Here is a 72,089-nt window from a genome sequence, read left to right as displayed (position 1 = left end):
GCAAACATTGCACTCATGGAGGGACTAGAGCTATCTGCTCGCTCATCCCGATCTCTGATCAAAGCATTTTGGCTACATTGTTCCCAATTCGTGGTGGATGGATCCACCCAAGGGAACATACTCGCTGCACTACCAGTGAGTGCATCCCCATGCTGTTGGCATATTTGCCTCAAAACCTCAAAGGCCACAACTTGGACAGCCTCCCAAGGAGTCTTCCCTTCCGATTCTGCCTTCCACTCTTGCCAGAAGGGCGATTGTGTGCAGGCTAGTATAGTGAGCCGCACCTCGTACCATGGTTGTCCTTCTAAGTACTCTTCAATCCAATGATAAAGGGGCGGTTCATGGTACCCTGCAAAGTGCAGAACTCTCCACAAGAGGGTAGGTGCTCCGAAAACCATCAGGAAATTCTCACATCCAACTGGTGCTGCCATTTGTACCATCAATATGTACACTTGGTGAGACAAGGTCATAATGGATAAGAGTTACATAACCGAGTAAGAAATTTATAAGGGGAGGAACAATGTAATTATGTGAATGATAATTATCATGATGCATGCTCGTTCCGTATGTCCTCACAAACATAAGAAAAATTTGTTTCTAACGGTAGACACGGTGGCATACATACGTTCTCTCATATATAGCGTAACTAGTCGAGCTACACGTTTCGTTGTTAGTGTACCTGCATAAAAATTTCATTTCGGCCCAAACCCATAATGAAATATGTAGAATGTAAATTTAAATACTTCCATATATGTATACCCATACATATACTTCTGTATCAAGCTACCCGATAACAATTTAAACCCACAATTAAATACGCACCACGTACACATGCAAGCATGCATACATAGCCGTACCAAAGCTAACTCTCCCCGACCGCATGCTCACATCTTGCGGTCATACCATTCATCATCTTACCTTGGCATAGTGGCATTTGATCCATACATTACCATTCAAGTGAATGGCATCCATACAATAGCACGCCGTATGGACGACGAAGTAAAAACCCCCATGTTAGTACTTAAATAGCCACCTAATAGTCCTTAATTTGGGCATAAGGAAAGTGATCATCGGCACACTTTAGATTTCAAATACCTATTATATAGCTATCAGTTGCTAGAAAATGTTTCGGAAAACAAAAACTTTTGTTTTAAATACACATGTGACAATTAACGTTGAATCTTGCTCCGATACCAGCTGTCATAGAACCGACCAATTTATAAAAGAAAAATCTATGACTACAAATCTATACATGTATTGATCCTCAAATTTTTACCAGAGCTCACACATGTTAAGAATAACTTACCACAAAAATTTCATAATTTTTGGAGCACAGGAACTCTAGATATAAAATAAACAAGTTTGCATGCATTCAAAAACACATTTCAAATTTCCATTTAAATCTTCCAAAATTTCTACTGTAAGTGTCAAGACTATATTTTTCCTAAATACTACACTTCCTAAGGAACACTACCAAATTTATTTCACAATTTTTGAAGCTACAAAAGTGGAGATCTAAATATTACAAAACACATGAAATCTGGAATTCAAATGAACTATCCTACTCTCTTAATGCTGCTGACAGCTGGGTCCCACCTGACAGAGGACCCCACTCGTCAGTGACCCAGAAGCAGAGCAGCGGTGCTGCGTGAGGCTTGCGTGGCCAGAGCTCAATGGCGGCGAGTTCGCCGATGGTGACATCAACACGCGACGACCCTTATGACCTAACGCATCGATTGCACTACTTAGCTGGCCCTCTCGTTGGCGCTAGCGATGATGGCGGCGACCATGGCGGCTCAGAGGAGCAAGACGGTGGCGTTACACCGGAGGAGGCCACGACGGCTCAACCTAAAGCTCACATGAGCATAAATGAACTATGGTGAACCTAGCGCACAAGATTTCACGACCAGTGGTGGACAGGAATGGCATGGCCACGACGACGGGCTCGGCGGTGGGGCTCTAGCGAGCTTGTGCACGGTGCTGGAGCTTACCGAGCATAGTCAGCGGACACGGGTGGACGCGGCGAGTTGCTGGGGTGGCGGTGGAGTGCTGCGGTGGTGGAGAAGCGGCGAGGGCGAGCTAGCTCTGGAGATGGCTACGGCTGCGCTCGGTGCAGAGGCGGCTGCTGCTGCGGGCGAGGAAGGAGGCCGAGGCGAGGCGACTGGCGTGCGTGGCTAAGTGCGGGCGGTAGCTGGGAGTGAAGTAGCGCGCATCAGCCTACCTTGGCCGCGCTGGGCAGGGCGCCGATGACGTGTGGCTGGCCGCTGGCTCCATGTGGCGCGTAAGCCCTGACAGTGTCGGCCACTGAACGGCATCGTTTAGTTCGTTAGTCACCCCATGGCAAGGCCTGATAGTGGGTTTTGCAATCAAATTAACTAAGAATCCATGGCTCCGTTGTGCAAACATCCTAAACCGAATTGGTAGACGTATGTACTAGCTCCATTTGTTGTTAAAGAATCATGCTCTAATTCGCAACCAAAATCGAGTTATGTCACCCAAAAGGTCAGCTTGTCAGGCTATTCATCATCCAGAATTAGAAAAATATTATTATGTCGAAATCGTTGTTTTGCTGATTCTTGTGAGACCAATTCAAGTTGGTTAGGAGCTAAACCAGTCAATGACCCAAAAATAAAAGTTGTTCCCTATATCAAATACTACAACTTTGCTTTAGTGACCACCTCCATGCAAGGTCTCTAACACATAGTTCAAACTTGGTCAAACATGTCACATTCAATTGATGGTCTACATTCAAGCTAGGGCCTAATGACCTATTTACCCCTAACCATGAATATCAAAGTTGTTCATAATGATACTCTAAACATGTTTAGGCTAATTGCAAGGTCATACAATCATTTCATGTATTAGTCACTCATAGTGCTATCTAGTTTAACACATGCAATCTTAAGTGTTTGATCATGAAAGGTGACCCTCATGAACAATGTCCCATTTGCTAACCTAAGTGTTGCTAACATGTTTTTGTGACTCACGTCAAGCAATTACATGTTTACACTCATGATCATATGCCTATACACATGAAAACTTGAAATAACAAGCAATGTTGTCTATGTTTCAATTAAATGTTTCAAGTGTAAATGCTTATATATGAATGCTTGATGATCATGCTCATGCTATGCAAGTCAAGTTATGCAAGGCTAACACCTAGGGTGTTACTGTGATGAGCTGTCTAGGAGTAGTGCCGAGCACTACAACAAGGGTGCCGAGCACTCCAGGTGCTATGCTGAGCACTCAGGCGGAACAAGGAACTCCATCAACACTGATCGAGTTCGCCTCACCTCCAAGTGACATCACTGAGTTCATGGATGCCTTCCACGAAGGTGGGGAGGTGCGGTTCCACAAGCTAGACAACATCGTTGGTGGCATAGGGCCCTCTGGCCTGGCTGGTCGGCTGCTCAATGATCAAGAGTAGCTGCTCGTTAGCATAGAGGAACCACCCACATTTGCGCTGGCCAAGCACGATGGAAACTGGCAATGGGTGATGCAAGAGGAGATGAAGGCGATCAAGGAAAACAAGATATGGCAGCTCATCGATCCACCTCCAGGATACCGTCCGATCAGCCTAAAGTGGGTGTACAAGGTCAAGTGAGATGAGCTTGGCGCCATTGTCAAGCATAAGGCATGCATCATCGCCCAAGTTTTGTTTAGCGCGAGGGCATAGACTTCAAGGAAGCCTTTTGTGCTAGTAGCACGCATGGAGTTTGTTCTTTTGCTACTAGCCTTGGCAGTAGCAAAGGACTGGCGCGTCCATCACTTGAATGTTAAATTAGCCTTCCTCAATGGCGAGCTGGCAGAGACGGTCTTCATCAGGCAACCTCTAGGTTTTGCCGTCGAGGGAGAGGAGCACAGGGTGCTCCGACTGCGCAAGGCGCTCTATGGGCTGTGGTAGGCCCTACGAGCATGGAATGCCAAGCTTGACGCCACGCTGGGCAAGCTTGGGTTCTAGCGGTGTGCAACTGAGCACGCACTCTACACACAACGATGGGGGAAGGAGGAGCTCATCATCGGCGTGTATGTGGATGACTTGATCATCACCAGTGCATGCACGAAGGACATCAATAGCTTCAAGCACGAGATGGCGGCTCATTTTTGAATGAATGATCTCGGTGTACTCTCCTACTACCTTAGCATCGAGGTGAGATAGGGGAAGGAGGAACTCATGCTCGGTCAGAGCGCGTATGCCTCGAAGCTATTGGAGTAGAGTGGCATGGCTAAGTGCAAGCCATGCGTGACTCCGATGGAGGAGCAGCTGAAGCTGACGAAGGCTAGCACCGCCGCGAAGGTGGATGCAACACTCTACCGGAGCATCATTGGTGGTCTACGCTACCTAGTCCACATGAGGCTAGACATTTCATTCGCTGTAGGCTATGTCAGTCGCTTCATGGAGGATCCCAGAGAGGATCACTTGTTTACATAGCCACCTAGTGTTTGTTGACATTTCCGAACATCACTTCTGCTAAGTTGTCATCCCTAACTATGATGCTAGAAATGCTTGTTGGTACTACCAAGTGTCACTCTTAGAATGACACTAAGAAGTACTTAAGTATTTTATTGTGACTAGAAAGATTGCGAATATATATATGAAGAGATCTCCAAGCGCATAGATAATTTATTATTGTAGCATTTCACCCGGGAGTATTCTAGGTATCATTATTTATGTTTTTACCACAGGAAATGACGGGCACTTGTAATATATTGATAACTTATACGTATGATGGAGAAGTAAACCATAACCAAACTTCTACTCACAACAGGGGTAAGTCAAGAGATAAATATGATAAGTAATGATAAATGATCACTCAGAGTACTCTTTTCTATGTCATTAGCATTGCTAAGTAGAAATTAGAGGAATAATTCCTATGTCATTCTTAATTACAAGTCAAAGAATACATTGATTAGTGCAATTACACTTAGTAGTCATGGCTAAGATCAACTTTATATCTACACATATGGGATATTACTAAGGAAGATTAAGAACAGAGCTTGTCTTCCTTCGTAACTAGATCCTACTTGTATACCTATATTCGGGGAGTGCACTACAAAGGACTCAATGGGAGTGTCACATCCGTGATCTACCACATGACCCAAAATATAGGGTGTATCCACAGGTAAACAACGTATAAGCACCACACTTACACAATGTCGACCACTCAACCCGTGTACACCAGGGCAAGCGCTATACGAACTTATGCATGAATATGTTGATAATCCAACTATACTAAGTATATAATCAAAGTAAATGATGAACATGATAACTAGGAACATAAACAATATGAATAATAATGTCATACCAATTGTAGCAAACATATAAAAGTAATGAGAAATATAAAAGAGAGAGGGGTACAAAGATTATACCAAACCATGCTCTTGACAAGATCAGGAATCCAAGCAGAACCTACTTGCCTCCCTCTAGACCTAGCCTACCTAGCTATGTCCTAGAATATGGTGGAGCCCTCAGGATGATTAGGGTTTTTTTCTTCTCAAATGACTTCTTAGGGTTTGATGCCTTCGGGGGTGGCAGAGGCTGGTATATATAGGCCGGAGCATCAATCCTGAGCCCTTGGATCAAACCGACTTGAATAAACGGCGTAGATGCAATCTAGGAGGTGGTGGAGAACCAACATAGCAACGGGGGCTGATAGGTGGGCCCTAGGGGCTGGCCGGCCTAAAGGTGGGGCCAGCCGGCCCCACCTAGCGACGCCTCACCCTCTGCTTCGGCGTGGAGTCTTCTTGAGTCCTCGCCCCGCCCGGGTTGTTTTTGCTGTGGATAAACGCGATTAAGTCTGACATCTAGGTCCACCTTGATGGTTTTCTGAATAAACCCTGTAGAAAATGCAGATTCACCAAAACTCATAGAATTTGTTAGTTTAAACCTCTAGACCTTTGTTGGTGATCGTATTTATGCCCTTATACATGTTATATTCATGGTTTATAATGGTTGTTAACTATCATCAACTACGTGTCAGGCGGTGTCAGCTTGGACTGTCCTCCTCTGGGTGAGACCTTTTAGAGTCTTCTTAATGGTGGATGAGGTCGGCTCTAAGGGTTGACACATGGGTCTAGAAACCTGCGAGCCCCAGGAAGCAGTGGGAAGCTTTGTCTTCTTATGTCGTGCCCTAGATGTGACCCTGTCGGAGGAGCAGTTGGCAGGGATGTGCCTGGGGAGCGGTGCTGAGGAGCCCCCAAGTATCGGTAGCTCAAGACTTGTCTTCTTTTGCTCGGGCCTTGGCTGACATCGTGAGCTAGGCAGGAGCCAAGGATCAAGCTTGGTCATGCCATAGATTGTGAGCCTAAGGCTCGGGAAGCCCCTGAGCCCTAGGCGGAGGCTGTGATCGAGTCAGGCTTGATCGGATCTCTTTGCTAGAGGGTGTATGCAAGCATGTCCGATGAACATAGCCCCCGAGCCCTCGGACGATTAGAGGGTCTTCTTTGTTCAGAACCATTAGATTCAAGGCTTAACATAGCTATATGTTCGGATCCCGTCATATGGCACCGGTCGAGAGGAACAGCATAGGCTAAGGCGACAAGGGAGAGGAAGAGAGAATAGGTACATGCATCAGCGGAGAGGAAGGCCATATGTACAAGCAGTGGGCTCTAGAGCCATGCATCTGGGGGAAGAAGGCGACACTTGGAACGATGGGCCGCGCCTGGTGCCGACGAATCGAGAAAGCGCAACACAAATGCGTGGGGAGGAGGACAGAGATGCCGTGGAGGATGGCCCACATGGCGAAAAGGCAAAGCACGAGGCGAGCATGCGGAGAGGACAAATCGAGCGCAGCGTGGCGGCGCGGGCAGAGAAGTCGCTGAAAGGGAAGGTGCGAAAGCAACAGCGGTGACGAGAATGGAAGTGGCGGACAGGGCAGCGAGGTGGGGCCAACATGGATGGAGCACAGAGGAGCTAGATGGTCCTGGCGTTGCGAATGGGACAATGTAGCGATGCTGATCTACCGTATTACTATTGCTACCCTGAGCTGTTGACGCGTAGATCTAACAGGCCAAGACGCATCAAGGGGCTGTATGATTGTGCTGTCTGAGGATCTAAGGATCTATATGATGATGATTAGTATATATACATGTTTTCCCACCAGATTTAACTATTTATTATGTTTTGTGAACTATTGCATATCATATATATATATAACTTCTAAAAATACCCTGGAACCTGACCTGTCCATCTAATATGCACAAGAAGGGGAACACTATTATTCAATTTGGAGGGCATAATTATATGGCAACATATCAGGTGCAAACCAACCAACTTGTGCAAACTTGAAACTACCAATCAGGACCACTAGATGCTATTCAATGGATGGGGTGAGGGGGCTTAAGCGCAAAAAAGGCCAGTGGGTGGGGGCTTAAGCGCAAAAAAATCCCACCTCAAACCTCATCCATTGAATCAACATCTAGTGGTCCTGATTGGTAGTTTCTAAGTTTACACAGGTCTGTTGGTTTGCACCTGATACGATGCCTAATTATATTCCATATCCCTCTATTATTTCTGTCAGGTTCATAAACCCGGTGTCCCTCATGGACCGGCTTCACAACAAAGGCTCAGCCCAATAGACAACGTTGTGAGTAGGCTAAAAGGACGACAGGCTAGAAGGACGATCCAATCTCTGACCGAAAGGCCTGGCCAAGAAGGAATTGCGCCCGCTTCCAACTCTGGCCCACCTCTAAGACCAGAGCACTATCTTCGGTCTCCAGCCCGCCTCTAGACGGTCTCATCGACCAGAAGGCCTTACCAAAATGCCACTTCTGACTCCATCTACTTCTCCAACCGAGAATGCGCCAGACCCCTGCCTATGGCTCCTCTTTGACTGGCACAATCAGAGCCGACTGGGACCAACCTACCAGAGACGCCCGCTCAGTAAGGACCAGAAAATAGACAGAGAAAGTAAGACAGCACACTCAAAGTCAACCACAATACCAAGGACCATACCCTGTATACCTATAGGATAGTACCCTATGACTTCCCTGGCATGATAGAACGCAAGTAGTGTTGTAGGCGCTAACATTTTTCCTATAGTGTTGTAGGCGCCATCAACTCCCATACCAGACAAATACGGTAATGCTCCCCCCATGTGCCTTTGAGGCATCAACAGTGTTGTGGGCGCCGGCATTTACCATGCCAGGTGAACATGGTAAAACCCCCTGCATGCCTCTAGGCATCAACAATATAGCAGGTACCGAACATCTGTCATACCTGAAGAAGACAATGCAACCTCCCACATGCATATGATATTCAACAGTATTGTGGGTGCCTACCATCGTCTTGTACCCACCGGCATGGGCAGCAAGACTTAGCAGCGAACGTACTCTCTCCCTCTCACTTGTAAAGCCATCCCCTTCATCTATAAACAGGGATACGCTCTCTTCCAACATCTAAGTTCATTGAGATCGATCAGTTCACTAGTTCACAACAACAGAACCGCCAGGTTCAAACCACAAGCACACGCTTGAACACATAGCGCATAGCGGAGCTCCCATCACTCTCGACCCCTCTGACCAGAGTCCAATCGGACCTCTTGTACCCCTGCATCTTTTTCCTTCTTGTTTGTAACCCCACTGCAAATTTTGAGCACCTAGACTCAGGAATAAAGTCACCGATCGACTCAAACTGGACGTAGGGCATGTTGCCTGAACCAGTATAAACCCTATGTCATTGAGTGCTAGGCCACCTCCGATCACAACGTACGACAAAACTACAAATATTTACGTGTTGGTCACTTTCTGCACCGACAGTTGGCGCCGTCCATAGGGAAAACGTTGTACGTTCAACACTTTTTGGTCATCGGATGGCCCACTTTTCCGCCACCTTCACCATGGCAGGCTCAAAGCGATACGACTCGCTTTGGCTCACTGGAGTTTTCCACACTCCCACCTATTGGGATGTGGGTTCCACCCATCTTCGAGCCATCCCAGGCCTTCCTCTTCGGAAGCCCAGACTTCGTCGCCGACCGGCTAGGCGTACTACACCTCTATGAGGAGGCACTCGTTCTGGCGCCCGTCGGAGGGGCACCCGCCATCGTCTCTGGGATGCATGATGACTTCAACAACGAGGCATCTGCACTTCATTCCAAGCAAACTCTCTGCTCAAACCCCACTGTGAGTAATGTGCATACTATTATTTACTATCTCCCACCGATTATCCGGAGGGACCGTATTGTCTGCACCACGAACACCATACGATCGGTTCCCCTACGGCCTCACGTCCCCCACAGACACGTGCGCTCAGGGCCTCCGAAGGATGCTGGCACCATCCCCTCTCACATCCAAATTCGTGGGAATGGCGAGCTATGCTCCTACCACTTTCCACGAACTCCTAGATGACAAGGGTGAGAGCGATGACTCTAGCATCGGCGACGTGGCACCTAGCCACCATCCATCCTCGGAATGCGCTATGGTGGATGTTCTAGGACAGCTACCGGTGGTTGCGGAGTCTATGAAGACTCACACCCCTCTAGACCCGAGTGTGGGGGCCCTCACGCTCGCACAAGGGCACACCGAGGAGCTACGACAAAGGCGGTAGAACCAGCCATCGCCTGCACTGGCATGCTCGGTGCAGCACGTTGCGCCCCATGCGCATCACCCGACGAGTGACGCCTAGGGTCACACCCACCAGGTCCAACGCGACATCATGAACGAGGGGAATGACCCCCATAGTTTGCTTGAGCTAGCCAGAACATCGCCACTGTGGCAATGCTTCTGCATGGTGTTCCTGAGCCCATTGACCCCTAGGAGCGGGCAGTCTACCGGAACCTCTGGGCGCTGGTAGAAGCTGCCGCCGTTCAATAGGCGGAAAGCTCCACATCGCGACTCCGACACATGCCCACTCTACCCACTGGGGAGTGGGAATGCGCTAGATGGATCGCTCCATCCGCTCACCACTACAGCCGCTGAGCGCAACTCAAGAGGCAGTGGCTACGCCGTGGTCTGACCTGGCGCCTACTCTACACCGACCACCGGTACACGAATGGCCTGATCTGCACCAAAATGCTCATAGTGTCATCAACAACCGGCATTAGGCCTGACATGATGATGACATCCACCGCACGGCGGTAAGGGCAGGCAACACGGGTCCTGGTCGAACCATCGAGGGGAGTGCTGAAACACGCCCCAGGCGTGGTCGCCGACCAGACGACCAGAGTCCTAGCCCTGAGGGCCCAGGACCACAAGCATTTGACCAGTGTATCCAGAGAGCGCCATTCCCACAGCGCTTCCGACCGTCCGCCAACATCACCATGTACACTGGGCAGACAAACCCCGGTATTTGGCTCAAAGATTTTCGGCTCGCCTACCAAGCCGAAAGGGTGGATGATGACTATTTCATCATTCAGTAAGTATCTCCCCATCTACATGGGGGAACATGTTCGGGCGTGTCTTGAATTCCTCCCGCATGATAGCATCCGCAACTGGGTGGACCTCAAGAGGGTCTTCATCGGAAATTTCTAGGGGACATATATCCACCCTAGTAACTCCTAGGACCTCAAGAGCTGCCAGCAGGAGTCCAGCGAGTCCCTATGGGATTAGATCCGTAGGTTCTCCCAACGATGCAACTTCCTCCATGATGTCATCGACATGGACATCATCATCGCATTCCTCTCTGGGATGACCTACGAGTCCCTTATCCACAAGCTTGGCTTCTTGAAGCCTCATACCACCCATGACCTGCTCGACGTCGCGACTAACCACACCTTCGATGAGGAGGCGGTCAGAGCGGTCTTCAATGGAAGCTGGGACAAAGGCAAGGCCAAGCACATGGACCAATATGAGGGCCCCTCCATACAGAGGGGCAAGAAGAACAAAAAGGATTGGCGCCTACCGAACAACATAGCGTTGGTCGCCATGACTAATCACATGGGCAAGCAGCCCCAACAGGGACTGCCTGACCACTTCAACAAGCTCATGGACAGCTCATGCACCAACCACGCCTACCCCATCAAACACCTCTACAAGGACTGTGAGCTCCTCAAATGTTTCCTATGATAGGTCGACGGGCCGAAAGAAGGAGACGGCAAGGAGGCGGCAGCCAAGAAAGGAGGCACGGCGGGCAAGGATGGAGACGGCTTCCCCGACCCTAAGGAATGCATCATGATCTTCGGCAGATCCGACGCCATCTGGTCCAAGCGCCAGCACAAGGTGCGCTATAGGGAGGCATGCCCCTCCTTCCTCAGCTGGTCAGAATCTCTGATCACCTTCGATCAGAGGGACCATCCCTCCCACATCACGAGACCAGGATGTTACCCGCTCATCGATGACCCCATCATCTGCAAGAAGCGCCTCACCAAGGTGCTGATGGACGAAGGTAGCGGCCTCAACATCCTCTATGTCGACACCCTCGACGCCATGCGCATCCCCCGGTCAGAACTCCGCCTAGCGGGCTCTCCCTTCCACGGGGTGATCCTAGGAGCGTAGGCATATCCGATCGGGCAGATCGACCTGCCCATCACATTTGGCAACCGAGCCAACTTCTACTCGAAGGTCCTCACCTTCAAAGTGGTGGACTTTCTAGGGTGATACCACGCCATCTTGGGGCGGCCATGCTACGCTAAATTCATTGCAATCCCCAACTACACTACCTCAAGCTGAAGGTGCCGGGACTGAATAGCGTCATCACCATAAGCAGCGCCTTCTCGCACGCCTTCATGTGCGACCATGAGCATTTCGAGCTTGCCACCGTGCTGATCAACTCATCCGAGCTTCTACGGCTTGAGGAGTCATCGACCCTAGTAGTCCCAGAATGCAACAAACCAAACTCCTCGATGGCCTTCCGCCTGCTCAAGGAAACCAAGGTAGTGGGAATCGACCCCACTGGCCCAACCAAGATGGTGTGGATTGGGACCCAGCTCCCGACCAAATAGGAATGCGAGGTCGTCGACTTTCTGCACGCCAATCGTGATGTCTTTGCATGGAAGCCATCTGACATGCCGGGCAAACCACGGGACGTCGCTGAGCACGCGTTGTGGCTAATCTTGGGCTCAAAGCCCGCTAAGCAACATCTGCGCCATTTCAATGATGAGAGGCATAGGGCCATAGGTGAAGAGATCGCCAAACTCTAGGCAACTAGATTTATCAGAGAGGTATTCCACTCTGACTGGCTTGCCAATCCCATGCTTGTTAAAAAAAGACCAAGAAATGGAGAATGCGTGTTGATTATACTGGCCTCAACAAAGCATGTCCAAAGGATCACCTTCATTTCCCGCGCATAGACCAGATAGTCGACTCCACCTTAGGTTGCGAGATCCTCTCATTTCTAGATGCCTACTTGGGCTATCACCAGATCATGATGAAAGAGTCTGATCAGCCTGCAACCTTGTTCATCACCCCGTATGGTTTGTACTGCTACGTAACCATGCCTTTTGGCCTAAAGAACACTAGAGCCACCTACCAAAGGTGTCGCAGAACCGACCAATTTATAAGAGTACAAGTACAATGGTAGCCGGCAAGCGGTCGCACTGTTATACTTGAACCCATATAAACTCGGTAGTCCGTCGAGTACCACGACAGGTCTTGATAAACGATTTACAACAACCAAGATCGTACATGATTCAACATACATGTCACATATTACATAAAGTTCACAGATACATTTCCATCATCAGAGTATGAAATAAAGTTATTACAAACCAAGTTTGATAAACAAAAGCGGAAGCAAATTAAGTTTGAAAGTAGCATTTGCCAACATAGTTTCATACAGTGCCAATATATGATCACAGTCCACAAAAGCATGTAGAAGGATTAAATAAGAAGCCTGCCCAAGGCTTACTCCTCATCTACAGCGGGATAGAAGCAACTCTTGCAATAACCATGATACACAGTGCCATCTGCAACAATGGGAAATAAACCTTGAGTACAAGAAGGTACTCAGCTAGAATTACCCATCATAAACCAGAAACAAAATGACTCCAAGGATCATGCAAGGCTGTATAAGTGGATGTAGCTTGACAACATTTTGCATAAAAAGCGATTAACTCAGTTATACAATTATAATTCTGTTATCAAGTTAATTATGACTATCCATCTCTAAATTAGCAACTATCCTATGCCAAACATGTGGTATATCAATTTAAGAGCATATAATAGTAACCATAGCCGGTATTGTAATTCCATGTTCATGCGAACCATCATATTCCATAGTACAATTACTACAATGTTGGGGCTAGCTAAGTTTCTCACTATCCGGGAGAGACGGCGATTCAAATCGATTTCAACCAGCTGGGAATTTATTCCTAACATAAACCTAGGCAGACCAGATCAACGGTCACCTTAGGTCACCTTTGGTATAACTCAAGTGCACATTTCGCGGGTTTGCCCAGCGCCGCACAATCAGGGACAACCAAATGCCAGGACATTCAGGCCCAGCCTGCCCTTGGCCTCAGTCTGGCTCCCCACACATCCTTACTACCATCCAGAGTGCGCACTTTGACTGAGCGGGGCTCGGCCTGAGTTGAGCTACTCGGCTTCGCAGTCGAAATGAGTTATCCGGCCAGCTAAGTGATAGGCATGCATTCAATCTTATCAGAAGTGCCAACAACGGTACGGTCCTTAATCGGCACTGACGGAATCACATGAGTCAACCTACCATAGACTCCGCCTAGCCTTGATTTACTTTTTACCCCATGGTTCTTTTCCACGTTTGCAAATATAGCCAACCGTGCTTCGGTATCCACCTATATCTCGCAGGTGACAGGAAATCACCCAACTTCTACCGATCTAAGCATGGCTAAGCATATATTCAATTCTAGACCTATACAGGGTTAATGGTACTTTTCTGGACAAGGAATTTATATGCATCAGTGGTTCCAATCAACTCTTATAACCTAATGCATCAATCATAAGGACTTGAGTAATATTTTGTAAAATACTAGGAGACTTAGAATGCTCCGGGGCTTACCTTTCAGAAAGGAAGTGGGGCGGTGGTCAGGGCACTCTGGAAGCTCTTCTAGGGTCTGCTCCTCACCTTCGGGAGCTGTAGCTTGAGGAATCTCCTGCTGGTCCCCTTCCTCTCCTTCGTCGAATTCCAGCAACATTATCTCCTCCGTCGATCCTAGATGCATGAGTATGGCATAAGATATTGCGAATGCATATAGGTCGACAAGTACAGTATGATGATACATGATGAATGGATTCTTGCAAGCATTCTTAGCAACATGGTGTTAACGTAATAACAAGTGCATTACATTTTACTGGGTATGTGCGTATCTCTTCTTGATTATTTAATCACTACTTCAACAATGCATTTACTCTACCGCAAAATAGCAGCTACTTGTTTTACTCATAACTGAAGTTCTACTTATCCAAATGTGGTGATCTTGGACTTTCTGGAAAGCTTATAAAATTATCTACAACCTTTCTTTAATACCATCACTGTGATTCAAGAGTTATATTGGGAAAACAAATCATTCAATCAAATATCTCCAGAAAGTAAACCTTTCGGACAGCAAACTCGTAACAGCTAGAACTCAAAAACCCTAAGTCCTATGGCTGTGAAAATTTAACACAAGGTAGATTAGTAAGTTATCTACAACTTTGTTATTAACAAGTGTTACAGCAGAGACAATGATCCATATGAGATCATCCACACAATCAAAACTATACATGCAGTCTTGTATTTGAATGATAAAGCGATAATTAGTGATTTGTATACAATCAATGGCTTCTAAGCCTTACCACTGACATCAATAGTTACTATGCATCATAAGAACCATAGAAAACATTATTCTTAATCACAATCTAATCATTTAATTGCCTTTCTTAATTTAATTAAATAATTAGGGTAAATAATAAACATATACCAAAGGTCCATCATAAATTCTCAAAAATTTACAGTGGCTTACTAGTGCTACCAATCGACTACTATAAAAGTTTCATGCCATTTTAGCAAGTAAAACATCCTATGCAAAAATGACAAGGCACAAAGTCTTAAAATAGCATAAATAGAAAACCCTAGTGAAAAGTGTCAAATTTTTATCAGAGCTTATACTTGTCAAGAACAGCTCACCACATAAATTTCATAATTTTTGGAGCACAGGAACTCTAGATATAAATTAAACAAGTTTACATACATTTAAAAAGACATTTCAAGTTTCATTTTAATTCCTCCAAAAACTCTACTACAAATGCTAATATCATATTTTTCATAAATACTAAACTTCCTAAGGAACACTACAAAATTTGGTTCACAAATTTTGGATCTCTATAGCTCAACTTATAAATTTTCAAAGTTGCACACAAAAATAGGAATAAATGAACTAGCCTACTGCACTACTGTCGCTGACAGGCGGGACCTGCTGTCAGTGACCCCAGCTATCAGTGAAACAAGAACAAGGCAGCGGCGCCGCTCAACACTCGCGTGGCCAGAGTTCGCCGATGGTGAGCTCACCGACAACGGCAAGTGGACCTACACATTCTACAGAGCAAAGCGCGTCGAATGACCTAGGTGGCGGCAGTGGAGGTGGGGCGGAGCATGCTCATTGTCGGCCATGGCAGCACAGCGGCGCTGCTCAGTGGTGCGCCGGTCATCATCGGCTACGGTGAAGCTAGGAGAGGCACGCTATAGCATCACTATGACCATGTGAACCTATCTAGACGACCTAGGTGGCTTGAGGCGCTTCGACGAAGCATGGCCACAGCATGGTGGCGCAGAGGTGAGAGCACGGAGGCGCGGGTCGCCCTGTTCCGCGCCGGTGAGACCACCAATAGAGGTAACATCATAACACAAGCTAATACCCATCCTAACCAAGCTCTAACGCCAACAACCGGAAGAAAAGCGCATGCGAGCCGAGCGATGGCGAGCTTGCCGTGGAGGTGGCCATGGCGGCCAAGGTTCCGGCGAGAGGGGAAAAGGGGAATACGCCCTCACGTAAGCTCAATTGATGCTGCCAATACATTGAGGCGGTGGAGGGGGACGTGGCGCAGCTACGGGCGAGATGGAGACGATGGCTATGCTTTGGAGCGCACGCAAGGCGACAGCGGAGGTGAGGCTATGCCTGGCGGCGAGGCTGCGCTGCGTTGAATAGCAAAGGAGGAGGCAGAGAAATGAAAATGTGAGCGTGGGGATGGAGCAGCGGGTGCGGGACGCGATAAAAGGCGCTCTGGCCCCACACAGTCGCGCTGGGTAGGACGCCGGTGATGCGCAGCCTCCATTGGCTCCATGCGCCGGTCAGCACCTGAAACCGGTCGGCCATCGAAGCCGTTGATTCAGTTTGTTCAGTGCTACGATAGACCGACTAATGACGCAATTTCAAGGCAATCAAACGGAAAATCCGCAGCTCCATTGTGTAAACAACCTAATGGAAATTGCAGACCTATGTATCAGCTCCAATTTCTATTTAGAACTCATGTCCTGATTCTCAACCAAACTCGAGTTATTTCATCCCAAAGTTGAGCTTGTCAGCACTGTGGGTGAAAAGGACTTACCAAATTTCTCCAAGTGTTGAAAACAGGGAATTGATGATTCTTGTGAGCCTAATTGAAGCATGTTAGGAGCTAAACTAGTCTATGACCCAAAAATAAAAGTTGTTCCTCTTGCCAAATACTACAACTTTGCTTTAGTGACCACCTTCATGCAAAGTCTCTAGCACATAGTTCAAACTTGGTCAAACATGCTACATTCAAATGATGGTATACACTTAAACTATGGCTTAGTGACCAAATTACTGTTAACCATGAATACCAAAGTTGTTCATAATGATCTTCTAAACATGGTTAAGCTATTGGTAAGGTCACACACTCATTTCATGCATTGGTCACACATAGGCTATCTAGGTCCACATGCATAGCATCGCTTAAGTACTTGATTAGACAAAATGATCTTCATGAACATTGTTCCACTAGTCATCATAAGTGTAGCTAATATGCTTTAGTGACTCACATAAACCATTTACATGTATTCACTCATGATCATATGCATAGATACAAGGAGACATGAAATAACAAGCATGTTTCATATGTTTCAATCAAATGTTTCAATTGTAAAAGCTTAAATATGAATGCTTGATGCTCATGCCCATGCAATGCAAGTCAATTTATGCAAGGCTAACACCTAGGGTGTTACAGCCCCTCTCCCTTATAAAAATCTCATCCCGAGATTTGCAAGACCTACCATTCTTGGAAAAAGGCGGGATAAACCTCTTGTAAATAATCCTCTCGTTCCCACGTAGCATCTTGTTCACTGTGATTGTTCCACACCACCTTATAGAACTTAATGATCTTACTTCGTGTTACTCTTTCCATCTCTTCTAACACTTGGATTGGCTTTTCTTCATAGGTCAAATCTGATTGTAGCTTTATGTTGGTGGGTGCAATAGCTTCTTCCGGTACACGAAGACATTTCTTCAACTAGGAAACATGGAAGACATCAAATATTGCACTCATCTCTGGTGGAAGTTGTAACTTATAAGCAACATTTCCTTTTTGTTCCATAATCTTGTATGGTCCTACGTATCTAGGCGCAAGCTTCTTTTTCATTCCAAATCTCTTCACCCCTTTCATGGGTGATACCTTCAAGTATACATAGTCACCCACTTCAAAAGTCAGTGGTCTTCTTCTTTTATCAGCATAACTCTTTTGTCTCGATTGAGCTGCCTTTATATGCTGTTGGATAATACGCACTTGCTCTTCAGCTTCATTGACAAAGTCAATACCAAAGTATCTCCTTTCACCGAGCTTAATCCAATTCAATGGAGTTCTACATTTTCTGTCGTACAAGACTTCAAACGGAGCCATCTTGATGCTTGCTTGATAACTGTTGTTGTAGGAGAACTCAGCTAAAGGTAACCATTTCTCCCATGGACCTTTGGAAGATATAACACAAGCTCTTAGCAAATCTTCTAAGATTTGGTTCACTTGCTCTGTCTGTCCTGAAGTTTGCGGATGGTATGCCAAACTTCTAATCAATTTAGTCCCTAAGGCCTGGTGTGAGTGCTCCCAGAAACGAGCTATGAACTATGGTCCTTGGTGTAAGATTATGGTCCTGGGTACTCCATGTATTCTCACAATCTGAGAAACATACAGCCCAGCATACTTCCCCATGTGATACCTTACGTTCACAGGTATAAAATGTGCTGACTTGGTGAGACGATCTATGATGACCCATATTGAATCATGACCTTGCGCTATCATTGGAAGGCCTGTGATAAAGTCCATACTAATTTCTTCCCATTTCCAACCTAGAATAGGCAATGGCTAAAGTAATCCGGCAGATTTCATATGAACAACTTTTACTCTGCTGCAGTTGTTGCACCTGGCAACATAGGCTACGATTTCCTTCTTCATCTTAGTCCACCAAAAACGGGTTTTCAAATCTTGATACATCTTACTACTACCCAGATGGATAGACAATTTGGATGAATGAGCTTCCTCTAGAATTTGATTTCTAAGCTCACGGTCTTTCGGTACCACAAGTCGGTCCTCAAACCATAGCACACCCCCTTCGTCAAATCTGAAATGCTTAGTTTCCTGCTCTTGCATCTTTCTCTTGATGTGACTTATACCTACATCTGACTGCTGCAGCTCTATGATTTTGCTCTCAAGTGAGCAACTGATAGTGATATTGTACAGTACAACAGGATGTAACAAATTGAAGCCATCTTCCAATAATGCTTCCTTAGTGTTGCAATGAGATTTCTGACTGAGTGCATCGGCTACAACATTGGCTTTCCTAGGATGGTAATGCACTTCCAAAATGTAGTCCTAAATCAGCTCTAGCCATCTTCGCTGTCTCATGTTCAGCTCTGGTTGGGTAAAGATATACTTGAGACTTTTGTGGTCAGTATATATATGACATATATTGCCCAACAAATAATGTCTCCATATCTTTAATGCATGAACAACTACTGCAAGTTCTAAATCATGCGTGGGGTAGTTGACTTCATGTTTTCTCAACTGCCAAGAAGCATATGCAATAACTCTTCCTTCTTGCCTAAGCACATACCCCAAACCTATACCTGATGCATCACAAAATACATCAAAAGGCTTCTCAATGTTGGGTTGTGCTAAAACAGGCGTTGTAGTTAATAGAGTCCTGAGGGTGTGAAAAGTTGCTTCACATTCTGGTGTCCAATTGAACTTTTCATCTTTCTGAAATGGCCTAGTCATGGGCTTAGCTATCTTTGAGAAATCTAGGATGAAACGACGATAATATCCTGCTAACCCTAGAAAACTCTGAACTTCATGAACCGAAGTCGGGGCCTTCCAATCCATGACCTCTTGTACTTTCGATGGGTCTATAGAGATTTCATCTCTTGATATGATATGACCTAAGAAAGGCACTTTGCTCAACCAAAATTCACACTTGCTAAATTTTGCATACAGCTTATGCTCCCTCAATCTGGATAGAACAATCCTTAGATCCTCTTCATGATCTACCTCATTTTTCGAATAAATCAATATATCATCGATAAACATGACCACGAACTTGTCAAGCTCGGGCATGAATACCAAATTCATCAGGTACATGAAGTAGGTAGGAGCATTCGTTAGTCCGAAAGACAGAACCAAATACTCATATAAGCCGTACATAGTGGAGAAAGCAGTTTTTGGTATATCTTCTGGCCTAATCTTTATCTGATGATAGCCTGACCTCAAGTCAATCTTGGAGAATACCTTTGCCTTTGCCAACTGGTCGAACAAGATGTCGATGCAAGGCAACGAGTATTTGTTCTTGATGGTCACAGCATTGAATGGTCTGTAATCTACACACATTCTCAGGGACTTGTCCTTCTTCTTTACAAACAATGCTGGACATCCCCACGAAGATGAACTAGGTTGAATAAGACCCTTGTCCAATAGATCCTATAACTAAATCTTAAGGTTTGCTAACTCATTTGGTGGCATTCTATAAGGCCATCTTGAGATAGGTGCCATACCTGGCACTAACTCAATCTTAAATTCCACATCCTTATCAGGTGGTAAGCCTAGTAACTCCTCTGGGAATACATCAAGAAACTCAGAAACCACAGGGATATCACAAAGGGTAGTGGTTTGGATAGCACAAGCTAAGTGTTGGAGTTCAAAATTTCGGGAGAGTGGTACTAGAAAAGCATTCCCTCCCTTGGGTTCTCTCAACATAATAGTATGAGTGCTAGTGTCAATGAGAACACCATGATCGCTCATCCATTTCATGCCTAAGATCACACTTATGGATAACCTAGGTAATACTATCAAATCCGTGGTATACTCCCTCTCTTGGATAGAGATGAGCACATTTCTGACTATCTTATTTGTAGAAATAGTAGCCCCCGCTGAACTTATATTATAACCACCCTTGCTTACTTCAATTATTTTTTGATCATGTCTAGATGCAAATGCTTGGCTCATAAATGAATGAGAAGCTCCTGAATCAAATAAAACAACAGCGGGATGCTTGTTGACAAGAAACATACCAACCGTGACAACTTCTCCAGCGGGCACTTCCTCAATAGTGGTATAGTGCACATATCCCAGATGGGCCTTTGAGTTCGCCTACCTCTGATTGTTCTGATTCTGATTGGCATTCTTCTTTGGGTGGGGGCATTCCTTGGCCCAATGCCCCACTTGATTGCAGTTAAAATAGGGTTGATTACTCCTAGGTCCTATGGAGCTTCCCTGATCGCCATTTCCTTTAGGTAAGGCAATAGTGAATGCCTTACAAAACTCTTTCTAAGGCCTGCTATTCTAAGCTTTTGGTGGTGGAGGCCTGAACTTAGGGGCAGGTGGACGGAACTGTGGCCTAGCTGTGATAGGAGCTCTAGACTGTGAAGATCTGGAGGCACCTCCTCAAATGCCCTCTTGTGACCCTTAGCTGTTGCGTGCTTATTGTTATGATTTTCCTGGGTCAGAGCATCACTAATAAACTCATTATAGGTGGTGCACTTGGAATTTGCCATGGTCTTCATCAGTTTGGTGCCTAGACCCCGCTTGAAGCTCTCTATCGTCTTCTCCTTGGTATCGACAAAACCTAGAGCATACCTAGACAGGTTATTAAACACATGCATATATTCTATGAGGGTCTTTGTCCCTTGGGTGAGCCTCATAAATTCAGCCGCCTTCATGCGCATTAGGCCTGGAGGAATGTGATGCCCCCGAAAAGCCAACTTGAACTGCTCCCATGTTACTCGCGCATTTGCAGGTAGAGATGACAAGAAATGTGTTCGCCAGATCCCTACTAGTCCCTGCAACTGATGGGACGCATACTCAGCCTTCAGGTGCTCAGTGACTCTTACCAGACGAAACTTCTGCTCAATGGTGTTGAGCCACTCGTCTGCCTGTAGTGGTTCTTCTGCCACCTTGAATATAGGAGGCTTTGTATCCAGGAATTCCTTGAAGGTACTAAGCTAATTAGGCTCGGGCCCTTGTTGCTGTGGGTGGGCACGAGCTGTGTTCTATGCGATGAGGCGAAGAGCTTCCTCCATTGTCCTTTGGCTCCCCAAGAATTGGGCAAAGAACTCCTGAGCAGACGGCGATTGGCGGTGGTGGTAAGTCACCATCATTGCCATCATGGCTGCTACTAGCTCCTGCACGGGTGCGAGTCATCTGCGAAGTTGCAACAATAAGTGATTATTGGTTGATGTCAAAAGATTGCAGATGAATTTATAATCATGCTAAACTGAAATTACTGGAGACAATCTCAAATTCCTACAATAAAAACAGAGGCATAATAATTCATTCTCGCAACATGACACCACCAATTTGATCACTTATGGGACTCATAGCACGTTAATATTCAAATCATGATCACTGATAAATCAACTGGAATTTGCATTATCGTTTAACCAAACGTGCGATAGTCATGCAAATAACAATATTACATGATAGTCTAATCACCAACACCAAATTCAAACTATAGGTCCATTACATAAATAGTGATGATGCATCAAGCACTTCTACTAAGCACTAAGTGATCTAATCCTCATCATGATCACTATCGAGGTCAGAGATAGGATCATCTCCTTCCTCAGGCTCCACTTCTTCCTCTTCCTCATCCTCATCTTCATCCATATTTGGGCCATCTTCTTCCCCATCAAGGATTGGGTTCAGCTGGTTGTTCAAATAGTGCACTTCATGCTGAAGGTTCATCACTTGAAGTTGAGCCTGTGCAAGCTGCTGACATAAGCCCCTTTCGGCATGGTCCTACGCGTTACTCATGTCACGGTGCCTATCTTGTTCTATCCTTACTGCAGCGACACAGTTCTCTGCTGCATCTTGCTGGCGTCTAGCAGTGGACACCTCAGCATGGGCAGCCTCCAACTGCTCCCGTAGTCCTACAAGCAAGGCTTGATCATTAGCCCTTGCTTCTTGGGCTACTGCTCTCTGTTGATCCACTTGCTCCATTTGGCCATGGAGAGTGCCCAAAGCTACATAGGTTTGGTTAGATTCCCATTGGGCTTTACTTGCAGCTTTCTTTTGCTTGCACACACACTTCTTGAGCTTATGTTGCGTGGCTTCAGCTCTCATGAGCTTGTCCATGCAAGTGATGTATGATTCCTACCAGAAATCCCTAGTGTCCTAGCGTGTACAAAACATATTCATCACCGCAAACATGGCACTCATAGCGGGACTAGGGCTATTTGCCTGCTCATCCCGATCTCTGATCAATGCATTTTGGTTGTGTTGTTCCCATATTGCTGTGGACGAATCCACCCAAGGAAACATACCCGCGGCACTGCCGGTAAGTGCATCCCCATGCTGTTGGTAGATTTGACTCAAAACCTCAAAGGCCACTACTTGGGCAGCCTCCCAACGAGTTTTCCCTTCTGATTTCGCCTTGCACTCCTACCAGAAGGGTGCTTGGGTGCGGGCTGGTATAGTTAGCCGCACCTCGTACCATGGCTGGCCCTCCAAGTACTCTTCATTCCAATGATAAAGGGGCGGTTCATGGTACCCCGCAAAGTGCAAAACTCTCCACAGTAGAGTAGGCGTTTCGAAAACCATCAGGAAATTCTCACATCCAGCTGGTGCTGCCATCTGTACCATCAACATGTACAACTTTGTGTGAGATAAGGCCATAATGGATAAGAGTTACATAACCGAGTAAGAAATTTATAAGGGGAGGAACAATGTAATTATTTGAATGATAATTATCATGATGCATGCTCGTTCCGTACGTCCTCACAAACTTAGGAAAAATTATTTCTAACGACATATACGGTGGCATACATACGTTCTCTCATATACAGCGTAACTAGTCGAGCTACACGTTTCGTTGTTAGTGTACCTGCATAAAAGTTTCATTTCAGCCCATCACATAATTAAATATGCATAATGTAAATCTAAATACTTCCATATATGTATACCCATACATATACTTCCGTATCAAAGCTACCCGATAACAGTTTATACCCATAATTAAATACGCACCACATACACATGCAAGCACGCATACATAGTCGTACCAAAGCTAACTCTCCCCGACCACACGCTCATATCTTGCGGTCATGCCACTCATCAACTTACCTTGGCGTAGAGGCATTTGATCCAAACATTACCATTCAAGTGAATGGCATCTATACAATAGCACACCGTATGGACGATGAAAGTAAAACCCCCCATGTTAGTACTTAAATAGCCACCTAATAGTCCTTAACTTGGGCATAAGGAAAGTGATCACTGGCACACTTTAGATTTCAAATACCTATTTATATAGCTATTAGTTGCTAGAAAGCTTTTTGGAAAACAAAAACTTTTGTTTTAAATACACATGTGACAATTAACGTTGAATCTTGCTCTAATGCTAGCTATCGTAGAACCGACCAATTTATAAGAGTACAAGTACAATGGCAGCCCACAAGCGGTCGCACTGTCATACTTGAACCCATATAAACCCGGTAGTCCGTCGAGTACCACGACGGGTCTTGATAAACGATTTACAACAACCAAGATCGTACATGATTCAACATACATATCACATATTACATAAAGTTCACAGATACATTTCCATCATCAGAGTATGAAACAAAGTTATTACAAACCAAGTTTGATAAACAAAAACAGAAGCAAATTAAGTTTGAAAGTAGCATTTGCCAACATAGTTTGATACAGTGCCAACATACGATCATAGTCCACAAAAGCATGTAGAAGGATTAAATAAGAAGCCTGCCCTAGGCTTACTGCTCATCCACAGCGGGATAGAAGCAACTCTTGCAATAACCATAATACACAGTGCCATCTGCAACAATGAGAAATAAACCCTGAGTACGAGAAGGTACTCAGCTAGACTTACCCGTCATAAACCAGAAACAAAATGACTCCAAGGATCATGCAAGGCTGTATAAGTGGATGTAGCTTGACAACATTTTGCATAAAAAGCGATTAACTCAGTTATACAATTATAATTCTGTTATCAAGTTAATTATGACTATCCATCTCTAAATTAGCAACTATCCTATGCCAAACATGTGGTATATCAATTTAAGAGCATACAATAGTAACCATAGCCGGTATTGTAATTCCATGTTCATGTGAACCATCATATTCCATAGTACAATTACTACGATGTTGGGGCTAGCCAAGTTTCTCACTATTCGAGAAAAACGGTGATTCGAATTGATTTCAACCAGCTAGGAATTTATTCCTAACACAAACCCATGCAGACTAGATCAACAGTCACCTTAGGTCACCTTTGGTACAACTCAAGTACACATTTCACGGGTTCGCCCAGCGCCGCACAATATGGGACAACCAAATGCCAGGATGTTCAGGCCTAGCCTGCCCTTGGCCTCAGTCTGGCTCCCCGCACATCCTTACTACCATCAAGAGTGCGCACTTTGATAGAGTGGGGCTCGGCCTGAGTTGAGCTACTCGGCTTCACAGTCGGAACGAGTTATCCGGCCAGCTAAGTGATAGGCATGCGTTCAATCTTGTCAGAAGTGCCAACAACAGTACGGTCCTTAATCGGCACAGATGAAATCACATGAGTCAACCTACCATAGACTCCGCCTAGCCTTGATTTACTTTTTACCCCATGGTTCTTTTCCACGATAGCAAATATAGCCAACCGTGCTTCGGTATCCACCTATATCTCGCAAGTGACAGGAAATCACCCAACTTCTACCGATCTAAGTATGGCTAAGCATATATTCAATCCTAGACCTATACAAGGTTAACGGTACTTTTCTGGACAAGGAATTTATATGTATCAGTGGTTCCAATCAACTCTTATAACCTAATGCATCAATCATAAGGACTTGAGTAATATTTTGTAAAATACTGGGAGACTTAGAATGCTCCGGGGCTTGCCTTTCAGAAAGGAAATGGGGCGGTGGTCAGGCACTCCAGAAGCTCTTCTGGGGTCTGCTCCTCGCCTTCAGGAGCTGCGGCTTGAGGAATCTCCTACTAGTCCCCTTCCTCTCCTTCGTCGAATTCCAGCAACGTTATCTCCTCCGTCGATCCTAGATGCATGAGTATGGCACAAGATATTGCGTATGCATACAGGTCGACTAGTACAGTATGATGATACATGATGAAAGGATTCTTGCAAGCATTCTTAGCAACATGGTGTTAATGAAATAACAAGTGCATTATATTTTACTAAGTATGTGTGTATCTCTTCTTGATTATTTAATCACTACTTCAACAATGCATTTACTCTACCGCAAAATAGCAGCTACTTGTTTTACTCATAACTGAAGTTCTACTTATCAAAATGTTGTGATCTTGGACTTTCTAGAAAGCTTATAAAATTATCTACAACTTTCCTTTAATACCCTCACTGTGATTCAAGAGTTATATTGGGCAAACAAATCATTCAATCAAATCTGTCCAGAAAGTAAACCTTTCAGACAGCAAACTCGTAACAGCTAGAACTCAAAAACCCTAAGTCCTATGGCTGTGAAAATTTAACACAAGGTAGATTAGTAAGTTATCTACAACTTTGTTATTAACAAGTGTTATAGCAGAGACCATGATCCATATAAAATCATCCACACAATCAAAACTATACATGCAGTCTTGTATTTGAATGATAAAGTGATAATTAGTGATTTGTATACAATCAATGGCTTCTAAGCCTTACCATTGACATCAACAGTTACTATGCATCATAAGAACCATAGAAAACATTATGCTTAATCACAATCTAATCATTTAATTGCCTTTCTTAATTTAATTAAATAATTAGGGTAAATAATAAACATATACCAAAGGTGCATCATAAATTATAAAATATTTATAGTGGCTTACTAGTTCTTCCAATAGACTACTGTAAATGTTTCATGCCATTTTACCACGTAAAACATCCTATGCAAAAATGACAAGGCACAAAGGCTTAAAATAGCATAAATAGAAAACCCTAGTGAAAAGTGTCAAGCAACAGATTTTATATTTTTATTAGCATCCCTATGGTACTAAGACAACCTCCAATAAGTTTCATGAATATTGGATTCATAAATAATTTATAAAAAATCATACAAGGATCACCTAATTATAAAAGGAAAATCTATAACTAAAAATCTATTCATGCACTAACCCTCAAATTTTTACCAGAGCTTATACTTGTCAAGAACAGCTCACCACATAAATTTCATAATTTTTGGAGCACAGGAACTCTAGATATAAATTAAACAATTTTACATACATTTAAAAAGACATTTCAAGTTTCATTTTAATTCCACCAAAAACTCTACTACAAATGTTAATATCATATTTTTAATAAATACTACACTTCCTAAGGAACACTACAAAATTTGGTTCACAAATTTTGGATCTCTATAGCTCAACTTATAAATTTTCAAAGTTGCACACAAAAACAGGAATAAATGAACTAGCCTACTGCACTACTGTCGCTGACCGGCGGGACCCGCTGTCAGTGACCCCAGCTGTCAGTGAAACAAGAATAGGGAAGCGGCGCTGCTCAACACTTGCGTGGCTAGAGTTCGCCTATGGCGAGCTCACCGGCGATGGCAAGTGGACCTACACATTCTACAGAGCAAAGCGTGTCGAATGACCTAGGTGGCGACAGCGGAGGTGGGGCGGAGCATGCTCGTCGTCGGCCATGGCGGCACGGCGGTGCTGCTCAATGGTGCGCAGGTCGTCACCGGCTACGGCGAAGCCAGGAGAGGCGTGCTACAACATCACTGTGACCGTGCGAACCTATCTAGATGACCTAGGCGACTTGAGGCGCTTCGACAAAGCATGGCCACGGCGCGGAGGTGAGAGCGCGGAGGCCCGAGTCACCCTGTTCCGTGCCGGCGAGACCACCAACGGAGGTAACATCATAACACAAGCTAATACCCATCCTAACCAAGCTCTAATGCCAACAACTGAAAGAAAAAAGCATGCGAGGTGAGCGATGGTGAGCTTGCCGTGGAGGCGGCCAAGGTTCCGGCGAGAGGGGAAAAGGCGAATACGCCCTCACATAAGCTCAATTGACGCAGCCAATACATCGAGGCGGTGGAGGGGGACGTGGCGTAGCTACGGGTGAGATGGAGATGGTGGCTGTGTGGTGGAGCGCATGCAAGGCAATGGCAGAGGCAAGGCTATGCTCGGTGGCGAGGCTGCGCTGCGTTGAATGGCGAAGGAGGAGGCAGAGAAATGAAAATGTGAGCGCGGGGATGGAGCAGCGGGTGCGGGACACGATAAGGGTGCTTTGGCCCGACACGGCTGGACTGGGTAGGACACCGACGACGCACAGCCTCCATCAGCTCCATGTGGCGGTCAGCACCTAAAACCGGTCGGCCACCGAAGCCGCTGATTCAGTTCATTCAGTGCTACGATAGATCGACTGACGACGCGATTTCAAGGCAATCAAACGGAAAATCCGCAGCTCCATTGTGTAAACAACCTAAATGGAAATTGCAGACCTATGTACCAGCTCCAATTTCTATTTAGAACTCATGTCCTGATTCTCAACCAAACTCGAGTTATTTCATCCCAAAGTCGAGCTTGTCAGCATTGTCAGTGAAAAGAACTTAGCAAATTTCTCTAAGTGTTGAAAACAGGGAATTGATGATTCTTGTGAGCCTAATTCAAGCATGTAAGGAGCTAAACCAGTCTATGACACAAAAATAAAAGTTGTTCCTCTTGCCAAATACTACAACTTTTCTTTAGTGACCACCTCCATACAAAGTCTCTAGCACATAGTTCAAACTTGGTAAAACATGCTACATTCAAATGATGGTATACACTTAAACTATGGCTTAGTGACCAAATTACCCTTAACCATGAATACCAAAGTTGTTCATAATGATCTTCTAAACATGTTTAAGCTATTGGTAAGGTCACACACTCATTTCATGCATTGGTCACACATAGAGCTATCTAGGTCCACATGCATAGCATCACTTAAGTACTTGATTAGACAATGATCTTCATGAACATTGTTCCACTAGTCATCATAAGTGTAGCTAATATGCTTTAGTGACTCACATAAACCATTTACATGTATTCACTCATGATCATATGCATAGATACAAGGAGACATGAAATAACAAGCATGTTTCATATGTTTCAATCAAATGTTTCAATTGTAAAAGCTTAAATATGAATGCTTGATGCTCATGCTCATGCAAAGCAAGTCAATTTATGCAAGGCTAACACCTAGGGTGTTACAAAAGGTGCATCCAGCAATGCTTCGCCGACCAAATTGACCCGCTCGATCTACCTGATCAAGCCGAGTGACCAAGACCAAGGATCGTCGTCTATGTTGTTGACATAGTGGTCAAAATGGCTCAAGCTTGTGACCTGATCGCAAACTTGGCCGCAACGTTCATGAACCTCTCAAGGTTCAACATCAGATTGAATCTTGAGAAATGTGTTTTTGGGGTTCCAAAGGGGAAGCTGCTAGGATACATTGTGTCTGAGCACGGCATCGAGGCCAACCCCAAAAAAATCATGGCCATTTCCAACATAGGCCCCATACGCAACATCAAGGGCATGCAAAGGCACATCGGTTGTCTAGCTGCTCTAAGCCAGTTCATCTCTTGGCTCGGTGAACGAGGGATGCCACTCTACAAGCTCCTTAAAAAGATGGACACCTTCGTCTGGACTGAGGAAGCTCAGTAAGCGTCCATGACATTGGCCCCAATCCTCATCACTCCTAAATGGGGAGAACCCCTCCTCCTCTACGTCGTGACCAACTACCATGTGGTTAGCGCTGTGCTGGTCATCAAAAGGGAGGAACCAGGACACCACCTTAAGGTCCAATGGCCCATATACTTCATTAGGGAGGTACTCACCGACCCCAAGGTCTGGTACCTCTAGGTGCAGAAGCTCCTATATGCCATACTGATGGCGACCTGGAAGCTCCTACACTACTTCACCGACCACGAAGTCACGGTCGTCACTTCATACCCGCTCGAAGACATCGTTCGCAACTGCGACGCCGTAGAACGGATCTCCAAGTGGGCACTCAAACTCATGTGCCACGACATCAGGTATATCCCCCATACCACCATTAAGTCTCAAGCTCTCGTGAATTTTGTTGCCAAATGGATAGAGGTCCAGCTACCGACCCCAGACATCACCCATGAGTACTAGACAATGTACTTCGATAGGTCCGTCATGGTGCCCTAATTGGGGGCTGGAGTGGTTCTGATCTCCCTAGATGGGAGTAGGCTCCGCTACACCATCTACCTCCATTTTTTAGCCTCAAACAACGCCGTGGAGTATGAGGCCCTCATCAACGGACTACGCATCGCCATCGAACTTGGTGCTACACGACTCTACGTTCATGGCGACTTGGAGCTGGTCGTCGATCAGGTCATGAAGGAGTCCTCTTGCAAAATCCCCCTCATGGCAGCATACTACCAAGAGGTGTGCAAGCTTGACGACAAATTCTAGGGAATCGAGCTGCATCACATCCCCCAAAAGGACAATGATGCCGCCGATTTTCTTGCAAAATTGGCCGCCAGGCGGGATCCGTCCCCAAGCGGGATCTTCATCAATGATCTCCACGAGCCATCTGCCCGCGTCCTGGAAGGTCTGATCTAGACACACCCCGATGCCAAGCCAGTGCCCGGGGGCTCCGACCCTAACGCCAAGCCGGCGTTCGAGGGCTCCGACCCTAGTGCCTCTATGACGACGTCACCCGCTGACGTCGCCGTATTGGCACTTGATCAAACCGACTAGCGAGCACCGCAACTCGCCTACCTCCTCGAGGAGGTTCTCCAACCCAAAAGGACTGAAGTCCAATGGATCGTTCAATGCGCAAAGACCTTTGTTGTGCTCGATGATGAACTCTACAAATGGAGTCCATCGGGGGTGCTCATGAAGTGCATCCCCACCAACCAGGGGAAGCAGCTCCTCCTTGAGGTCCATGCTAGGATCTATGGACATCACATGGCCCCGAGGTCACTGGTCAAAAAAGCCTTTTGCCAAGGTTTTTACTAGCCCACTGCAATATGAGATGCAGAGGAGGTCATCCATAGGTGTGAGGGATGCCAATTCTATGCTCGACAAACTCATTTACCGGCACAGGAACTTCAAACCATCCCCATCACCTGGCCATTCGTGGTCTGGGGACTCGACATGGTAGGACCCCTCAAAAAGGGCCCAGGCAGCTTCACTCACCTACTTGTAGAAGTCGACAAGTTCACCGAGTGGATAGAGGCCAAGCCCATCACCAAGATCCACTCGGAAGAGGTGGTCAAATTCTTCCTCGACATCATCTACCGATTCGGCGTTCCTAACTGTATCATCACTGACCACAGGACTAACTTCACTGGAAATAAGCTCCTAGACTTTAGTGATGGATATGACATCAGGATCGACTGGGCCTCGGTCAGACACCCACATACTAACGGTTAGGTCAAGCGTGCCAATGGCATGGTCCTCCAAGGACTTAAGCCACGCATCTTCGACCGACTCAACAAGTATGCCGGCCGATGGGTTTCAGAGGTCCCAGCGATCCTATATAGCCTGAGAACGACCTTGAACCAATCCACAGGGTTCACACCCTTCTTCCTGGCCTATGGAGCTAAAGAAATGCTGCCCTCTGACCTCAACTATGGTGCCCCAAGAGTGAAGGCTTTCGACTGCAGCCGAGCCATGGAGGCTCAGCAAGACGCAGTCGACCTACTCAAGGAGGCCCTCGAGATGACCATCATCTGCTCCGCTTGCTATCAGCAAACTCTCTGTAGGTACCATGAAAGGAAGATCAAGGGTAGGATCCTCAAAGTCGGTGATCTCGTGCTCCAGAGGACCCAATCAACGAAGGAAAAACACAAACTCTCTCCACCATGGGAAGGACCCTATACGGTAACCGAAGTAATCTGACCAGGCTCCTACTGACTGGAGTACGACAATGGCAACATTCTCGCCAACACTTGGAACATTGAATAGTTACGTTGCTTTTTCCCCTAAATTTGGTCTTACCGCTTTTTAGTCAAACACTTGCTCCTGTAAAGCACCCCAACCCGAACACTTTCAGCTCGGGTCGCTCGGGGGCTCCATGAGGGTATAATACTAAATACTACCTCTCTTTTTTACTATCACATGGTAACAACCTTGTCCCTGAACGGAAGCGCATTCCATTCCTTTGATTGCCCTACATGACTTTGTTGTTACTCCTAACCAAACGCACCCCGCCACGACCTATGGTTATGAGCAGCAGAGCCCCACGGGCCATGCCTAGGTTCTTAAAAGTTGTAGCCTATGGAACTAATGGGCATGTGTGAAAAAGAAAGGACAAAAACAAAAGCTATGCTAGGATAAAAACAAGGAACAGATAGTGATTCTATCACAAAAACAGAACTGATATATTCATTGATACAAAAACTATTCACATGGGGGGCTCACCCACGAACTCAACTATTACATTTTCTAACTACTTCTACTCCAAATACTATTGTGGCCACTCGACAACATCGCCTGATGCCAAAGGAGAGGCCACGGCACATGCCGCCGGACATAACCACCGCCACAGGGGCCCCGCCCGGTTCCACTCCCTCGACTTCGACGAGCGTAATGGGTACCTCAAGGGATCCACATGGTTCTGCTCCCTCGACTTTGGCGAGCGCAACGGGTACCTCAAGGGCGTCCAACCCATAGATGCTCAGCAGAAGAGCATGGAGCTCTTGACCTTCTCAAGCAGTCGAGGCAGCTCCTAGGTAGGGATGCTGCCACCAAGGTATGGCCACCATGGCTAGAAGAGATCTCATCAAACTTTATGAACTAGCCAACCTAAGCAGCTGCAGGCATGGAACCCTCCACCAGCACGATCCTAGGCAACTTCCCATCCGACAAGGCTCGCCCAGCGAAGATCCACCAGAAAGAATCCACACACAGCTCCATCCCGAAAAAGGCCTCGCAGATGAATCCAGCGCACCACCTCCTTTGGCAGAAGCCATCCCTTCTCAGGCAAAGATGGCCAGCACCACCTCAGGGAGCCTCCAGCTCGACATCGTGCTCCAGATTCATGAAAGGATCTATGAGTCCCCCCCTCGCCTACCCTCTCTCTCACTTAGGAACCGCTGTGGCATACAGGCACTCTCGGTGAGGAGGAAGAAGAAGGAGAGGCAATAGTTGGAGAATAGGCAAAGGACTACAACAAGAAGCCCTCTCCATTCCCCTATTTAAGGAGGAAACGCGATAGCTAAAGAAGGGCAAAGGATCAGAGCGAAAAACTCTCTCCCTTCCCCCATTCAATGCGGATGGGAAACGATGGGACGCACCCTGACCGATGGGACGCACACTAACCAACGGAACGATGCCTAGTTAGACAGGACATGGCCTGGGTATGGCTCACCACTACCACATGCCGGGTGTAAAAACCAAAGCATCACCATGCACAGGCGGCTCTCCGCCTCCCTAGGCGGGACTTGTAAAGACCCAAACAATGGGATCTTTGTCGGGAGAGACCATCGGGCTTCCTAGGACGATCGAACGGCTCAGGAAAACACCAAGAGATAGGTAAGGAGCAAAGGGATGCCCCATGTAGGCCATGCCGACTCCGTCACAAATGACGAGCATGGGTCCTAGTCGGACATTTTCAATTGGAGCTCTTCAAACCCCATCACTCGAGTCATCAAGGTAACACTACCGACCCCCGCTATTTCTTTATATAATCATTCATACATTCATACACGCATTCATTTCATACGCCCATGCCCCCTAGATGATTCGGGGTCTAAATCACCTGGGGGCTTGGGAACTAAGGCATCACACATGCAGCTAAATGCATCACAACGCTCTGTATTGCATCATGATGCGGCAATTGCCTCATTCAACATGAGCAACTACCGACCGGGGTTCGAAGGCCGGCCCACAAAGGGCTCAAGGCCGCCTTGTGTCAAACAGAGCCAGTGGAGAAAATGCAGATGAGCCCCGTGCGACCCTCGCCCAGTCTGCCCCCAAAGCAGATAGGGTCATCTCAACCTTCTCATTCAATCCTAAACCTCTCACCAAACCCACAAAATCTCCATCGAGGGGAGGCCAGCAGACCACCCGGGCTGGTCTTTGGAACAACCCCGGCATCTGTTGGGTTGCAGCTAAAGGAGTAGTGGAATGCCACAAGAGGGCTTTGTCGACCCCGTCATGAATGATGGACCTAGATTCCACTCAATCATACCTGTTAGCGAGCTCATCGAGCGTGTCACTCAAGCTTGAGCGATCGAGGCAAGCGACAAAACTCAGCCCCTCTGGTTGTGAGAAACCAAGGACGGGGTAACACAAAAAACTTAAACCGACCCCTACCAAGCCCAATGAGGCTCGGGGGCTCAAGATCCCTAAACTAACTGACTAACTACCTCGGCTGCGTGGGCTGCACCAAGGCCAGGATCCATGATCTTCATCTCGCCCGATCCCTAAAACAAACTACCTCAGCTGCGCGGGCCGCACCGAGGCCAGGATCCACGAGCTCCATCTTGCCCGATCCCTAAACTAACTGCCTCGGCTGTGCGGGCTGCACCGAGGCCATGATCTACGAGCACCGCCTCGCCCGATCCCTAAATTAACTGACTAACTACCTTGGCTACTTTCTTTCGTTTCCGTTTGTGTTCATGTATGCCGTCGTGCTATGAGTATGAGGTTAATTACTTTCTGGACCTTCATTCCCGTAGTGTGTTCCTAGCTAGCTACATCTAGGATGTTGTGATCTTTGAATGCATATGCTTGTGCTAAGACCATCTGTACATCATCGAGCATGCCACGAATAATAGATGTGTGATGCTTGGTGCGCACTTACAAACCTTCAGTCCACCGATCAGCAACTAGGAGAAATAAATATAGAGATAGTGGATAAACTTGCCATAGACCACGAGATGGGGAAAGGAGTGCGAGGGGCACCCCATTGAAGTGAACAGAGTACCGAACAGTGGAGACACAAGTCATGACCCATTGCACCCACTTACTTTGAAGGCCTAGCTTCTCCACCATCCTTTCTAAAAATCCCCAATCAACACGGTCATAAGCTTTCGACAAATCCAACTTGTAAGCACAAAACTCCTCCCCATTTGTTCTCTGTATAGCATGGATGCACTCTTCAATCAAGGCATTATATGTAATCATCCGCTCTAGAACGAAGGCACTCTGCTCGTGGGAAATAATCTGGTCCAAAAAAGGCCGAAGGTAATTGACCAGACACTTGGATATTATCTTATATATCACGTTGCATAGGCTTATTGGACAAAAGTCTTTTAGCTCTTCTGCGCTGGGACCCTTCGGGATAAGCACAATAGCTATATCATTGATTCCGCTTGGTAAAATGCCATCCTCAAAAAAATTCTGCACTGCAGCCACCACATCATCTCTCAGTACCTCCCAATGACGGTAGAAACGAGCTGGGAATCCATCTAGCCTAGGCGCCTTTAGTGGCCCCATCTGAAAGAGGGCATCTGAAATTTCATCTATAGAAAAATCCCTGCACAGAGCTTCATTCATATCATTAGTAATTTTAGTACTCATTAAATCAACAAGTTCAGATGGATCCACATTAGAATCTGAAGTATAGATATCATGAAAGAAATCCAATGACATGGCCTGCAACACCTTTGGGTCTTCACACCACTCTGCATTCTGATTTTTCAGCTTGGTGATCTTGTTCTTACGGGTATTACGATCGCCTTCCCTAAGCCAAGCAATCCGAGAACGCTGCAGCCACATCATCTCCTCGCGATAGAGCAATTCATCCATCCTATCAATAAGATTTCGGATGTCAGTTCTGCCAGCCTGTGGATCAGCTCGCAAAGTTTCCAACCTATCACGTAAACCCTCCAACTCCTTTGTGACAGCACCAAAATTCTCGTTGCTCCAGGAGCGAAGAGCACGCTGAACATGCACTAGTGCCTTGGAAATACCACCCAAACCTTCCCTGTTAGGAGCCGAGCACCATGCTTCTTTAATCTCTAGAGCCAAAGATTCTAAACGCTCCCACATTATTTTATAACGGAAAATCCTTGGTTTGTGCCTCTCTAAACTCTCCCTTTATCATGGGATGAAATGCTGGTGAGGAGATATTTCTATGCATGTGATGTCGAGGAAATACTTAAGATTAAAATTTCCCGCAATGCTTGTCTGGATCAGGTGGCTTGGAATTTTGAAAAGGCTGGTATCTTTTCTGTGAGAAGTGCATATAGTCTGGCTATGAGAAGGGAGCATGGTGAAGGGGAGATCGGCAGCAGTTCTACCCTTGCTGATGGGAGAAAGGTGTGGAAGACCTTATGGTCTCTTATTGTCCCTGAAAAAGTCAAAGTTTTCGTGTGGAAAATTGCCAACAATGGGATTCCTACTCAAGCTAATAAGTGTTATTGACATATTGCTCCTCAAGCTACCTGTGAGATGTGTGGTCACTGAAGTGAAAACTATTTCCATGCTTGTGTGCAGTGCCCTCACGTCGTTGCCCTGCGTCACACTATGAGAGAGCATTGGGCGCTACCGGCTAAGGAGGACCTAGTGTTTACTGGACCTGATTGGTTGTTAGTCCTCATGTGCAGATTCACGGCAGAGGTGAATGCAAACTTGCTTATGCTCTTATGGAGGGTTTGGAGTGTGTGCAACAGTGTCCTACACGCCAGACAAAAGGTTTCTCTAGAGGGGTCCATCGTTTTCTAACACGATACATGGACTCTCTTCTACAATGCTGTCACGAAAGCTCGCAACATGATACTAAGGGGAAGCAATGTGCACTTGTGGGGAATAGACGCCCCTCAGAAGCTAATCAACAGGTTCAGAAATGATGGAGCCCTCTATCGCCGGGTTCCTTGAAGATTAATGTTGATGGCGCCTTCATCCCTAGCTCGGGGCAGCTGCTGTGAGTGTGGCGATCAGAGATCATGCAGGTCAAACAAAATTGGCATCATGGTGTGTGCTCTTATATTGTAGGGCTGCTGAGGAGGCAGAAGCTGCTGCATGCCGCGAAGGGATTACACTTGCTGCGCAGTGGCCGAAGACTCATATGGTGTTGGAAACTGATTGTGCTATGGTGGCCACAAAGTTAAAGAACACTGATCAACACCACTCGGTGGGCTAGTCTCTGGTGCATGAAGCGCAGATTGCTATGGAGGAGTTGAGTGGTTTAAACATCGTTAAAATTGGTAGGTGTCATAATATGTAGCGCATGAACTTGCTCGTTTTGTAATTAGGTCGGGTCATAGTGAGGTCTTTTTTCTTCTTTTCCTGAGTTTGTTTTATCTCTCGTATGTAAAGATACTCCTTAATTATTAATAAAGTAAAAGGCAACCGCTCAATAGCAGTCCCATTCTAGTGCCGTCACAGTCGTGGCTCTTCTTCATGATTCGAGATTTCCATAATAGCAACAAAATCTAAGAGTAGTTTTGCACAGAACGTTATATATATAGTACTCTACACATTCGTTGCAAAGGCCTAAGGTCTCTTGGTTTTGTAACTAGTAAGCCTCTAGCCTTTGTAAGTAGGATGCAGGCCATGCAGTACTCTATCTAGTTAGAGGTGGAGTTGTAAACAATCCCTTTCATATCAAGCTGAGATCTAAATACACTACACCACAACACTAATATAGCATCATACGTGTGTCGTTATAAGTTCACTAATACCGTTGAATTGTTGTTCGGTATAGCTGGCCCACAGATTAAGTGTCGGTAAATGTACCTTTTGCGTTGAACTATCTATCGGTATAAATATTTGGCTGTATAGTTGAACTGTCAGTCGGAATAGATAAACAAAATGGACGAACCTTTGGTCGATATAGAGTGGTGCGCACTCTAAAAAGGAGAAAAAGGCCCGTTCGTGGGAAGATAAAGATGGGCCTTCACGCTAGCAGCCCAACTCAACACCCAACTCCCTCAACCCTAACCCCCACATCCAAACTCCCCCTCTCTCTCTCCTAATCTTCCAAAGCCACCGCCCTACACTTCTCCTCTCCGTCTCTTCTCTCGCCTCAACACCGCCGCCACCGCCGCCTGTAGATCAAGATTCGCCCGGTGCCACCACGAAGGATCGAGATTGATCCAGCGCTGCCGCATAGACCTTGAGATCTTGCCAATGCCATCTACCACTCCTCCCTTCCGAAGGCGACGACTGCTGGATCCTATAGCCGGGCAGGATTCAAGGATGAACCGATGGATCCAGGGTGGGCGTCCAGAACTGCGACTTGCCATCTACTCCTGCTGCTTTGGAGGTACATGAATCATTCGTGTTCTGCTCCATCGTGGGCTCTTCTTGTAGGAATGGACCATGGAGACGACATGATTCTTTGGGGCTCAGGTGGGTCTACCACCGTCACATTGGAAGCGCCTGTGGAGCAGTAGCAGCAAGCAGATCTTGGTGCCCTAGCGTTGTGGCTACAGGCGCGAGTCTATAGGCATGGGTGGCCGGCATACGGAGCCTAGATCTAGCACGCATGGGACTCGCCTGGCTGTCTCCTCTTCAGCGTGGTTGGCGCTCTCAAGCTTTGCCGGCTATGACGAATTGTTGGCGTGCTGCTCTGTGGTGAGGCTAAGCAGAAGCTTTATTTAATTCCTACATTAGTTGTTTTGTATACATGTAATACAGTTAGTGCATGTGCATAGTTGTTTTTAATACATGTAATATAGTTAGCTCTGTTCCTTTAATTCCTACAGCCGAGCCAATGGAAACTATTTTGTTTTCCAAAGGTGTCTACTTCATTTCTGTGGTATGGTACTTTGCTTATGGTCTGTCTATAAACACAATAGCTTAGTTTAAGATGAGGTCTGAATGAGCCTAGTGTTCCTGTTGTGGAACAACACCCTGAGATTTTTGCTCCACATTGGTATTACTGTTTTTCCATTTTATCCATTGACTTGACAACTTCAGATAGAAATAGCAAAGGGCACTCGGTTCTATCATTGCATTGCAAGGGAAGTGACATTGTCCAAGGTTGACATATTTTCTTCCATCACTGCTATCCACATTTGCTAAGCACTAAATTGATGTCTTCTTGCTGATTATTTTTTCTAGGCTTTTAGTATGCATCGCTCTAAATGTGTCACCTTATAGCAGCTAAAGTTCGAGTAAATGGTCTTCTCTTTGACAGAAGAATAGCTCAATACCACAGGTAGTTTATGAGGTCCTTGTTCTCATATAACCATCAGCCAGGGAGACATGGATGTATTGCTAAACAAAATTAAATGACATTTCCATTCTTTAGGATTGTAGTTCATTGCATGGTAACTTTTGGAAAGCAAAAAAAATGCAGTATCTTCAGTCATGTAATAAGAATTGGTTGTTTAATCTATGAACTATAGAGTTTGTGAGTTGATTATATGATATAAATGTTTAGGTTTAACTTCAATATTCGGAGCAACTACCTTCTAGCTACGAAGTATCCTGGGAAGGAGCTTGTGCTATGGTATAGTTCTTATTCTCTATGCCTTACTGTCATTGCCTTCTCTTAAGCTTCTGATGTGTTGTGTGGTTGCACTCTTTGTGGAAAAAGGCATAATCTGAAATCCACTTGATCTCCTCATGGATAAAACATGAATTTTTTTTTGAATTATTTATATTTCTAACAGTTGAAGGTTACCAAGGCATCATAATCTTCCCAGGGTATGTTTCTAGATTTTACTTTGAGCAAATAGTCAAGTCTTGGATTTTACTTTGAGCAAATAGCCTAGTCTTCTCCAATTTCTTTTTTATCTCCAAATCTGTCTATTACATGTTCTTTAGTAAAGTCATTGAGTTGTTATCAGTGAAGTCATTGGGGTACTAGTCCTTGCTGTTTTTGCTAACAGTATACCCCTGTTTAACATAAATCTATTGAAATTGATGATGTCTGTGTATGGTTCATTCGCTGCAACATTTTACAACATGTTTCTGTTGTAATGCCCATATAAGCCGTGAACCACTTTTTGATTTGAAGACCCAGTTGATTCATTGTGTAAGAATTAGTAAACTTCCTAGTGACAAAACGGTGAGCTTGCTAGTACTTATGACAAAACAGTGAGCTTGCTAGTGACAAAACAGTAAACTCCTAGTTTGAGCTGATTGTCTTTCAGTTAGTGATGGTTTTTTAAGTAACCTTAGTTGTATAAACTGCACAGTTGTGATTAGTAACTTTAGGCTTGGATTTGGGCTGCTTGTGTGTTGCAAATGTGCTCGTGCATTTGGTAGTTCCTTGAGAGTAGGGACACTGCAATTCCATTTTAACTTGCAGCCCTGGCTGTTATTATTTTTAACTTGCAGTCCACAATTGATAGTTCTACAGTTGACTAATCACAACCATAATGTTACTAAAGTGATAAATACATTTTTTTAACAATTTACACTTTTCACTTTGTTCAGGTGGGAGGTCCTAGCTAGAGGTAGCGTGATGCTCGATCGTGTCGGCAGCAAGAGGACCAGTGCTCACTGATGCTATTTTGTTTTGGATAGATTCGAGACCTTAGGATAAAATAGCTTTGTGGTCACATGAGGTAGATGTAGGGATGTTGATGGCTTGCTCATGCACAAACTTCATGTTTGCGAGCTTCTAATCTATTTTGTACTTATGAACTTGAATCTGACCGACCTTACATTGGGCTACTCTTATATGAATGAATCAGTTATGGTTAATATATCTTGTAATGAATGCGTGTCCATTGATAATAGATTATTTTTGGGTTATTATGTACTACTGATTAGCAACATATATATTGTCTCTATGTGAATGATTCGTGTTGGATTGTTAGTTGCTAAAAGTATTTATAGCTTCAAACTATGTGTCGGTATATGTACCCCCTAAGGCGTCAGACTGTCGGTCGCTAAAAACTTGTCGGTCGGTGTAGGCTATACCGACGCCACTTTCAGCGGCTGCAAGTAAGTGTCGGCATAGATCTATACCGACCGATGGAGCATCGCTATATCGATCTATACCGACCGACGGTACGTCCCTAGTCTGGGGCTGTGGTGTAGTGATATTTACTTGAGATTGTTTTCTACATAAAAATGAGAAAACTACATTTAATGTAGCCCATCATCTATCCTTCATTCCTAACCATCAGCCAATGACAGATGAGTGGGAGAAAATAATGCTGGCCAGAACAATGTATATTGTTTAGCATCTTGCATGTGGATAGCTTATACAAACTAAAAAACCTAAAAGTTATTGCAGGAGTATGTGGAATTGTGGCATCTACCTTTGGCAGCCGCATAGAGCTCGATGTGGACGTGGGTTTCTACGGTGGGAAAACTTTTAGTTGTCATGCAGCGCGCAGCGCAGGGGAAGGGATGGGAAGGGGCAGCGCGGGCAGCACATGTGGAAGAGATGGGAAGGGGCAGCGTGTGCGAGGAGCGAGGGAGGGGGCGGGGAGAGGGGCAGTGTAAAATTGGCCAAAGATTGGGGCGACCTGGTGAATTTCTTTTTCAACACGAGTGGAAACGACTAGGTGGGCCTATGGGGATCGAGCGAAAATGATCGAGGATGATTGCGCTGGAAATTTTTTTTAGGTTTACAGGTAGAGATTCCACTGAACATACAATACAAAACATGTCCCTAAGGCTTAGTGTCACTTCACTAATGACTTCTACTAAACAACTATGATCGGTCTACTTCAACATCTATGCTGTGTGCATGGTGGCCTGTCCCCACCTTCGGATGAGGGCGTGTGAGCATGGTTCACTATGGGCGGCAACGCTCCAATCCCAGCCGGCCGTCCCGGCAGATGCCGCTACCCCATGGGCAAGCACATGCAACTACGCCTCCCCTTACCCTCATCTAAGGCTGTGACGTACCTTGCGCCCCTCGCCTCCCCTCCCCTCGCCTACGGTGTCGGTAGCACCTCGATCCGGTGTGGGTGGGGCAGATCTATGGTGGAGGCGGCCGGATTCATGCCTAGCACCCAATTCAGCAGGGCTTGGACAGATGGGTCGCAACTACTTGATCTGCGATGTAGCACACCCTATCCGGCGGTGAGGCGGTTGCTGGAGAGCTGACTTGAAGACCAAGGAGAGGTCTGCTAGGTTGAGATGGGATGTGGGCCGGTGCAGCTACACATCCGGTGACTCGGCTCTTGCTCACACACGCCAGCTAGGCTAGGTGACGGTAGGGTGCCCGGAGTCGCGGCTGGAGGCCGCATGCGCCCGTGCTCCTACGCGCTCGCCGGCTAGGCCAAACGATGGCCGGTTGGCCAAGGTTGTGGCCATTGGGGTTCGCGTCTGCGGCGTGAGGTCTCGCTTCATTTCGCGTGGTGGTGTCTGACCACAAGCAGTGCGGGATGGAGGCAGGTGAGTAGGGGAACCGTTCTGCATTGGCCTCATCTATGGGGGGCCCTCCGGTGAGAGGCACTATCTAAAAAGAGTTATATCAACTAGTGCCCCATACAGATGCCATACAAAACATGCGTTTGTGATATGAATTCACAGACGCGTGTTTCTAACATGCGTTTGACATAAGTCACCGACCAAAGTCACTGATCCAGCAAAGTCAACATGCGTCTATAATAAAGTGTTTATATAGATGCGTGTACCTAACCCACATCTGCATTATGTACTTAGGGCACGTGTGTAAGGTGAGTGCTTACTCACGGACGTGTGTTTGTCAACCCGCATGTAAAATCTCACGGACCCAAAAAATAAATTTATTAACTTCAGTGTAATGTTGAGGACTTCGCGTCCACTCCCATCCGCCCCTCCCGTCCTCAGATCACATCTCGTCCTCTCCGTCGAGAGAGCAAAGGATCATGGCCACCGTCACCACCTGGCATCTTCATCCCCACCTTCGGTCATGATGCCATTGTCGCCGCCTCGTCCTCCCCAACCGCCGCCTGCCTCGTCCCGTTCTAGCACCCCCACGCGCGACTCTCTCTCTCTCTCTCCCTTCTTCTCTTTCTGCTCTGACGAGCACCTCCATTCGCATCGCCAGGATAGGCTCCTCGATGTCATGGCGTTGTGGGCTCATGGATTCGGCCCAGGATCCGCTCGTCGCTCGACGGGATCTCTCGATCGGTACTAGCTTTGCCCCCTCTCTTTGGTTCCATAGGTTACCGATGTTAGGGTTTGTGGGGTAGGTTTTGAGCCCTGATCCGCTCGATTAAGGATGGATTCTGCACTGGGGTGTTGGTTCTATGCGTGTCCTATAGGTTTCACCTCGGATTGTTGTGATTTCTCGCGTTAATTTTTGCGTGATTTTTCTGGTGTTTTGTTCAGTCCATAGGTGTTTGACTCGTATTCATGAATTCATTAGGATTTCATGCCGCGATATTTGAGCCTATTGCTTCAATTAGTCTATAGTGACCTGAATTCATCTATATGCCCTTCATCAGAGTAGTTGAATCTGTAGTGTGCATTTGGTCTGCAGTGACCTCAATAAGGTGTTAATTTGACCTAGCATAGCTTAAATCATTTATTGTTCCTCCTAAATTGGTGCTTTCCTTTTAGTTTTGTCCTGTTGACTGTGGGGCATTTACATATTTACCATTATTATGGATGACATCTTATACTGTGTCACTGACACATGAGTCACTGACATGGTACTTTTTATACCACTCACATCATAATGATGGTAAATATGTAAATAATCCGCATATGAGCAGCTTGCATGTGGCAAAATGAGGCGAGCAGATAATGGTCGTCCGAATTTCCTTCCTGAGAAATGCCATATTGCAGGTAATCACTTTGCAGCATCCTCTTTGTTGCACTAGACATTTGTCTTGACTCTAATACAGGTTTAGTTTGTAATTTTGCATATGATGTGAGATGAAACTGAAATATATGTGTCAGTGTTTCGAGTTACCACCATCAAGTAAATTTATATTATTGCGCGTCTAACTCGGATGGTGTGCTTAGAGGACACGAGGTTTATACTGGCTCGGGCAGAAAGTCCCTACGTCCAGTTCGTTGTTGCTGTTCGTGTTACTAGCACTACAAGTTTGTAGTAGGGGTATAAATGGGCGAGAGAGAGGGAAATGATCCCAAGTCTCTGGTAGAAAGAGTGAACATGTGCTAAGAGCTTGATCGCTGCTCAGCCACGTATTCGTGTCATGTTCTTGTGTGTTTATCTCATGTTCTGATCAGTTCGGGTGATTCGATCGGTCCTCGATGAGTCGATCCCCCTCAAGGGATGCCCTGCTTTTCCTTTTATAGGCCAAGGGAAAGCATGGGTTATAGCAGAGGAAGAAAGAAGAATGAGAGGGAGAAGAAGTCCTTCAGGATTGTTGGGTCCTTCTTCTCCTTCATGCGAGTCCCGCTGACCCTGTAGATGTCAACAGGGACAGCTCCATGTCGCGGCCCTGTCCGTCACTGGCACCATGCGCACGCGTCGTCTGTTGGTCATGGCGTTCTATTCTATCACAACGGACATCATGGTGAGTTGACGTGCCTATTAGTGTCCGTAAGGGGGTTAGGCAGAACAGCACTGATACGCCCGATGCTGTTCCTGATGTGAATCCTTAGGTATGGCCCGTTGTGGCCACATGTTACATCGGGGCATGCCGGTCTCTTTCTTGGTCTTAGAGTTTTGACCCAGCCCTATACGCTTGGACCTGGAGTGGTTGGCGGCGGTATCGGTCTCCATCGGTTGAGATGGAGCCCGTGACCTTGGGGTCGGGTGAGGTAGAGCCCGCCCCCAGAGGCCGAACAAGGCGGAGCACGAAACCAAGGGTCGAGCGAGGCGGAGCCCATGGCCTCAGGGTCAGACGAGGCGAAGCCCACGCCCCAGAGGTTGGGCAAGGCGGAGCACAAATCGAAGGGTCGAGCGAGGTAGAGCCCACGGTCTTAGGGTCGAGCGAGGCAGATCCCATGGCCTTGGGGTCAGGTGAGGTGGAGCCCATGGCCTTGGGGTCGGGCGAGGTGGAGCCCATGGCCTCGGGGTCGGGTGAGACGGAGCCCGCCTCCAGAGGTTGGGTGAGGTGGAGCTTGCGCACCTAGGGGTTGGTTGGAGCTGTAGTCATGCTCTTGACTGCTCGGATGAATCAATGTTGATGGTCATTAGCTCCTCCTCTTCGGGTACCCTAGTATTGGTCCCCGACAGTAGCCCCGACTCTATGGAGGAGTAGAATACTCCTTCGAAGGTTTTTCCAAACGTGAGGACTCTGAGGGCCTTGGCCTTCTTTTGTTGCCCATGGTATGACCTAGGGACAGTGAATCCCTTTCGTCGAGATCGGACCCCTTAGGGGTATAGCCATGAGATTTGGTGGGTCGGAAAAGGTCTTTCCTGATTTTGACCCCTACGGGGGTCTGTTGTTCTATGATCGTGCGTCTGATCTCCTTATGAGTCCAACTTTCCTTGAGCCTCTGCCCATAGCAGGGGTCCAGTTGAGGGTCGGCTCATATTTGTGATTGTTTTCCCTCAAACATTTTTAATAAAAATGGAGGGGCTGAAGTGTGCCATGATTTTTCTTTACGGACTAATCATGGTGTTCAGTGAGCTATTAATGGGCTAGTATGAATGGGGCCCTAGCATCCCATTCGTGGGGGTCTAGCTTGGGTCAACCGGTGACTGGCTCTAGATTCTCAGTGGTCAATCCATATAGTTCTTAGGTCCGTTCGACCGGTCCCGAGGGCTCTCTGCCTTTCTTTGAGGAAAAACAATGGATCGTATCTGGCCGAGACTTGAACGTGGGCCGAGATGCCCATGGTGCTCGTGTGCTCAGGTTCTGGCTGCTAGTGGGCCTATCCCTTTTCACCCCCTCACTCTAAAGTTGTCCGAAATAGTTGTCGAACCCGTCGGTGGGCCAACTTTCAAACTCTTGGGCCTAAACGGGACATAGGAGCCTTTTCAGCTCAGTATCCCTTTTACATATGATGGGTCATGGCCCATTCATGACAGGGTTGGCATAGCCCTCATGTGGCATTCCATTGCTCCTTAACCCACCTCCTGACAGATGGCCGAGTCATTCTGAAGACCGACTCAGGTGGCCTGTTGGCCTCCTCTTGATGGGGATTCTGTGGGCATGGCTCGAGGTTAGGATCAAATGAGAAGGTCGAGATAACCCTGTTTGCATCTGAGTGGATTGGGCAAGGGCCACTGGGGCTCATCTGCATTTTCTCCCCTGGCTCTGTCTGACACGAGGTGGCCTCAAGCCCTTTGTAGGTCGGCCTTTGAACCTCGGTCGGTCGGATTCCTGAGTCGGGGTCAGGAGGCTCGAGCCCCTGAGCCCAACAGGGCTCAGTAGGGGTCAGCCGAGTTTAATGTGTCACCCCATCCACGATTTCCACAACCAGAGGGGCTGAGCTAACGACACTTGCCTCGATGGCTCGAGTGTCGTGCTCGATGAGCTCGCTAACGTGCATGTCCGAGTGGAATCTGGGTCTATCGTTCATGATGGGAGCAAAGTCCTCATGTGGAATTTCACTGCTCCTCAACCTACCTTCCTATAGATGCCTGAGTCGTTCTGGAGACTAAGTCAGGTGGCCCGTTGGCCTACCCTCGATGGAGATTCTATGGCTTGGCTCGAGGTTAGGATCAAACGAGAAGGTCAAGATGACCCTGTCCACTTCTTAGCAGGTTGGGCAAAGGCCACTGGGGCTCATCTTCATTTTCTCCCCTAGCTTTGTTTGACGTGAGGTGGCCTCAAGCCCTTCGTGGGCTGACCTTCAAACCTCGGTCGGTCGCCGCTCCTGTCGAATAAGACGACTACCGCTTTGTGACGTGACACAAAGCGTTGTGACGCAATAATTGCATATGCGATGCTTGGATGTATGAGATGAATGTATGAATGCATGCATGAAAATGAATGCTCATGCACTAGAGAAGTAAAGTGGGGGTTGGTAAAGCTACCTTGATGGCTCGAGTGACGACTTTGGGGAGCTCTTACTGGATAAGTTTGTGTGAAATCTGTGTCCATTGTTCATGATGGAGTCAGCATAACCCACATGGGGCATCCTACTGCTCCCTACCCATCTCTCGGCAGTGGCCTGAGCCATCCGATCGACTTAGGTGACCTACTGGCCTCTCCTCGATGGAGATTCCATAGGTGGGCCCCTCCAAATACTTCCTAGGAAGGCGGAGGCTAAAGCTCGGGGTACGGTGACAAAAACTCTGATCATGCTAGTGAGCAAAAACATCGTAGCCGCTGGGGCGTAGGTTTCTTGCAGTCTGACCAGTTTTACTCAGCATTTGTTTCTGCACACCTTGTCTTTAGGGTTTAGCATGAGAAAGGGGTTGGGCACAGAGAATGTCAACCAAATAGACACTCTTGCTAGCCCCCGAGTGAGGCCCAACCTCTTGCCATTGCTAGGATCGGGTGTCACTTAGAGATGACACATCTCTTGGTAGCGGCCCAAGCCGTCCGATCAACTTGGGTGACCTGCTGGCATAGGACTTACCTTGATGGCTCGAGTGACGGGTTTAGAGAGCTCTTACTGGACATGTCTGAGTGGAATCCGGGTCCGTCATTCGTGATAGAGTCGGCATAACCCACATGGGGCATCCTACTGCTCCTTACCCATCTCTCAATAGTGGCCAAGCCATCCGATCAACTTGTGTGACCCGCTAGCGCAGGACTTACCTGCGAAGATAGAGGATGAGATCATCTCGCCCAAGAAATTAGTTAGGCAGATAAGCCAGGCGGTGAACTTGTAACAAATGGACATGCTCTTAAATTTCGTTATGGCCAAACAGCTTTTTAGCCCTTCTCCCCTTTTTTATAAAAAAGTTAGTGTGTTCCGACCCTTTGTGTCATTGAGGTTGTATAGCTCAGGGTGTGGGTGAACAAACTCTGATCATGCTAGTGAGCAAAAACACCATAGCCGCTAGGGCATAGGTTTCTTACAATCTGACCAGTTTTACTTTGCATTCGTTTCCGCAACCCTAGCTTCTAGGTCTCAATGTGAGAGAGGGTCGGGCATAGAGAATGTTTGCTAGGTGGATATATTCTTAGACACGTACCGACTCTTTCCGTAGTTAAGGCTAAAAAGCTCAGGGTGCGGAAAAAACTCTGATCACGCTGGTGAGCAAAAACGCCGTAGCCACTGGGGTGTAGGTTTCTTGCAATCCGACCAGTTTTACTCTGTGTCCATTTCCGCAACCCTTGTTTCCATGTCTCAACGTGAGAAAGGGTCTAGCATAGAGAATGTCTACCGGATAGATATGCTCTTATTAGCCCCCAAGTGAGGTCCGACCCCTTGCCGTTGTTGGGATCGGGTGTCACTAAAGATCGGGGAGTAGATAGCGAAACTGATAAGAAAAAGTGTGCATATATTAAGGGTAAAAGCGACGTAGCTGCTTGATGTTCTAGACATTGTCGAAGACTTCGCCGTTGATGGTTTTGAGCTTGTAGGTGCCTGGTCGGGGCACCTCCACGATGATGTATGGTCCCTCCCACGGTGGAGAGAGCTTGTGGTGGTTCTTGTTGCTCTGGATGAGGCGGTGCACCAGGTCCCCGATGTTGAATGCCTGACCCCACACTCGATGGCTGTGGTACCAGCGTAACGCTTGCTAGTACCTAGCCGAGCGGAGGAGGGCAACTTTGCGTGCTTCATCTAGCTGGTCCATGGCATCCTTGAGGGACGCCTTGGCTCCCTGTTCGTCATACGCCCTGACCCTTGGCGCTCCATAGTCGAGGTCGGTCGGGAGGATAGCCTCAGAACCGTAGACCATGAAGAATGGAGTGTAGTCAATGGCCCATCCAGGGGTCGTCCTCAGGCTCTAGGGCACCGTGGGAAGTTCCACGACCCATCGTTTGCCAAACTTGTTCAACTGGTTGAAGATCCTAGGCTTAAGGCCTTATAGGACCATGTCGTTCGCGCACTCAACCTGCCCGTTTGTGCGGGGGTGCACCACAGCGGCCCGATCGACGCGGATGTGGTATTCATCGTAGAATCGGAGGAACTTCTTTCCGATGAACTACGTGCCGTTGTCTATGATAATGGGGTTTAGGACTCCAAAGCGATGGACGATGTCAAGGATGAACAACACGGCATGCTCGGACTTGATCATGGAGATCGGTCATGCCTCTACCACTTTGTAAACTTATCTACGGTGATAAGCAAGTGCTTATAGCCCCCGGGCGCCCTCTTGAGAGGTTCGAGCCCCTAGACCGTGAACGGCCACATGATGGGGATTGTCTAGAGTGCTTGGGCCGATAGGTGGGTCTACTGGGCATAGTACTAACACCCTTCACAGGTGCGAACAATATGTTCAGTGTTGGCTACCATAGTCGGCCAGTAGAAGCCTTGTCAGAATGCATTTCTGACTAGGGTTCTAGATCCGACATGGTCACCGCAGACCCCACCGTGGATATCGCTCAACAACCACTTCCCTTGTTCGATGGGGATGCTGCACTGCAGGACCCCGGTGTGGCTTCGCCTATAGAGCTCGCCATCAATAATGGCAAAGGACTTGGCACAATGTGCAAGCCACCAAGCCTCTGTTTTATCCATTGGTAGTGCCTCGTGGAGGAGGTAGTCGAGGTAAGGCGCCCTCCAGTTGGCCAGAGGGTCAGGCTCTGTCGCTGGATCCTCGTCAAGCTCCACGACTTCGGAGTCAGATGGAGTCAATGGCTGGTTAGCCCCTGAGCCTAGGGTAGGTGGCCTGCCATTGGCTTGTTCTGGCTCCTCATAGCAGACCGAGGGTTTGTACTGATCGCTGGCGAAGACGCCTGTCGGCACTGGCTCTCAGCCGGACGCCATTTTTGCCAGCGTGTCGGCCGCCTCATTGAGACAACTTGGGATGTGATTGAGCTCAAGACCGTCGAACTTGTCCTCTAGCTAGTGGACTTCTCGGCAATACGTAGCCATCTTAGTGTTGTGGCACCAAGATTCATTCATGACTTGGTTGATGACCAGCTGGGAGTCGCCCTGGACATCTCGATGGTGATGCGCAGGCCATTGACAAGCGTCTCATATTCGACCACATTGTTGGAGGGGAAATGGATGTGAACCATGTAGCTCATGCGTACCTTGAGGGGTGAAACGAAGACCCACCCCTTGCTAGCACCTTTCTTCATCAGCGATCCATCGATGTACATCGTCTAGTACTCCTGGTCGATGACTGCTGGTGGCATTTGGACCTCGGTCCACTTTGCAACGAAATCAGCCAACACTTGTGTCACAGAACCAACCAATTTATAAGAGTACAGGTACAATGGTAGCCCGCAAGTGGTCGCACTATCATACTTGAACCCATATAAACCCGGTAGTCCGTCGAGTACCACGACGGGTCTCGATAAATGATTTACAACAACCAAGATCGTACAAGATTCAACATACATGTCACATATTACATAAAGTTCACAGATACATTTCCATCATCAGAGTATGAAACAAAGTTATTACAAACCAAGTTCGATAGATAATAGCGGAAGCAAATTAAGTTTGAAAGTAGCATTTGTCAACATAGTTTAATACAGTGCCAACATACGATCACAGTCCACAAAAGCATGTAGAAGGATTTATAATGAAGCCTACCCAAGGCTTACTCCTCATTCACAGCGAGATAGAAGCAACACTTGCAATAACCATGATACACAGTGCCATCTGCAACAATGGGAAATAAAACCCTGAGTACGAGAAGGTACTCAGCTAGACTTACCCATCATAAACCAGATATAAAATGACTCCAAGGATTATGCAAGGCTGTATAAGTGGAGATAGCTTGACAACATTTTGCATAAAAAGCGATTAACTCAGTTCTACGATTATACTTCTGTTATCAAGTTAATTATGACTATCCATCTCTAAATTAGCAACTATCCTGTGCCAAACAAGTGGTATATCATTTTAAGAGCATGCAATAGTAACCATAGCAGGTATTGTAATTCCATGTTTATCTGAACCATCATATTCCATAATACAATTACTACGATGTTGGGACTAGCCAAGTTTCTCACTATCCAGGAGAGACGGCGATTCGAACCGATTTCAACCAGCTAAAAATTTATTCCTAACACAAACCTAGGCAGACTAGATCAACAGTCACCTTAAGTCACCTTTGGTACAACTCAAGTACACATTTCGCGGGTTCACCCAGCGCCGCATAATCAGGGACAACCAAATGCCAGGACGTTTAGGCCCAGCCTACCCTTGGGCTTAGTTTGGCTCCTCGCACATCCTTACTACCATCCAGAGTGCGCACTCTTACAGAGTGGGGCCCGGCCTGAGTTGAGCTACTCGGCTTCGTGGTCGGAACGAGTTATCCGGCCAGCTAAGTGATAGGCATGCGTTCAATCTTGTCAAAAGCGCCAACAACGGTACGGTCCTTATCCGACACAGACTTATATGCATCAAGTGGTTCCAATCAACTCTTATAACCTAATGCATCAATCATAAAGGACTCAAGTAATATTTAGTAAAATACTGGGAGACTTAGAATGCTCCGGGGCTTGCCTTTCAGAAAGGAAGTGGGGTGGTGGTTAGGGCACTCCGGAAGCTCTTCTGGGGTCTGCTCCTTGCCTTTGGGAGTTGCGGCTTGAGGAATCTCCTACTGGTCCCCTTCCTCTCCTTCGTTGAACTCCAGCAACGTTATCACCTTGGTCGATCCTATATGCATGAGTATAGCATAAGATATTGCGAATGCATAGATGATGACAAATATAGTATGATGATACATGATGAATGCATGCTTGTAAGTATTCTTAACAGCATGGTGTTAAAGTAATAACAAGTGCATCACATTTTACTGAGTATGTGCATATCTCTTCTTGATTATTGAATCAACTACTACAACAATTCATTTACTATACCACAAAACAGCAGCTACTTGTTTTACTCATAACTGAAGTTCTACTAATCCAAATGCTGCGATCTTGGACTTTCTGGAAAGCTTATAAAATTATCTACAACTATTATTTAATCACCAAAAGCTAATTCGGAATCAAATCTTAACCAAAACAGATAATCAATCCAGTGCTGTCCAAAAATTCCAGAGAGCGAGCATTTCAGAATACTAACTTTAAACAGCTATAACTTCTAAACCCTTTGGCCTACTGTCCTGAAATTTTGACACAAGATATATGAAGAAGTTACCTACAACTTTGTTGTTATCCACTTTTACAGCAAACATTATCCTTACTATGCAACATACCAAACCACAGAATCTATCCGAAAACACTTCTCACCCGAATTATAAAACAACGATATTTCTATTGCATATAGCCATTTCAAATTTGACCTCACCAATCATACCAATAGTACAAGGACATCAAATACACTCCAAAAAACATAATGGCCATGCCAAAACTATTTATTTAAATGCATTTATCAAATTACTAAGATACTTAGGTTAAATAACAAACATCTACCAAATGTACATCATAAATTCTCAAAAATTTACAGTGCTTACTAGTGCTACCAATAGACTACTGTAAAAGTTTCATGCCATTTTACCAAGTAAAATATCCTATGTAAAAATGACAAGGCATAAAGGCTTAGAATAGCATAAATAGGAAACCCTAGTGAAAAGTGTCAAGCAACAGGTTATATATTTTTCCTAGCTAGAGCATGTCAATACAAAACCCATAAAATTGGAATCACATTTTTATAATTTTTCTAGCTCAAGATATCTAATTTACAAAATGGTAAACATACAAAAAGCACTCATTTAACTATATTTAAATCACCATGAAACATACTAGAAAATGCACATTTCATATTTTTATAAAATACTACACTTCCTATGGAACACTACAAAATTTGGTTCACAAGATTTGGATCTCTACAACTCTACTTATCATTTTTCAAAGTTTGCATCAAATCTAAAAATAGATGAACTAGCTTTCTCCATCGAGTCACTAACAGCTGGAGCCCTCGGTTCAGTCGATCCCACATGTCAGCGACGGCAAAATAGAGCGTGGCGCGGGACAACCGAAGTTCACCGACGGTGACCCTCTCCGGCGACGGCGCCAACCCAACCATGATCCCCATGACCTCCCGCACCTATTGAGCTGACAAGCTAAACCTATTACCGAAGCTAAGCACGGTGGCGGCGTCAATGGCGGCATGGCAGAGCAGGACGACGGCGTTACACCGGCAGTGACCGCGACGACTCAATCTAATGAGTCTACGAGCTGCTATACACGACGGTGGTTCTAGAGCACCAACCGCTACAGCGAAAGGCGGTCGGAGGCCGTGCGGCCACGATGACTTACCAGGCGTGGTTAGTAAGCAAATGTGGGTGTGGTGAGACTCTGGGATGACGGTGGAGTGGCTGCGGTGCTCGGCGGAGGTGGCGTAGTGCTCGGCGAAGGTGGCACGGTGCTCGGCGGAGGTGGCGCAGTGCTCAGCAGATCAGAGACCAGCGGTGACGCGCGGCTTCACTTCCACCATGCGGTGGCCATGCTCTGTTGCTGGTCGGCCTCTAAAGACCGAACGAGTTGGCCATCAGAGCCTCGAACCGAGCCTGACGACACGATTACAAGGTGATCAAATTGCTAAACCGTAGCTCCATAGTGCAAACAATCTAAATGGAACTTGTAGACCTATGTACCAGCTCCAATTGCTCTTAAAGAACCATGTGCTAATTCTCAACCAGTACCGAGTAATATCATCACCAATGTGAGCTTGTCAGCACTATCAGTTGACTTGACTTAGAAAATTTCTCCAAGTGCTGGAAATAGTGCATTGTGGAATCTTGTGAGCCTAATTTAAGCATGTTAGGAGCTAAACTAGTCTATGACCCAAAAATAAAAGTTGTTCCCCTTATCAAATACTACAACTTTGCTTTAATGACCACATCCATACAAGGTCTCTATCATATGGTTCAAACTTGGTCAAACCCATCACATTCAAATGATGACTTGTACATGAACTATGACTTAGTGACCAATTTAGCCCTAACCATGAATACCAAAGTTGTTCATAATGATATTCTAAACATGTTTAAGCTATTTGTAAGGTCACATAATCATTTCATACATTGGTTGCACATAAAGCTCTCCAGGTCAACACACATAGCATCACTTAAGTACTTGATTAGACAAAATGATCTTCAGGAACATTGTTCCACTAGTCATCATAAGTGTAGCTAATACATTTTAGTGACTAACATCAACCATTTATATGTATTCACTCATGATCATATGCATATATACAAGGAAACATAAAATAACAAGCATGTTTCATATGTTTCAATCACAGGTTTCAATTGTGAAAGCTTATATATGAATGCTCGATGCTCATGCCCAAGCAATGCAAGTCAATTTATGCAAGGCTAACACCTAGGGTGTTACAGCCCCTCCCCCTAATAAAAATCTCGTCCTGAGATTTGCAATACCTACCATTCTTGGAAAAAGGCGGGATAAACTTCTCGTAAATAATCCTCTCTTCCCACATAGCATCTTGTTCACTGTGATTGTTCCACACCACCTTATAGAACTTAATGATCTTACTCTGTGTTACTCTTTCCATCTATTCTAACACTCGGATTGGCTTTTCTTCGTAGGTCAAATCTGATTGAAGTTTTATGTTGCTAGGTGCAATAGCTTCTTCAGGTACACAAAGACATTTCTTCAACTAAGAAACATGAAAGACACCGAATATTGCACTCATCTCTGGTGGAAGTTGTAACTTATAAGCGACATTTCCTTTTCGTTCCATAATCTTGTATGGCCCTACATATCTCGGTGCAAGCTTCTTTTTCACTCCAAATCTCTTCACCCCTTTCATGGGTGATACTTTCAAGTATACATAGTCACCCACTTCAAAAGTCAGTGGTCTTCTTCTTTTATCAGCATAACTCTTTTGTCTCGATTGAGCTGCCTTCATATGCTATTGGATAATACGCACTTGCTCTTTAGCTTCGTTGATCAGGTCAATACCAAAGTATCTCCTTTCACTGGGCTCAATCCAATTCAATGGGTTTCTACATTTTCTGCCATGCAAGGCTTCAAACGGAGCCATCTTGATGCTTGCTTGATAACTGTTGTTGTAGGAGAACTCAGCTAAAGGTAACCATTTCTCCCATGAACCCTTGGAAGATATAACACAAGCTCTCAGCAAATCTCCTAAGATTTGGTTCACTCGCTCTGTCTGTCCTGAAGTTTGCGGATGGTATGTCAAATTTCTGATCAATTTAGTCCCCAAGGCCTGGTGTAAGTGTTCCTAAAAATGAGCTATGAACTATGGTCCTCGGTCAGAGATTATGGTCCTGGGTACTCCATGTTGCCTCACAATCTGAGAAACATATAGCTCAGCGTATTTCCCAACTATATACCTTGTGTTCACGGGTATAAAATGTGCGGACTTGGTGAGATGATCTACAATGACCCACATTGAATCGTGACCTTGCTGTGTCATTGGAAGGCCTGTGATAAAGTCCATACTGATTTCTTCCCATTTCCAACCTGGAATAGGCAATGGCTAAAGTAACCCGGTAGATTTCATATGAATAGCTTTTACTCTACTGCAGTTATCGCACCTAGCGACATAGGCTGCGATCTCTTTCTTCATCTTAGTCCACCAAAAATGGGTTTTCAAATCTTGATACATCTTACTACTTCCTAGATGGATAGACAATTTGGACGAATGAGCTTCCTCTAGGATTTGATTTCGAAGCTCACGATCTTTCGGCGCCACAAGTCGGTCCTCAAACCATAGCACACCCCTTTCATCCAATCTAAAATGCTTGGTTTCTTGCTCTTGCATCTTTCTCTTGATGTGACCTATACCTATATCTGTTTGCTGTAGTTCCATGATTTTGCTCTCAAGTGAACAACTGATAGTGATATTGTGCAGTACAACAGGATGTAACAAATTGAATCCATCTTCCAATAATGCTTCCATAGTGTTGCAATGAGCTTTCCGACTAAGCGCATTGGCTACAACATTGGCTTTTCCTGGATGGTAGTGCACTTCCAAATTGTAGTCCTTAATTAGCTCTAGCCATCTTCGCTACCTCATGTTCAGCTCTGGTTGGGTAAAGATATACTTGAGACTTTTGTGGTCTATATATATATGACATACATTGCCCAACAAATAATGTCTCCATATCTTTAATGCAAGAACAACTGCTACAAGTTCTAAATCATGTGTGGGGTAGTTGACTTCATGTTTTCTCAACTACCGAGATGCATATGCAATAACTCTTCCTTCTTGCATAAGCACACACCCCAAACCTATACCTGATGCATCACAAAATACATCGAAAGGCTTCTCAATGTCGGGTTGTGCTAAGACAGGAGCTGTAGTTAATAGAGTCCTGAGGGTGTGAAAAGTTGCTTCACATTCTAGTGTCCAATTGAACTTTTCATCTTTCTAAAGTAGCCTAGTCATGGGCTTAGCTATCTTTGAGAAATCTAGGATGAAACGACGATAATATCCTGCTAACCCTAGAAAACTCCGAACATCATGAACCAAAGTCAGGGCCTTCTAATCCATGACCTCTTGTACTTTCGATGGGTCTATAGAGATTTCATCTCTTAATAAGATATGACCTAAGAAAGGTACTTTACTCAACCAAAATTCACACTTGCTAAACTTCACATACAACTTATGCTCCCTCAATCTGGATAGAACAATCCTCAGATGCTCTGCATGGTCTTCCTCATTCTCTAAATAAATCAATATATCATCGATAAACATGACCACAAACTTGTCAAGCTCGGGCATGAATACCGAATTCATCAGGTACATTAAGTAGGCAGGAGCATTCGTTAGTCCAAAAGACATAACCAAATACTCATATAAGTTGTACCTAGTGGAGAAAGTAGTTTTAGGTATATCCTCTGGCCTAATCTTTATCTGATGATAGTCTGATCTCAAATCAATCTTGGAGAATACCTTTGCCTTTGCCAACTAATCGAACAAGATGTCGATGCGAGGCAACGAGTACTTGTTCTTGATGGTCACAGCATTGAGTGGTCTATAATCCACACACATTCTCAAGGACTTGTCCTTGTTCTTTACAAACAATGCTGGACATCCCCATGGATATGAACTAGGTTGAATGAGACCCTTGTCCAACAGATCCTGTAACTAAATCTTAAGTTCTGCTAACTCATTTGGTTGCATCCTATAAGGTCTTCGTGAGATAGGTGTTGTACCTAGCACTAACACAATCTTAAATTCCACATCCCTATCAGGTGGTAAACCTGGTAACTCCTTGTTGTAGCGGCATGATTGTTTGCTACGTCTCGCTGGCATATAGCTATGGACGCCTTGGCACGGGTGGCCTCCAACTGCTCCCGTCGTCCTGCAAGCAATGCTTGATCATCAGCTCTTGCTTCTTGGGTTGCTACTCTCTATTGATCCACTTGCTCCATTTGGGTATGGAGATGGCCCAAAGCTACATAGGCTTGGTCAGATTTCCATCGGGCTTTACTTGTTGCTTTCTTATGCTTGCGCACACACTTCTTGAACTTGCATTGTGCGGCTTCAGCTCTCATGAGCTTGTCCATGCAAGTGGTGTATGATTCCTGCCAGAAATCTCTAGTGTCCTGGCGTGTACAAAACATCTTCATCATCGCAAACATGGCACTCATGGCGGGACTAGAGCTATTGGCCCACTCATCCCGATCTCTGATCAATGCATTGTGGTTGCGTTGTTCCCATATTGCTGTGGATGGATCCACCCAAGGAAACATACCCGTGGCACTACCGGTAAGTGCATCCCCATGCTGCTGACAGATCCGACTCAAAACCTCAAAGGCCACTACTTGGGTAGCCTCCCAAGGAGTTTTTCCTTCCGATTCCGCCTTCCACTCCTGCCAGAAGGGTGTTTGTGTGCGGGCTGGTATAGTTAACCGTACCTCGTACCATGGCTGTCCCTCCAAATACTCTTCATTCCAATGATAAAGGGGCGGTTCATGGTACCCCGCAAAGTGCAAAACTCTCCATAGTAGAGTAGGCGTTCCAAAAACCATTAGGAAATTCTCACACCCAACTGGTGCTGCCATCTGTACCATCAACATGTACAACTTTTTGTGAGATAAGGCCATAATGGATAAGAGTTACATAACCGAGTAAGAAATTTATAAGGGGAGGAACAATGTACTTATTTGAATGATAATTATCATGATGCATGCTCGTTCCATACGTCCTCACAAACTTAGGAAAAATTATTTCTAACGACATATACGGTGGCATACATACATTCTCTCATATATAGTGTAACTAGTTGAGCTACACGTTTCGTTGTTAGTGAACCTGCATAAGAGTTTCATTTCAGCCCAAACCCATAATTAAATATGCAGAATGTAAATCTAAATACTTCCATATATGTATACCCATACATATACTTCCGTATAAACTACTCGATAACAGTTTATACCCACAATTAAACACGCACCACATACACATGCAAGCATGCATACATAGTCGTACCAAAGCTAACTCTCCCCGACCGCATGCTCACATCTTGCGGTCATGCCACTCATCAACTTACCTTGGCGTAGAGGCATTTGATCCATGCATTACCATTCAAATGAATGGCATCCATAAAATAGCACGCCGTATGGACGACGAAAGTAAAAACCCCCATGTTAGTACTTAAATAGCCACCTAATAGTCCTTAATTTGGGCATAAGAAAAGTGATCACTGGCACACTTTAGATTTCAAATACCTATTTATATAGGTATTAGTTGCTAGAAAGGGTTTTGGAAAACTAAAACTTTTGTTTTAAATACACATGTGACAATTAAAGTTGAATCTTGCTCTGATGCCAGCTGTCACAGAACCGACCAATTTATAAGAGTACAAGTACAATGGCAGCCCGCAAGCTGTCGCACCGTCATACTTGAACCCATATAAACCCGATAGTCCGTCGAGTACCACGACAGGTCTCGATAAATGATTTACAACAACCAAGATCGTACATGATTCAACATACATGTCACATATTACATAAAGTTCACAGATACATTTCCATCATCAGAGTATGAAACAAAGTTATTACAAACCAAGTTTGATAGATAATAGCGGAAGCAAATTAAGTTTGAAATTAGCATTTGTCAACATAGTTTAATACAGTGCCAACATACGATCACGGTCCACAAAAGCATGTAGAAGGATTTATAAAGAAGCCTGCCCAAGGCTTACTCCTCATCCACAGCGGGATAGAAGCAACTCTTGCAATAACCATGATACACAGTGCCATCTGCAATAATGGGAAATAAAAGCCTGAGTACGAGAAGGTACTCAGCTAGACTTACCCGTCATAAACTAGAAATAAAATGACTCCAAGGATTATGCAAGGCTGTAGAAGTGGAGATAGCTTGACAACATTTTGCATAAAAAGCGATTAACTCAGTTATACGATTGTACTTCTATTATCAAGTTAATTATGACTATCCATCTCTAAATTAGCAACTATCCTGTGCCAAACATGTGGTATATCATTTTAAGAGCATACAATAGTAACCATAGCAGGTATTGTAATTCCATGTTTATCCGAATCATCATATTCCATAATATAATTACTACGATGTTGGGACTAACCAAGTTTCTCACTATCCGGGAGAGACGGCGATTCGAATCGATTTCAACCAGCTGGGAATTTATTCCTAACACAAACCCAAGCAGACTAGATCAACAGTCATCGTAGGTCACCTTTGGTACAACTCAAGTACACATTTTGTGGGTTCGCCCAGCGCCGTACAATCAGGGACAACCAAATGCCAGGATGTTTAGGCCTAGCCTGCCCTTGGGCTTAGTCTGGCTCCCCGCACATCCTTACTACCATCCAGAGTGTGCACTCTTACAGAGCAGGGCCCAGCCTGAGTTGAGCTACTCGGCTTCGTGGTCGAAATGAGTTATCCGGCCAGCTAAGTGATAGGCATGCGTTCAATCTTGTCAGAAGCGCCATAGATGGAAGCACATGAGTCAACCTACACATAGACTCCATCTGGCCTTGATTTACTTTTACCCCATGGTTCTTTCCCACGATAGCAAATATAGCCAATCGTGCTTTGGTATCCACCTATATCTCACAGGTGACAGGAAATCACCAGACTTCTACCGGTCTAAGCATGGCTAAGCATATATTCGATCCTGGACCTATACAGGGTTGAAGGTATATTTCTGGACAAGGAATTTATGTAACACCCTAGGTGTTTGGCTTCCACATTTGCACTTGCATTTCATGAACATGAGCATCATTCATCCATTCATAAGCTTGTGTTGCCTGAAACATGTTTTTGAAACATTGCAATGTATCGTTATATTTCATGTGTGTTGTTTCTATTATGAAATGAAAAGTGTGCAACACTTAAGTGCAACATGTGCAACTCCCTTTAGTGAAACAAAGTTAGTTAATACTATGCAACAAGATCATGAAACATGTGAAACATGACTATGAAACATTTGTAACATTTCAGGTGTTTTTCATTGTTTCAGTACATATGATGCTTGATTCTTGTGTGACCAAGGTGTGGTGTGGCTAATAATTCTCTTAAACAACTTAGTGACACCTAGAATGCCATTTGGAACATTGTTCATATTGATCATGTTGCCAAAATAGGATTTCAAAAAGTGGTTTGACTTGTTTTGACCCCTAAACCCCTTTTGTTTGACTGTTTAAAAAGTGTAGCTTAGGTTGTTTGCATGTCTGAGCAACCTAAAACAAAGTTGTAGCAAATTTGGTAAGGAACAAACTTTGTTTAGGAGTCAAGTCATGAAAATATGCACAACATGCTCAAAAAGGTCCCACAAGTCAGTATTGAGGGTTGAATCAATACTTAGAAAATTTTCTAAGTCATAAATACAATTCCAGTTTGATCGAGCCAACTTTGGCTTGATGTAACTCCTGATTTGTGGTGAATTAGACTATGATCCTTGAATAGAAGTTGAAGATGGAAGGTAGGGCTACAACTTTCATGTACATTTCTTCCACTAACTCATCACGGTTTAAGAGATCAAACGTCGTCAAGTCTCACTGTCAATCGTCACCATGGAGCACTGAATCGAAATTTCAGATCGCTACAGTGACCCGACCGTTCAGAAGATCACCACCGCGTGGACGCCGCACGTCACTGGTCGCCTGAATGCGCTGCCATGCACCACGGATGCCCTGGCACGGCCGACCATGACATGAACACCCCTATGCGCCTACCGACCGGTTCACAGTCCATTTTCTCCATTCCATCGCCTCCACCGCGGGCAACCATAGAGCTCAGCCGCTCCGCCATTGCCGAGCATGCCGCGCCATCGCCTAGCTCGCTCGCCACCGCAAAAACGCATCGGCCAGCTTGTCAATAGCTCCGTCGTGTCCTCCTCTACCTCCTCCACCTCTCAGCCGTGCCGATTGGGTCTTGATAAGGGCGCATTTGCCGTTTCCACCATCGCCGCCATGATGGGGTCTCGCCGGAGTTGGAGCTCCACGCGGCCAACTACCACCGAGGCTTTCTCGTCCCCTTTTCTTTGCTTGGGTAGCATGGTAGTGACCTCCTGAAGCTCGTACCGAGCTTAGCCGCGCCCTACGGGGCCGGACCATGCCGCCGTCCACCATGCATGCCGTCGTCCTTGCTAGGGTTCGGTAGAGGTTGAAGTAACGGCATGGATGGGTGCGCATCATTGTGGGGAGCACGCCGATGTCGTCGGTTTCGCCAGAGGAGTCACCGTTGGCGAGCTTCGCCGTGTTCCGCGCTGTCGTAGCCGCCTCCCCTGTTTTTGTCTCACTGACAGGTGGGTCCGGCTGACAACCGGGTCCCACACGTCAGTGACTGCTTGTTCCATAGGATAGTTCAAATTTCCAGTTTTGAATGCTGTTTTGTAAATTTTGTAACTCCAAATGTGTAGATCCAAATGGTGTGATTCAAATTTTTTTAGACTCACAGTGAGGTCTAGTATTTAATAAAAATATGTCTTGAGCACATGATGTAGAAATTTTGCAGGAATTAAATAGGAACTTGAAAGGTGTTTTTGAATGCATGCAAACTTGTTTAAATCATATCTTGAGTTTCTTTGATCCAAAAATTATGAAATTTTGTGGGTAAGCTAGTCTTGCTTAGTAGAAGCTCTGGTTAAAATTTGAGTGTCATTGCATGTATACTTTTTGAGTTATAGATTTTCCTTTTATCATGGATGGATACTTGTGTGAATTTTTGTAAATTATCTAGGAATCCTATGACCATGAAACTTGGTGGGTAGTATCTTAGTACCTTAAGAATGCAAGGAAAAATAGAAAATCTATTTCTTGACACTTTTCACTAAGGTTTACTAATTATGCCATTTTAAGCCATTCTGCCTTGTTATTTTTGTGTAGGCTGTTATACATGCTCAAAGGTTGTGAAATTTTGATGGTAGTCTACTTAGAGCATGTAGTATCTACTGTAATTTTTGTAGATTTAATGGTGTAGTTTGCATATGTGTTTACCATTTCCTCTAATTAATTAATTAAATTAAGAAAGGTATTAAAAGAAATGTTTTTGTGATGAACACCCTACTTTCTGGTATTCTTGTTATATATGTAATAAGTGCATAGAGTTAGTTTTGTCCAATTATGTGTTTACATCATAAGTTATTAATTATTTCGTTTGCATTATGTCCCTCTGGACAGATCTAGGGACTTTAGAAAGTTCCCCATGATATTTTGGTTTTCTGTGAATGTGATGAATACTAAAGTTGTAGACAATTTATGTATCTAGCTCCTGTCAAAATTTGAGGGCATTTGGCCTAGTAGTTTGGGAACTATAGCTGTTTAAAGTTAGGTTCCAGTTTTGCTTACTCTCTGTCTTGTGAGGACAGAGTTCTGTTGATTAAAGAGTTCGACCTGGTAAAAGTTGGAATCATGCTTAGAGGTCTGAAAATAAATTGTAGACAATTTCATAAGCTTTCCAAATTGTCTTGTTGCATGTCAATTGGATTTCTAAATCTCCAGTTATGGCCAGTTTACTGTACCATTATATAGTCTCCATTTTTCTGAAGCACAAACGCTTGAGTGTATGCTTGTTGCAATGTTCTCGTTGATTGTTTAGCGGTTAGCCTAACTTGAGAATATGCTTAGGTGCAGGTGCTAGGTCATTAACTGAAGATGAGCAATTATACATTAGGTTGTATAAACTTGGTAAGTAAAGTGATTTGAATAGGGCTTAAGTTGGAATATGCAGACTACAGCGAACATGTGCATTCCCTGAGCATCCCTGACATTCGTTCATGTGCATCCATGATATTTATCTTGCGCATTCATGCAATAGGTGTGCCAGAGGGAGTGACGTTGCTAGAGTTCGAGGGAGCCAACCAGGAGGAGCCCGAGGTGCAGGAAGCCGACGAAGCAGCCACCGCGGAGGAGTTGCCTGAGTGCCCTGACCACCAGCCTTCCTCTTTCCTGAAAGGCAAGCCCCGAAGCATATTAAGCCTCCCATGTTTTTACAAATATATTGAGTACCTTTTATTCGTTGATGATGCATTAAGTATAGGAATTGGTTGGAACCAATTGCTGCATTATATATCCCTCCTTGTCCAGATATCGCACTGGAATCCTATTTAAGTTCAGGAACAGGTTAAATGCTTAGCCATGCTTAGTGCGGTAGAAGTCAGGTGATTTCCTGTCACCTGCGAGCTTTAGGATGAGGTGGATCACGGTTGGCTATATTTGCTATCGTGGAAAAGAACCATGTTAATAATGAATTAAGACTGGGCGGGGTCTTGTGTAGGTTTGGACATAGTGACTCCGTCTGAGTCGTTTAAGGACCGATACGCTATACGTCCTCATGTCATGTTGAATGCAGCCTAAAACTTAGCTGGCCAGATAAGTCGTTCTGACCGCGAAGCCGAGTAGCTCAACTCAGGCGGGGATCCATGGGGGTTGGATGCATTTGGGAGGTAGTAAGGATGTGCGGAGAACCATTGACATAAGTCCAAGGGGAGTCAGGTGCTTAAAATCCTGCACTTCCTGGTAGAGTGGTTCTCTGAAAATGCAGGGCAGCCCGGACCCGCGTCTTTTCTTTTATTTTTCTCCTGAGTTGTACCAAAGGTGGCTTGTTTGTGACCCTGATGGGGGAAGCAGGGTTTGTGTTAGGAATAACCCTCCAGCTGGATAGGAATCGATTTGAATCGTCCCGGATAGTGAGAACTTGACTGAGCAGCGGCAACGTAGATTCAATTAATTTAACGGTATGGTTAAATGGATGATGATGATAAGGTTGCCACAATGAATACCTGATATGGTAATTAATGTTTGCACCCTAATAAAATGATTGCTTAGTACAGGTGCTAATATAGTTGACAGGTTAATGGCTTAAAGTCACTGCTAGTTCAGGTTAAGAGTTGATCATTATTACTTATGCTTTTTGGCAAAAAGAAAGTGTCAGCCAGATCCACTAAATTAAGCTATGCATAATCCTTGGTGTCAATTGTTTTGGTTTTCGACGGGTAAGTCTAGCTGAGTACATTCCCATACTCAGGGGTTATTCCCTCTTGTTGCAGATGACCTTCTATATCAGGGATTCTGTAAGTATTGTCTCCACCCAGCGGGTGATGAAGACTAGATCATGGGCATGATCTCTATTTCTCTTATCTGAATGCTTTTGCGGGTTGTGATCAGCAAACCAGTATGTGTATTTGAACTCGGGTGTGTAAGTTAAACTATTTGCTTCCGCATATTTTGCAAGACTTGTTTTGTAATAACGATGACTCTGTGATGATGTAATCTATTTGCGAACGCCTACGAAATGTTGTAACGTACGATATGTTATGTTGAATTACTGTGATCTTGGTTGTATGCAAGTTGGTTTGAAATCCTTCGAGATTTCAGTTGACTACCGGGTTTATATGGGTTCAAGTTCGAGAATTTGATCGTTTCAACGATTGTTTTTGTACTTGTGCTCTTATAAATTGGTTGGTTCTATGACAGCTAGCATCAGAGCTAGATTCAACATTAAACATGTCTTACAGCTATTTAAAACAAAAGCTTTTGTTGTAAAAATAGTTTTCCAACTTATAGTTATATATAAGTGTTCAAAAATCAAAATTTTTATGGTATACTGGTGATCACATCCCTTATAGCCCACTTAAGGACTTCTAGGTGGCTTATATATAATTATTAACTTGGGGGAATTGATTGTTTCTATTTCGTCGTCCATGCGGCGTGATATTGCATGGATACCGTTCGTTTGAATGGTAATGTATGGATCAATTGCCTCTACGCTAAGGTAAGTGTGAGTTGCGAGAGCATGACCGTCCAACCATCGGTCTAGGGGAGAGCTAGTTGTGGTTACTAGAGTATGTACATGTTGCATACATGTATATATGAAGGTACTTAATTGTGGGTACATTTGTTGGGTAGTTTGGATACCGAAGTATATATATCGGGGGATGTATATATGGAGAGTATCTTAGTTACTACTTGTGATTATTAGCATTATATCTTGTTGGGTTGGGCTGCAATGAAGTTTTCTGCAGGTACGCTAACAACACACCGTGTAGATCGACTAGCTCCTGCTAATTGAGAGAACGTATGTATGCCACCGTATATTCTGCTAAAGCTTAAATTTGCATAGGTTTGTGAGGACGTATGGAACGTGCATGCATCATATTCACTCATGTCATTCATATTGCATTACTCCCTCCCTTATAATTGCTTATCCCAAGTGTAAAGTGCAATCTCTCAGCAAAATAATCCTCTCACTTGAATTGCATCCCTTTTGATACAGATGGCCACGCCCATGTTTCCTACTGGTAGCAGCACCTTTTTGGACCAGTTCGGTACTCCCACCTTGCTCTGGAGGGTGCTCAGTTCAGTTGGGTACCCAAAGGTACCTAGCTACACATGGAGGCAGACGGTACCATTGGGAAATGTACCATGGTACGTCGTGACCTTTGTAGTGCCACAAAACCCCACAAGATTGTTGTGGCATGGGTGGAGCATTAAGACTGATGGACAAAGCCCATGGGAAGCCGCTCAGGTTGCTGCCCTTGATGTGCTGATGGATATAGCATAGAGCTTCAGGGATGAGTTAGTGGGTGGACCTGCTTCATCCATTCCCTGAGTGTCTCCTACTGAGGCTAAGTGGACTCAGGATGTTGGTCAGGCCTTGGTTCGAGGCCGTGGCGAACGTGTGCAGAGCGACAACGCTAGAATGAGTGCTATGATGGTAGTCTTGAAGCTTTGTCGAGTCAGGCAAAACACCCTTTCAAGTGCGCTAGATGAAGCTGGCAAGGCAATGGAAGCCCAGCACAAGTTCAGGTTGCGTGCCCGCAAGTATCACCATAGGGCGGATGCATGTGGGAGAGCTCAGCAAGAAGTTGAGGAGATTCACGGTATTGCAAATTATCGTCTACAACAGTGGGGTCAAACCGCATGCGAGAGAGACGAGCTTCATAACCAGCTGATGAACCTCACTATTGAGAGAGATGAGGCTGCACAAGAGTTGGATCGTGTGACTCATCACAGAGTTGCAGCTTTAGAGTTAGCAGAAGAAAGACGTCAAGGTTGGATTTTAGCTAACCACAACGCCTTTCAAAGGGAGCAAGCACTACAAGAACAACTTGAAGAGCTTCAGGTTCAGCACCATCAACTGCACAACCGTCTGTTTCCTATTCCTCGCCCCATACCAAGGTATCCAAATGTGGGTGGACCTCAAGTGATTGAGGCCAATGACGAAGAAGAGGACGTGCAGATGGATGACAATGCAGCTGAGCCGGCAGATGAAGAAGAAGAAGAAGACCCAGAAGAAGTCCAAGGTGTCTCCGATGTGTACAGCGATCACTTCAACGAGTAGTTCATTAGCAAGTCTCACTAGTTAAGCTTTTGCAGTCATTGATGTAATGAACATAAGTACGAAGACTGATGTTGGATGTACCCTTTTAAATTCGAACTCGGCATGTAATGTACTTTAATTCGCTCCCTTCGGGATGCGTGTCATAATGGTTAAGTTTAAAACTTATCATGTTGGAATGCACTGCGTATGGTGCTAGTAATCTACTTGATGATGTGGTGATTGGAGAATGAATTATTGCCTCTATTTATTGTATGAAGTTTTCATTCTCGTCAGTAAATTCAGTTTGGCACAATTACATTGTTCCTCTCCAATGTGCTAACATGATCAATAATTGATGGTTGCGCATTGTGCAGATGCCTCATACTCGTTCCACCGATGAGGGTGATGATGATGATCTTCCACTGCCACCACCACCCACACCAACAGAATTAATAGCAATGCTTGCGGAAGGACAACGCACTACGGCCGAGGCCCTGCGTACGATTGTGAATCGGGATGGCCGTGGTCCACGCCAAGGACCAGAACCAAATCAATACAGTGATTTCAAGGATTTCCTTGACATGAAACCCTCGATCTTCAAGGAGGCTAAGGAGCCTCTACAAGCTGATGAGTGGTTGAATACTCTCGAGCAGAAGTTTTGTCTGCTCCGCTTGACTGAGGTGCTGAAGACTGAGTACGCATCTCACCAACTGCATGGGCCAGCTGGCATTTGGTGGAGTCATCATCGATCCACTATGCCCGCTAATGCTCAAATCACTTGGGATCAGTTCAAGTCTGCTTTTAGAGGAAATTACATTCCTCCCGATCTCATGGCGATCAAGCATACAGAGTTAATGAAGCTGACCTAGGGGAACAAGAGATTGAATGAATACCTGCAGGCTTTCAACAACCTTGCAAGGTATGCTACCGAGTTTGTGGACACCGATGCCAAAAAGATTGCTAGTTTCAAGTGAGGACTTAGCCCCAAATTGATGAAGACCATGGGAAATTGCAAGTGTGCTCATTTTAATGAGTTTGTGAGTGATGCTTTATCGCAAGAGAACAACAATGCTGTGTATGCTGCTTCAAAAAGTCGTAAGAGGGCCTATGAGGCGGGCGCCTCATGTCGCAGAACCGACCAATTTATAAGAGTACAAGTACAATGGTAGCCCGCAAGCGGTCGCACTATCATACTTGAACCCATATAAACCCGGTAGTCCGTCGAGTACCACGACGGGTCTCGATAAACAATTTACAACAACCAAGATCGTACAAGATTCAACATACATGCCACATATTACATAAAGTTCACAGATACATTTCATCATCAGAGTACGAATAAAAGTTATTACAAACCGAGTTTGATAGATAAAGCGGAAGCAATTAAGTTCGAAACTAAAGTTTCCAACATAGTTTGATACAGTGCCAAGTAGAATCACGGTCCACAAAAGCAAAGACAGAGGTTAATAAAGAAGCCTACCCAAGGCTTACTCCTCATCCACGATGGGATAGAAGCAACTCTTGCAATAACCATGATACACAGTGCCATCTGCAACAATGGGAAATAAAACCCTGAGTACGAGAAAGTACTCAGCTAGACTTACCCGTCATAAACCAGAAATAAAATGACTCCAAGGATTATGCAAGGCTGTATAAGTGGAGATAACTTGACAACATTTTGCATAAAAGCAATTGACTCATTGTACAATTATGATTCCTTTATCAAGTTAATTAGAACTATACATTTCTAGATTAGCAACTATCCTGTGCCAAACATGTGGTATATCAATTTAAAAGCATACAATAGTAACCATAGCAGGTATTGTAATTCCATATTCATCCGAACCATCATGTTCCATAACACAGTTACTACGATGTTGGGACTAGCCAAGTTTCTCACTATCCGGGAAAGACGGTGATTCGAATCAATTTCAACCAGCTGGGAATTTATTCCTAACACAAACCTAGGCATACCGTGTGAAGGCAGCCTTAGGTCACCTTTGGTACAACTCAAGTCTACATTTCATGGGTCCGTACTGCGCCGCATAATCTGGAACACCAGATGCCAGGACGTTCAGGCCTAGCCTGCCCTTGGGCTCAGTCTGATCGTTCCCCGGAAGGAGCGCACAACAAAACGGGTCCCGGCCTGAATTGAATTACTCGGCTTCATGGTCGGAACGAGTTATCCGGCTAGCTAAGTGAGTGGCATGCGTTCAATCTTGTCAGAAGCGCCAACAACGGTACGGTCCTTAATCGACACAGACGGGGATAGATCCACACCCAAGACCTCCATGTCTCATTGCTTCTCTATCGACATACCGCCCGGTCTCGATTTTCTTTTACCCCATGGTTCTGTTCCACGATAGCAAATATAGCCAACCGTGTTCCGGTATCCACCTATATCTCGCAGGTGACAGGACATCACCCGACTTCTACCGGTCTAAGCATGGCTAAGCATATATTCAATCCTGGACCTATACCAGTTAAAGGTGTAATATCTGGACAAGGAATGTATATGCATCAAGTGGTTCCATTCAACTCTTACAACCTAATGCATCAATCATAAGTACTTAAGTAATCATTTGTAAAAATACTGGGAGACTTAGAATGCTCCGAGGCTTGCCTCGCAGAAAGGAAGTAGGGCGGTGGTCAGGACACTCCGGAAGCTCTTCAGGATTCTGCTCTGCGCCTTCGGGAGCTGCGGCTTGAGGATTCTCCTGCTGGTCCCCTTCCTCTGCTTCGTCGAATTCTAGCAATGTTATCTCTTCCTCTGATCCTAGATGCATGAATATGGCATAAGATATCGTGAATGCATATATGTTAACAAGTGTAGCAAGATGACACATGATGAATGCATTCATATAAGTATTCATAACAGTATGGTGTTAACAAGTGCATCATGTTTATTGAGTAGGTGCATATCTCTTCTCGATTATTTAATTAACTATTTCCACAATGCATCTACTATATCACAAAACAGTAGCTACTTGTTTCACTCATAACTGGAGTTCTACTAATCCAAATGCAGTGATCCTAGACTTTCTGGAAAGCTTATCAAATTATCTACAACTTTGTTATTAACCATTTTTACAGCAACCATCATCCCTATCATGCAACTTATCAAACTACAGAATCTATCCGGATTCCTTTTAAATTTGCATTTTAAAGCAACGATACTTCTACTTCATGTAATCACTCAAAGTTTGACAACATAAAGCCTACCAACAGTTTAAGCATACCAAATACACTCAAGTAAACCTAATGGTGAAGCCCAAACTATTTCTTTAAATGCCTTTATTATTTTATTTAGATATTTAGGTTAAATAATAAACATATACCAGATATACTTCATAAATTCTCAAAAATTTACAGTGCTTTACTAAGGTTACTAAAAGACTACTGTAAAAGTTTCATGCCATTTCATCCAATAAAACACTCTATACAAAAATGACAAGACAGAAAGGCTTAAAGTAGCATAAATAGAAAACCCCAGTGAAAAGTGTCAACCAACAGATTTCCTATTTTTCTTAGTATCCTCATGGTACTAGGATTACCCCCAACAAATTTCATGAATTTTGGATTCATAAATAATTTATAAAAATTCATACAAGGATTCACTATTTATAAAAGAAAAATCTATAACTACAAATCTACACATGCACTGATCCTCAAATTTTTACCAGAGCTCATATATGTTAATACTAGCTTACCACAAAAATTTCATAATTTTTGGAGCACAGGAACTCTAGATATAAAATAAACAAGTTTGCATGCATTCAAAAACACATTTCAAATCTCTATTTAAATCTCCCAAAATTTCTACTATAAATGTCAAGAACATATTTTTCCTAAATACTACACTTCCTAAGGAACACTACACAATTTATTGCACAATTTTTGAAGCTACCAAACTAGAGATATAAAAATCACAAAACAATTCAAAATCTGGAATCAAATGACCTAGCTTTCAAATACAGAGTTGCTGACCGGTGGGACCCGTTGGTCAGAGGACCCCACAAGTCATCGACTCGAAACAGGGCAGCTACGCTGCGCTACGGTGGCGCGGCCAAAGCTCGCCGACGGCGAACTTGCCGGCAGTGACATCATCACACGATGATCTACTCGACTTCGCGCACACAATGCACTACTCGGTGGGACTTCTCATCGGTGCTAGCAACGGCGGCAGCGGCCATGGCGGTGCGGAGGTGCGGGTCGACGGTGAGACACCGGTGAAAGCTATGGCGGCTCAATCAAACGCTACGCCGAGCATCTATGGACTACAAGGAAGCTATTGCGCGTGCTCTCGTGGCCTGGGGTGGTCTGGTTAGGTGGGACCACGGCGACGGAGGTTGGCGGCGGAGCTCCGGCGAGGCTGTGCGCGGGGCTAGGGCTTACCGAGCTTGAACAGCGGGCACTAGCTAGCGCATGGAGTCGCTGGGAAGGTGGTGATGCTATTGCGGTGATGGAGAAGCGGCTAGGCACGGCTTGTGCCGTCAACGACGACGGCGGCGTTGCGGTGCTGAGGCTGCAGCTGCTGCGGGCGTGGTGAATGGCGAAGGAGAGCTGGGAATGCGAAACTGAGGGCGCGGCTAAGTGCGGCCGGGTGCTGGGGTGATAACGCCGAGCTCAGGCGTGTCATGGCCTACGCGGTCAGGGCAACGGCGACGTGTGGCCAACGTGACCTCCATGCGGCGGCTCTATTCTGATGCTGGTCAGCCACTGTGCCGATCGATTCAGTTCGTCAGTGAACGCGATGATCAGCCTGACAGCGAGTTTTCACGGCAACTTATCTGCTAAACCACAGCTCCAAAGTGCAAACGATCTACACGACTTGCGTAGTCCTATGTACCAGCTACAACTCTTGTTCAAAGATCATGCTCTAATTCACAACCAATAACGAGTAATGCCATCCCCAAGATGGGTTTGTCAGGCTGTCAGTGAACAAGGACTTAGCAAAATTTCATAAGTGTTAAAAGGTTGATTTTGCTGGTTCTTGTGAGACCAATTCAAGCATGCTAGAAGCTAAATCAGTCAATGACCCAAAAATAAAAGTTGTTCCTTATGTCAAATACTACAACTTTGCTTTAGTGATCTCCTCCATGCAAGGTCTCTAACACCTAGTTCAAACTTAGTCAAGCATGTCACATTTAAATGATGATACACATCAAAGCATGGCTTAATGACCTATTTACCCCTAACCATGAATATCAAAGTTGCTCATAATGATACTCTAAACATGTTTAGGCTAATTGCAAGGTCATACAATCATTTCATGTATTAGTCACTCATAGAGCTAGTTAGTGTAATCACATGAAAGCTTAAGTGTTGGTTCATGAAAGGTGACCATGAACAAAGTCCTATTTGCTAACCTAGGTGTTGCTACTTGTTTGTGTGACTCACATCCACCAACTACATGTGTACACTCATGATCATATGCATATACACATGGAGTCATGAAATAATGAGAAAAGTTACATATGTTCAAAGAAACATGCGATAACAAGTAAATGTTGTAGATGTTTCAATCCAATGTTTCAATTGTAAATGCTTGTTTATGAATGCTTGATGATCATGCTCATGTTATGCAAGTCAAGTTATGCAAGGCTAACACCCGAGGTGTTACAGCCCCTCCCCATTATAAAAATCTCATCCCGAGATTTGCAAGACCTACCATTCTTGGAAAAAGGCGGGATAAACTTCTTGTAAATAATCTTCTCTTTCCCACGTAGCATCTTGTTCACTATGATTGTTCCATACCACCTTATAGAACTTAATAATCTTACTCCGTGTTACTCTCTCCATCTCCTCTAATACTCGAATTGGCTTTTCTTCATAGGTCAAATCCGATTGAAGTTGCATGTTGGTGGGTGCAACAGCTTCTTCAGGTACTCGAAGACATTTCTTCAACTGAGAAACATGGAAGACATCAAATATTGCACTCATCTCTGGTGGAAGTTGTAACTTATACGCAACATTTCCTTTTCATTCCAAAATTTTGTATGGCCCTACATATCTTGGTGAAAGCTTCTTTTTCATCCCAAATCTCTTCACACCTTTCATTGGTGATACTCTCAAGTATACATAGTCACCCACTTCAAAAGTCAATGGTCTTCTTCTTCTATCGGCATAACTCTTTTGTCTTGATTGAGCTGCCTTCATATGTTGTTGGATGATACGTACTTGCTCTTCGGCTTCATTGACAAAGTCAATACCAAAGTATCTCCTTTCACCGGGCTCAATCCAAT

Source organism: Miscanthus floridulus, chromosome 5 (assembly GCF_019320115.1).
Source record: "Miscanthus floridulus cultivar M001 chromosome 5, ASM1932011v1, whole genome shotgun sequence".
NCBI lineage: Eukaryota > Viridiplantae > Streptophyta > Magnoliopsida > Poales > Poaceae > Miscanthus > Miscanthus floridulus.
Note: the sequence above shows the minus strand (reverse complement) of the source record.